This window comes from Leiobunum rupestre, chromosome 1 (assembly GCF_980474605.1).
Source record: "Leiobunum rupestre chromosome 1, qqLeiRupe1.1.hap1, whole genome shotgun sequence".
Classification (NCBI taxonomy): Eukaryota; Metazoa; Arthropoda; class Arachnida; order Opiliones; family Sclerosomatidae; genus Leiobunum; species Leiobunum rupestre.
Window position 1 is genome coordinate 93,450,579 of NC_143384.1, and position 60,948 is coordinate 93,511,526.

General features: G+C 34.6%; 1 protein-coding gene across 3 annotated transcripts; it reads right to left on the bottom strand.

Annotated features, from left to right (window-relative positions):
• Positions 1–41,174: 41,174 nt before the first annotated feature.
• On the bottom strand, positions 41,175–60,557 carry LOC149968965 (sorting nexin-14-like). Of its 3 annotated transcripts, none has more exons than XM_090155038.1 (28): positions 60,289–60,557; positions 60,154–60,222; positions 55,536–55,737; positions 53,603–53,646; positions 53,438–53,528; positions 53,139–53,374; positions 51,954–52,029; positions 51,846–51,890; positions 51,581–51,779; positions 50,085–50,240; positions 48,819–48,943; positions 48,700–48,758; positions 48,614–48,637; positions 47,856–47,932; positions 47,747–47,802; positions 47,494–47,564; positions 46,950–47,047; positions 46,847–46,880; positions 46,525–46,778; positions 46,406–46,446; positions 46,272–46,342; positions 46,153–46,207; positions 45,978–46,095; positions 45,095–45,259; positions 44,994–45,024; positions 44,426–44,490; positions 41,398–41,489; positions 41,175–41,324 (listed from the first exon to the last, which is right to left on the bottom strand). In XM_090155038.1, the coding sequence occupies exons 1-28, from the start codon at positions 60,402–60,404 to the stop codon at positions 41,277–41,279; spliced, it is 2,718 nt and encodes a 905-aa protein (XP_090011164.1). In that variant the 5' UTR covers positions 60,405–60,557; the 3' UTR covers positions 41,175–41,276. The 3 variants fall into 3 exon arrangements, with proteins under 3 accessions (XP_090011164.1, XP_090011162.1, XP_090011163.1); XM_090155036.1 differs by having other exon boundaries at positions 41,175–41,335; positions 60,289–60,555; XM_090155037.1 differs by lacking the exon at positions 48,614–48,637 and having other exon boundaries at positions 41,175–41,335.
• Positions 60,558–60,948: the final 391 nt, after the last annotated feature.

A 60,948-nucleotide genomic window follows, 5' to 3' on the forward strand; every position in this document is an offset into this window, starting at 1 on the left:
TCATATCTCATATAGGTCTACATCACGCCCGGCTTTGAACAAAATCGGCAATAAACACCTCGGGTACTCTCCTTGTAAGTCTAAATGATTAGTACTGAAAATAATAACTAGATGGCAACAGCGTTTCAAATTTAAAATTAGTTTTTACAATTTACTTATGGTTACACCTTTTTAACTCACAATTGTCAGTTCAGTATCAGTCTGAAGAGCGTGATGCTAAGTAAAAACTAATTTTAAATTTGAAACGCTGTTGCCATCTAGTGATTATTTTCAGTACTAATCATTTGACGGGTTTCGCCTTAAAATATATTATTTAAAATAGAGTTGACAAAGAGCCACGAGCTTGAAAGCTCCTCCGAAAATTTTATAATTATTTTAAAACCTCGCATTAAAGTTTTTAAAATTGAAAAAAATATGCCATGAGCAATTCTTCTATTTTAAATAATTTATTTTAAACGTATGATTTGAAATATTGTCTTTCGTAACCTATAAAAAAGACACGATATTGAAAGATATCCAAGTGAAGAAAAATATAATTAAATAATACAATAGACCTTTTATTATGGAGAAAATATTTGAAATATCGGAAGGCAAATTAAAAGGACACTTGAAAGAGTTTTAAAAAATACAATGTCAACTAGCGAAAGAGGGAATATAGGCGCTTATATAAATCACCCTCTTAGGAAATCGCCAAGAAGTAATATTTCCGAGAGCCAGAACCTGCATGAACTGTGGAAATAGTGGAAACTTTTCACCTGGAAACAGAACGAGGGGTTTTTGCTAAGCCTTAATATGTCCAAAAAGCTACCAAGTTTAAAGGGAACACTTAATGTATAGGTGAAAAGTTTCCATTACTTTAAGAAGCATTATATAAACAGTGACTTGCAGGTCCTGGCTCTCGGAAATATTACTTAAAAATAATAATAATAATAATAATAATAATAATCAGCTAGGCGAATACCCAAGGCACCACCATAGGCCTAAGTCATCAAGCGACTTTTAAAGCCAATAATTCAGGTGGCCGGGTTACAACGCGTAGGAGGGTGGTGGCAAGCCCTGCAAGCCACGCGAGCCAACAGCGCCCTACACTTACTATTACCGATAACCTGAACAAGTTTTTATGGAAGGGGAAACCGAAGAGCTCGGGGGAAAACCCCTTAAACCAGTGGGGAGAGAACTTGCAAACTCAACGCGGAAGGAGTAGTTCCGAGTTTTCACCCAGTACCACAAGCTGGGATCAAACCCGGCTCCTCTTGCTGCGAGGCGAAAGTGCTAACCACTCCGTCACCCCAAACTTCTTGGCGATTTCCTTGAAGAGGTTTTATTGAAGCGTCTATGTAGTGTGAGACGGCGAGAGAGGAAATTTATTATGCAGTCTGAGAGAGAAAGAGAGACCAAATACGAATTTTGTCCGGTTTGGCGTGCCATACAATCCGCCTCAACCCTAACAACTATACCAAAAGTGGATATAAAACAGAAAGTCTGGGAGGAAAAGGGTTCGTCAGTGGTTTCCTTCAAAAATGAGGAGCTGTTTCCCCTATACAACGAATGAGCCAATCAGGAACGACTCTGTTACGTTTGGCCCATGTCATCTGACGTCACGGTCAGAGGAAATAGTACAGATTGGCGATGCTAGCTAACCTAGCGGAAAAACCGCGAACTCCCGAAAACGTTGGTTAATTTATTCATATTTCAAAAATTTTGCCTCCGTTAAGTTCAAGCGTGGTTCAAGTTCGCCAACTAAGTTCCCAAAATAATTAAATAAATGCCTCGTAAGAAATATACACCAGAAGATTTAGCTCTAAAGCCGAAAAGTAAGTTTTTATCACATTCATGAGATTTTCCATCCTAAATCCTACTTTATTTGATTCTATCAATTATCTAACTAAGCCTTGCCAAACATGTGAGTTTTCACAAATTACAGACGCACCAAATCCCGCCCAAAGACTATATAATCAGGTGGATAAAGAACTGAAGAAGAACTATAATATATCAGCCGATTTACGCAGGTACACGCGAGTAAAGCGCCAATTGTAATGCTCCGCTAAAGGGGGTAGGCACAAACTAGGGGCATGCTAGGGGGAATCCTCATTTTTGATGGAACAAGGCCACCGGGTCCTCCCAGACTTTCTGTTTTATATCCACTTTTGACTATACTACCTCTTACCATCTACTTAGCAGCTAGGAGCAACAAACACAAGGCGAACACAGATAGCCTTTAAACACGCTAACGCAGTGTTGTGTACAAATTTCATTGAACGAACCTTTACGCGGAGCGTTTTACGGAAAGGGGAAGACAATTTCCGAATTTTCCCCTTCCACAAGAAAATGCACGATTTTTGGAGGGTTGCGTTCTCCTTGTGTGGGGTGCTGTGGTTGTTGCTCCTAGGTAGTAGCACTTTCCGGTAGCATGCATTAAGAGATTTACGCATAAGTTTAAGTTTTTCACCACCAGGTGAATCCCATTCGTTTCAAACTTAGGGGGTCTTGATAGTCTTAAGCTTAAAAAAACTTCGAAACCGATTCTAAGGTATTTATAAGCATACATTCTTTTTTATATAAACTGATATATTTTCCAACAAAGCGAAATTCGATACATTCACAATTTTGACGCGTTGTAACCTGGTCACCTGATTTAAAACCATAAAAAGTCGTTAGCTGATCTGAGCCTAGCACGAAATATAGATTATGGTTCAGTAGCTTATTCAGTGCCGGACTTAGAGATTCTCGGCCCCTAGGCAGATAAGGAGTCTGAGCACCTTTTTAGAAATATAGTAAATTTTGGTAATTGTAAAACAAAATCTTCAACGCAGTTCAACTTAGCAATTTCTAAAATTTTAATTAAGATTGATATTATAGGTTCATGCCTTCGTTAACGGTACTTAAGGTCAGTGGCGGACTGGCCATAGAGTGAACCTGCCCGATGGCAAGTGAGCCCCACGGACCGTTCATGAAGTGGGCCACTCAAACATGATAGCGTTATACTTGTTAAAGCTGGGGCCCTTTGTCTTCTGGCAGCCCAAAATATTAGACCCAGTCCGCCACTGCTTAAGGTCACTGGAGGGTCCCTACCAAGGATGGGCCCCTAGGCCTAGGCCTAGGTGTGCCTAGGCGGAAATACGGCCCTGAGCTTATTCGTCCATTTTACTAGTGATCTAGCGAAAATACTACTAGTCGTAGAGAAGTTCTAAAAACACCAACGGATACCTGTCATTTCAAATAATTTGCGGTTAATTTTGATTACTGTCGCGATTGCGTGATAGACAGTTGCAGCAAGACAATGAGTTGGTAGCAGTGGCGGCCAGATACAAAATTGGGCAGCGGCAGGCAATGACAAAGTTTGCGGGCAGTGGTATACGCAATAACCACATGCTTAGGCTAATTTAAATCACGAGCTTAAGCCGCTGTTCTCTGGTTTCCCACTTTAATTACGTTTTCTCACTGATTTCGCTATTTTTGGATTGCGATTTTTTCGTTGTAGCGAAGTTTCAATGAATTCTAAATAGTTTTAGTATCTCTTTCTCTAAATATTTATTTTTATCATAATTTATACCATAAATTAAATCGAATAGCCTAATATTAGGGTTAGCTATAGCCTATTTTGTTTAAAATCGAGGGCGTGCCGCGACTCTTGAAGTAACGAAATTAAAATGGCCAAAGACGGAAAGGACTCTAAACCTGGAAACCAAAGTTTTGTAACAAAAAAACACCAGGAGATATGTTGTGAATTCCACTATTGATTGGATCGGATGCAAATTTTGTCATCGATGGGAAATCTATGATAACACTCCTCTCTTAGGTAAAATACATTTTGAAGACATCGACGACAATACCCCATTCTCTTGTAAATTATGTGACGTCTCTCAGTTAGAAATCTCTCTTCAAACGGAACTTACACTTTTAAAAGACGAAACTAAACAACGGCATCAAACTGGCACCACTGATTCCTTACGAATCGCCGCCCTAGAGTCCAACTTACAAATTGCCAAATCAGAACTTACCACTTTAGTCAATAACACAGTACTGAATCTCGACTCGAAACTTGACAAACTCGAAACCACTCATAAAGACCAAATCAAAATTCTATCGCTCCATCTTAGCACTGCCACAGACAAAGTTAAAAGTGATCTAGATACATGCCACGAATACCTAACCATAAAACTCAGTTTGCAGGGTTGCCCCAAAATCCCCTGAAATAAAATCCTGGATACGCCATTGGAAGTCATTGATAAAATTGAACCCTTGCTCCAACAACGCGTTGATACCTGCAGACAAGTTGACAATAAATTAGAGTCTTCTGATATTGAAAATGAGGTTTAAGAGAAACTTGACCCGTTACTCCAAACGAGTCTGATTATGTGGCAAAAAATGATGCAAAGGTTGACGCTGTTGAAGAAAAACGTCAAGAACACCTTCGGTAACACAACGTGTTACTCCTCAACATTCCTGAAACTAATGCGACTGATGATTCTTTGGAAAAACGATAACCGATGATATAGAGATTGCCACTTCACTAAACTCATATTTTGCTTCTGTTTTTACGCCTCTCCAGTAACAAAATCCATCTTCCTCTAATGTAAGCGTGCCTTTCCGCTTGGCCGACTCATTTACAATCACTAAGCTTGAAGTTCTCAAGAAGCTGAAGGGGCTCGCTGCACACAAAGCCCCAGGGCCGGACAATTTACATCCAAACTTGCTCAAACACACGGCTAACCACATTGCGCTACCTCTGACGCATATCTTTAACCTTAGTGACGTTCCTGAATGCTGGCGCACAGCTTACTTCACCCCAGTCCCAAAAAAGAGTTAACCCACCCTACCACAAAATTATCGGCCAATTAGCTTAACCAGCCAAGTGGTCAAGGTTCTTGAATCCATTATCAATGAAAAAATCCTGAAACATCTATTGGACTCGTCCTTTTTCACCCCCAGCCAACATGGTTTTCTCCCTTCGCGTTCGTGCACTACAAATCTCTTAGAGGCCTCTAACATCTGGACCAAAGCCCTGGACAACGGTCATGCTGTTGATATCATATATCTAGACATCCAAAAGGCTTTCGATCAAGTTCCACACAAAAAAACTCTTCAAGAGAATGAAATTGGCTGGTATTCATGAACGACCTCTTCATTGGATTCAGGCCTTCCTAACGAATCGTTCTCAGCGCGTTGTCATAAGGGGAATCCATTCTCCGCCTTATTCTATAACTAGCGGAGTACCGCAAGGCTCTGTTTTGGCTCCTTTACTTTTGGAAATTTCAGGCCCCCACTCAAATCTTCAATTTTTATAGGAACAATAGGATTATTTTTCTAAAAATATAGGACTTTATAGGACTATTTTTACAAAATTATAGGATTTCATAGGACTATACGTATATGCTATTTAATTTACTAACTTTATGCATTTATAAACAAAATCTATATTTAGAGGAATAAATTTTTGATTTTCACTTAAAAAATAGAAACTATCACAAAAATATATTAGTAGCTAACCATGTTAACAATAACAAAAGTATAAACTAGAATGACTTTCTATAGGAATTTATCCTATTGCTAAATCTAGCAATTTAACTGACAATTGTGAGTGGCTGGATTTGAAATGGGCAAAATATCAAAATTATAGGATTGTATAGGACGTTTGCTAAAAATATAGGATGTTATAGGACATTTTTGAAAATATAGGATTTTATAGGAATTATAGGACCTCTGGGGTCCCTGCAATTTATATAAACAGCCTACCATCCGCTGTTCTGCACGCGTTCCCTAGCCTTTTTGCGGACGATACTAAATTAATTCAAGTTCTAAGCGCAAATGATTCTTCGATTAAGCTTCAAGACGATTGATCACGTGTAGAAACCTGGGCTAACGAGTCTGGCCTTGTCTTTAATGCTATATTAAATGCTTTTCTCCTTCCGCTACTTGACTTTGCCTCACCTATATGGTCGCCTCATCTCAAAAGAGACTACAATCTTATAATTAAATCCTTAAACAAGCTCACAAAACTTGTACCTGAGCTTAAAGACAAGTCCGCTGATGAAAGACGATAATTCTAGGGCTGTGCGAGTACTATAACATCATCGAGTACTCGGCCTTTTTTGAGGTCGATTACTCGAACTCGACCTCGAATAGTTAATTGTAGAATACTCGTCGACTACCGTGTACCAAAAAATTGCAGATTCGGGTACCCGATTACTCGAATAAGCTGCTCTCTAAAACATCGAGTATTAGTTTTTTCTATCCTCGTTGCTTCAAAGTTCAAAAAGGGGTTTTTACAACTGCGGTTCATTTTAATTAAAGGAATATTTTTCAGCATTGAAAGTTACTTTATACTTCTTTTAAATTTAATTTCATAATTACTCGAATAAAACCAGCTTCTAATCAAATGCTCGATAACCCGACTCGTTAAAGATATTACTCGTAGTTTTTTTTAGTTACTCGACTCGAATAAGATAAAGTTTCCCCTTAATCAAGTACTCGATTACTCGACTTGACTTCAATACTACTCGACTCGAATACTCGATGAAAATAAAATTAATACTCGTTAACCGACTCGATTGCTTAAAACCACTAATCGCACAGCCCTAGATAATTCCTATTTATTCTCTCTCTTCAAGTTCGGCACAGCAACAATGACCATAGGAGAACCTTTTTCCATTCTACATGGCACCTCTATTTTAAGCGAAAAAATTTTCTTTGAACGAGCCTCAATTACCCGCACCAGAGGTCACGACAAAAATTGTTTATTCCGCGCACAAATTCAACATTTCGAAAACATCACTTTACAAGCCGTGTCATCCCGCGATGGAACTCACTCCCTCATTTTGTAATCACCAAATTATTGATATGTTTATGGAATGTTTTCGCTTAATCGAGTACTCGATTCCCCTACTCGAGAAAAATACTACCCGAGTCGATACTCGACTAAAAAAATTTCAGATACTAGGTAGTCGGTACGCGACTCGTTTTTCTAAAACCACTACTCGCACAGCCCTAGCGTTTACCCATTTCCTGCCGTAACTCAGAAAAAAATAGCTTCATAGTTACCATGGTAGCCAACTATAGGTAACACGCCAGACTGTTAATTTTAAATAAGGAATTTTTTTAAACTTCACCTGTGGCCAGTAGAACCCAGGTAGTTTAATTAAAAAACTGGCCACTGGCCACTTACCATTTTTAACCTTAAAAATCAGGCTTTCATAATTTATGGTCAAATTATCTATTCTAGACAATATGTGCTAGGGCATAGGCTTAGTAGGTTAGTGCTTGGCAAGCACACAGCATATAAGCAAAGACCAAACAATTTTAGGGATTAATATATTATTTTTTTATTGAACTAAAATCTTGAAGGGAAAAACTTTGAATTAATTAAGTGGTCACCAGAGCCACTAACACCCCAAACATTTAATTTTTAAACTGGCTCAGCTAATTTTCATACTGGCGATTGGCCTGTGATACTGATAGTGCCTTATTTCTCCCACTGTAACACGCTATAGCAAAACCCTCAATAGGTGCGTCAATAAAACATCTTCAAGGAAATTGCCAAGTAATATTTCCTAATGTAATTTTTTCTCCTGACAAATTCCATTAACAAATATTAATACAGATACTGTATCTAGACAGGTAAATTAATTGTCTACTTTGTACTTGGTTCCTCAATGTTTCATTTGTTAGTAAGTAAAAAAGTACTAGTTTGGTTATTAAAAACACGTTTACAATGTTAACGTTAGCGAGGTTTATAGAGAGATGGTTAAAAGACTGAGATTTTTCTAATCTTTAGTACTATTATTTTCTGCCAGATGGCACGGGATTCGCTACGGTTATCAGTAGCTGCGCAAGTGATCTGCATATATTAGGTGGTTTCTTTTCGCCTGTTCTCGGACTAAAAGTGTACTCTTATTAAACTAAAACGTTTTATTCGCCTGTTCCGGGGATGATAAAAACTCCGCTCCACAAACTATTCGCTTGTTCCGGAGTATCAAGGCTACTCTTTTTAGTCCTTCTGAAAAGGAGGTGTAAAGGAGTAAATCGGATTTTGTGGTCTGCTAGCCCGAATTTATCTGCTAAGAAGGCCGCAGGCAGCCATTTTGGAAAAACGTTTTTATTTGATTGATCCAAGATTTTTGGTTTACGTTTTATAGTATAATCAATTTAATATTATCAATTATTATAGTTACGAAATAACCACAAAGTCGTATACTTTAAGCGAACCAAGTCCTAATTAATAATGAAGCATAACCAACATTGTTTGAATGGAAATAAGACAAACTTTAGTGCAGTTGCAGCTGCTATTGTCATTGGGGCTATTTTAGATTTAGGCTTAATGTTTTAAAAGTGCGTCGCCAATGAAACAGGGTTATTTTCTTCCAAATCTCTTCAAATATTATTTCTTATACATATTTAAGGAAACAAAATGGGTCAATCCACGCAGTATCGGTAATCGTGAACACCATGGCTCAACGGATTTTGATGAAATAATACAGGACGATTGATACCGATATAAAACTTTCGAATTTCAAGTATTTATGGAAAAAATCAAGCCGTTATTTCTTTATAGTAATTTTTGTTATACCCCACGAAATCGGTGCCCCTTTCAACTATATTTAATAATTTCGTTAATATACCTAGTAATTTAATGAAATGAAGTGACTTTATGAAATTTAGGCTGAAAAAACGATAAGCAACTTCATTTTAGCGTAATTATTAAATCTCAAACGTTATTGGGTCATTTGTGTGGAAAAAATACTTTCGGAGGTCTCTTTTCGGAGGCTATAACGAAAATCGTCCAATTCGACCAAAATAATTGAACCCCCCATTTTGTAGTTCTTAAAGAGATCTTTCCAACGATGTCTTAAAACGTTTGAGTATTTTATTATTTAGTGCCGAAAGGTGTATTTTAAATTAAGCTTCAAATTTGAAAAACATATATTTTACCAAATTAGAAACCTTTATAATTTAGTGGTTTAGAAATAATCTATATAAATTTCTTGGTTTTTCCGTTTCAAAATACGCGGTAGATTAAACCGAGGCTTAAGACTGGGCAAGATTCACTACCTTCAAATTTTCATCTACTTTAAAGAGTAATTCTGAACGAACCAATGGATGAAAAGTTATGAAACTAGCTTTTAAATAAACCTTGAAACTTATTTCAAGTCATATTTATAATTCACTGATGACCAAATTCGCGAAAAGTATTAATATAGTTCCGAATTACAACCTACTTTCTAAAATTTCATTTTGCTTTCTAATACGCGCGTTGACAACGCAATGTTTACCCATAGAAATAGAAATGAGACTAGAACCACTGCGCTTTCCGCCAATCCCAAAGGAAACGGGCAAGGTAGAAGGCTGCCATTAGGGTGGAATCGGGCTATCCGCGCCATCTGACAGGCGCATTAAACATTGTCGCCATGGTTACGGCAGAAATTTTGAAGGCTGCGAGCCACTGCGCATCGCGTCGTGCGCAGTGAGGGTACTTTTGTGTTTGCGTTTTTCGCGTCTATAAGCATAATCGCTGAAAATGGAAAATGGTAAAAATTGCGTATTTGATTGGTCTGTACTAACCGATTTGGGAAAGAAATACAATGCTAATTTCATAAGTATGTAATATTATAGGAATTATTTTATACTAAACTCGGAATATAAGTGTTTTTCATTTTCAGCGAATTTAAGACCATATGTTTGACGTTGAGCTTTGGAGTTGCCATCATCGCAATAGTTTAATCAGAAAACTAATTATGTTATATGCCAAAGTTCACCTGATTAAAATTTCTAGCGACAAAAACTTGGAAATGAAAGGGAAAGCAATTAGAGATAAGCTTTCAAAGCTTATTTTATTTCAAGGTCAGTAAATTTAAAACGTTTATAAAACTGTAATTTACGGTAATGCAGATTCTTGTGAACGTAATGATTTTCATAGTTGTTTAAATAACTTATAATATAATAAATCTGTATTTTTTACAACTCTGCAATGCCGAAAACCGATCGAAGAAATGATAAACAAACCAGACAACGTTGCAAACGACGTTATGCCACGTGATCATATTTAGTTTAAATTTTTTTTATTAGATGGCGCGGATATGCGCAATTCCACTCTAATGGCGGCCTTCTAGCTGGTACATCTCCCCCCAATCCAATCGTGGTTCTAGTCTCATTTCTATTTCTATGACTTTACCTAGACGAGCAGATGTTCGATTATCTACATGACGCGTTAAAAATATTATTTTTGAATGTTATAAAGCGATAAACGATTTTTTCAAGACAATTTTATATTACATTTAAGTTCATATAAACGGGAAAAATTGTCAGTGGAATATTTCTTATATCATTTGGTAGGTTAATTAACGTTTAATTATCGCCAACTTTACATTAATTTCAATGGGGGCGGGGAAAAACTTTTAACCAAGTTACGCGTGATCTCGCCACGAGAGGCGCTGCGTGTCATTTTCGTTTGAAACCGACAAAGGCCATAGCAGCATCACTGATTCTGATGATTCTGACTATCCAGCATGTTCAGTTGGTGAAATCAAGAAATAATCATGTCACAAAACCACGCAATGCGCTACTAAGGGAATGTACTTAATCAATGCCCTTAATGATAATGATAAATTTGTTCGAATTGCTAGCAAATTTTTAAGTCGTGAGTTGTTAAAAACGGTTTGTCATCACCATCGTGCTCTACTTTTGGAAAAATATGAATGTTTTCAAAAAATCTGTTGCAATCCTTTAAAATCGCACGGTAAGGGCAATTTTTACATATTCGTTATATCTATAAAAGATTTATACAAAATTAAATGTCGTGAGGTTACAGCAGAATCGAATTTAAGGGTCGAAAATGCTTAGACTATACTAAGTTAAAATTTTGAACTAAACGAATTTTCTTAACTAATTCCACGTTTTTACACTTCATTTTAAAAAAAATATTTTCAGCTCATCTGTTAAAAAAAGACTATGGAGCGGAGAGTAAACCAGGACAAGAACTGTGCATTAATTAAAAAGAAGGTGACGTTCGGGGCCGTGCTTAGAGGTCTCGCGGCCCCGGGCGAAATGCATGGGCGAAACTGACAATTGTGATTTTAGCGGCCCTCCGGTATAGTTCACCTATGGGAAAATTTTAGCGGCCCTGGGTGACCGCCCAGCTCGCCACCCCCTAAGCACGGCCCTGGTGACGTTGTGCAAGAGGTTAAAAGAAAATTAGCCAAGACCAAGAATATGAAGCAAGTACGTCGAGAAAGTACACAAATCCACAAGACAAGAGAAGTGTAAAAATCTAACACTAATTCCTTTGACGTGGACAATTAAGAAAATATGCGATGACTTTAAAGTAACAAGATTTTTGGCCGAGAAATCACGAATATTAAATAAACAAAAGGGGCTTTTACCGGAAATAGAGAAGCGAATTGGTAATACCAAAAGTGACATAAGACCCAAAAGTGTGTAAACTCTACCTTTGCGCCGTTTAAAATATTTACTGAGAGCTAGTCTCACAATAGACTACATAAACTACTAGTTGGAATAGTACTAGCATCTCTATATTTAGTCTATGGTCTGGCGCGATATTATCTTTTTGATTTATTCCCCCGTAGACTTACGTTCTAAAACGCCTCACTCGGCGGCGCTGCAGTGGATGAAATTTCAAGTTTTGATGACGTATTTTCAACCCCTTCTCGCACTCAGGACGCTGTGCAAGGCTCCCACTGAGAAAATCGACAAGCAACCCTTCACCCATTCGCAGTATATTACATGAAAGATGAAAAATTGGAATGTTTGAGAGCGTGTGTCGTAAGTAACGAAATGGGCCATACAAATTCAACAGTAGGGTCATTAGAGGTAAGTGTGATCAAAATATATTTTTTGGGAGTGTACTTGAAATTACTCTTAAACTAAAAATAGCACAATCTTAAGAATTGGTACCATTAATACGGTCACTTTATCCTACACAACCACGAAATCAAATATAATATCAATTAAATAGTTATATAAATATTAATTATTTAATTTAACTCTGTTACTGATCACACTTACCCCCAAAATGCGGGTGGGGTAATTGTGATCACTTGAAATCCTTGACCAATGAACATGCATACAGAGGTTAACAAGTTGGCAAGCTTGCCAAAATATACCTCTCCTCGGAAGAATTGTCCCTAGTGGTATTAATTTCTCGAGATGAACCTTAAAGATATATCTCCGCAATTCAAGGTTATTTACTAAAAACGTAATCCCGGTTCCATCCCGCCCGGTATCAAATTTTAATTAAAATTAAAATAAAAGAGAAGAAACAACCGATTTTAATTTATTCAAAATATTATAAATTAAGTAGTTACAACAGTGAGTTAGACGTACTAAAACAATGCACAATTGAATTTAACCCTTTTTACAGTACAAGTTTATCAGTTGAATATAATACGAAGCAAATTTTAATGAAAGAAATATCTACAGATGGTATTTGTATTTTTCTCGCTTACGAAATACTTGCCGCATCTTTAACGCTCATTTTATTTCAACACTCATAGACTTCCAGTTGACGTTGTGACACATACCGCATGAAAAAGACCAATACCATCCAATTTCAAATATCATATAATGACTCGCACACCCAGGAAATCATTGACTGCCTTAGAAATCGTAGATATCCACACCAAATGTATTTACAAGAAGCAAAAACCTTACCATCAACAAAGCACAGAGAGCCACTAGACTAACCGACAGCTCTCAAAGCAATAAACGTTAAATTATCGCCTTTGCATTAACACAGCTATATATAGGTCGATAATAAAACCCGTAAATAAATAACAAAAAACTAACAAAGTGGACCACCCACAGGGTCTACCCTTTAACCCTCTTATTTCGGCTGACTGCGCTAAAACAAGATTTGACCTTTAAAATTGCATACGTAAAAAATGTAGACTTTAAAAACCATTAATATACTCTTCCGATAAGCTGAGTTTATAATTTTCAAAGACGCGTAAAATCTATCGGTGGTTCTGTGGTAGAACATTCGCCTGTCGTGCAGAAGGGCTCGGGTTCGAAACCTGGGTGGCGCTTTCGTTTTTAATCAACAGAGAATACGCTACAGTAGAATTACTTCGATGCAATAATTTAAATGGAACACGAAATTTCGTTCTATTTAATAACAACCGAAATTTAATACTCTGTTAATTTGTAATAAACGCTTCCGATAAAGCTGAAGGCCTAATTTTCGATAAAGCGTAATAAGTGTCGGTGGTTCTGTGGTAGAACGTCCGCCTGTTAAACAGGAGGTCTCGGGTTCAAATCCCGCCTGATGCGATCGCAAATTGATACTAAGACGAATACCGTAAACAATTGGTGGAAACCCTGAAATTTGGACGTTGAGACGTTTACCGTAACCCTCAGCACTCGGTCCGTCCCAAAAGTCAATAAGAAAAAGTTGGAGAGCAAAGACGCATATGCAAACTCAACACTCACAACCGCCATAACAAACAAACTCAACATTCCTACACTACACATAAACATTGCAACAAATTCCCATTACAACTGAGCCGAAACCAACGCGACGGTGAGCGTTAACGAAAAAAACAACCAAACCGCACCCTACGGCAACCGCAACTTTACCCGTTAACGCTCACCGTCAGACGGTGGTTTTGCCAACCTTTAAACACGATTTCACGACTTTTCACCGGTAACGCGTATTGGACTTTGCTCCCGGTAACGCGTTTTGGACTTTGCCCCCGGTAACGCGTTCGCAGAATATAGACACACACACAGACAGACACGATGATTGTAAAACCCCTCCTAAGGGACATAGTCCCCTCGGAGAGGTCAAGGTAAAAATGGTGTCCCAATAAAGCTATATTTTTTTGTATCTGTAAAATAATATCTTCGCGGGGCAAGTGTGATAGGGAGGTTGGGTAATTGTGATCTTGTGAAATCATTGACCAATCGCAATGAAATTGCATACAGCGGTTAATGATGGTGTCCCAATAAAGCTTTATTTTTTTCGTAGCTGTAAAATAATATCTTATTAAATTTTGAAAACCTCAAAATATTAGCAAAAACATTCAATTTTCTTAGCAGTTAAAAGGTTAAGCAGACTACAAAATACCAAAATGTAAAACCGGTTTGTCAGTTAGAAAAAAAATACAGAACTTTTCTTTATGGCATAAAATCTCTAAACACGAGTAGAAGAGTATAACATTTTTTCAACTAAATTAAAAACTAAATTTAATTTAAATTAATATTGAAAATATACAAAATGTGTATAATTAAGTATATTTCAATATCCATTCATCAAATATTTGGTTCTAATAATATTTGGGGAAATAATAAGAGGTGATCACACTTACCCCCTGCTCACACTTACCTCCATTGACCCAACACTGTTTTATCAATAGGCTTTTGGAGTACGTTAAAACGACACTTCCTAACTTAAAACATATCCACTATTTCAGCGATGGAGCGAGTTCACAATATAAAAACCGAAATAACTTCATCAATTTATGCCACCACGAAATTGATTTTGGGTTTTCGGCAGAGTGGAATTTTTTTGCTACCAGCCACGGCAAAACGCCTCGTAGCCAGAGCTTCCTTGCAGTTGCCAGTTACAGAACAAATTGTCACAGCGCCCCAATTTTTCGCTTGGGCGAACCAAAATATTAAAGGAATCAAATTTTTTTTATGTTTCCACGGAAGAAGTGAAACAACACAAAAATCTGCTAGAGAAAAGATTTTCAATGGCGGCGACTGTAATGGGAACCAGAAGTCACCACAGATTCGTACCATTAAACAAGTACGAAATTTGTATGCGCAGACTGTCATCTGACACTTTTGGTTCTCCACCTCCGACTTCGGTCAGGTTTGGGCTGGATACTGAGCTTCGGCTCCGGCTAACGGAGAGGGTCCGTGCAAACTGGCCGCCTTGGCGGATTGGGTAGCCTGCAGTGGGGCGGCGGGCCTCCATATGAGGGCACGGCGGTCCTGTTTCCCGGCCATTTGACTCTTTACCTCCGTACGTAAACTGCCGGCTGGAGTTGCTACAGCATCCACTCTTAATCCCACTGCTGTGTGCGAAGTGGGGATTGGTCCACCCATTGCTGCTCCTTCTGCTGGGTTGAGTGGCTTGCGTCAAAGGTGCGACCATCAGTAGTAGGGTTCTGCTACCCATGCTGGATTTGTCACCTGTCCGGGCTAGGTGGACGCTGGCGTAGGGCACTATGATGATAGGTCTCCGGTGGTATGGTCTCTGTTACTAGGTACACCGGGCTATAAATTCTGACACACTTTTGGTTATAAAGTTTCAGTGGCGAGAATCGAGGAAATGAGCTCTGAAAATTTATTTACTGATGTATCGGTCGGACAGTACGTCGCTGCCAGATACGACCAAGAATGGTTCGTAGCCATTGTTCTTGGAGTATTGCAAGATGAAAATGACTCTCGTTTCAAACATTCTTACTTGGCCTAGACAAAGCGATGAATGTTTTAAGATATAAATTAAAATAATACTTTTGAAAATAAAGCAACTTTTAGAAAATATGTTAAATTTAAAGCTAAATTTAAAATACACTTTTCGGCACTAAATAATAAAATACAAAATTTTTTGGAGTGGCTTATCGTTTTTTCAGCCTAAATTACATATAGTCACTTCTTTTCTTTAAATTACTAGGTATATTCAAGAATGTATTTATTTATACTCAAGGAGTATGAATATGTCGAGACTATCGACGGACACGTTGAGGCCCTAACCCCGTCACGCTAATGGGGGGGGGGGGGGGGATGCGGTCTTATTTTTTGCGTCCTCGTAGCAGCGTTAATCGCGTCGAAAACGTAATTTTTAAAAACCAATGAGATTGCAGTATTATTTGATTTTATTAAAGCGTAGGAGCATACCGGGGGCCCCAATGGGTGGAATTGGAGAAACGCTAAAAATAATCTCGCCATATTCATTCTCCCTGAGTATAAATAAAACATTCTAGGGATATTAACGAAATTATTAAATATTTTTGAAAGGGGTACCAAAATGAACTTTCCGATTTCGTGGGGTATAACAAAAATGATTATAAAAACATATCGGCTTGATTTTTTTTCAAAAATACTTGACATTCGAAGGTTTTATATCGGTATTAATCTTATTGTCAAATTTGATAAAACTCCGTTAACCCATGGTGTTCACGATTACCGATACTGCATGGATTGACCCAATTAATAAAAGTATAATTTTAACGATTATGATTGAAGGGAGTATTAAATTCCGTACGAACTTCGCATTTTTGCCTCAAGATTTAACAGATGCTCGATGTGATTTGGTAATATGGCGCTAGTTTCGTTATAAACAAGTCGCACCTAATTTGTATTAGCAGACAATTTTTTAAGTGATTTTCTCAAGAAGTTTAAAACATCAAAATTCCTGAGCGATTTTCTTGCTTATATATAGCGGAATGGTCCTGACACAACTGACTTCAGACCCCGACATCGACGGCATTGTTCTAGTTAAATATGAGATAAAACGACCCCAGTAGCAAATTTTGGTCGGGCCGACGTCGTCTAAAAAGGGTCGGCCGACTAAGTCGGATCGTAGTAGGCTACCCAGTCCAAATGTCACCATCGGCCGACTGCACGGTTTTAGGTCGGCCTCGAGTCATTTTGTCGTTGTCGGCCCGACTAATTTTTGGACAGGTGGCCCACCCCAATAAATGTTAGCCCGCCAACTCTTAATTCACAACTGTATCTCAGTCGGCCCTACCATCATTCATTCATCTTGCTTATCAGTCGGCCCTACCATTATTCATCCATCTTGTTTATCAGTCGGCCCTACCGACTTGCCGACCAATTATACACAAAATTATATAGGCTTGTTTTATAAAGTCATAAAGAAAAAAATAGTTCAGAGATAAAATGAGTTTATTATCGTTTTTATAAAGCTCATCAAAAAAATGTTTTCTAAGATTAATATTGAAAATAAAAAAATAATATAAATGAAATCGTCCGAGCAATGTGGTTTTGGGGGCCACATTCATATTCGGCACTAATTTTATCACAAAATATGCTCTTCATAAAACGTCTGGATATTTCAAAACAATGAAAAATTAAGAAACTTTAAAAACCGAAACGAATCCGCGATCAATTTTACAAACCACATCTTAGAAACTCTTATATAAAATATACGTATCACAAAATGCTAAGGCATAATTTTATCAGCCTTGTAAACTTTTAGGCCACTATTTATCACAGTAAATAAATTTTTTACAAAAAAACTAAAAGCTCTCCCAGGTTCAGGGTACTATATTATTATAACAAAATGTTTTATCTTTCAATATTACGCTGTATTAACCGTACTAAAATACTGAAAATGTTTTTTTTTCATTCACTTGTTTCCACTTTATCTTTGCCATTTGCAATAGTGTTGTATGCAACTTCTTCTTTGACGACCACTTTTGTCTGTCCTTTGCAGGTTTAACCATGTTTTGATAGTATTTCCAACCTCTATTTCCTTCACAACTTTCAGGTTTGCGCTAACTTAAACAGCATCTACGAATAAATAACTGAAGTCACTTTGTTGAAATGATAAAAGTCTGGTAAAATCAATCATATCTATTATTACACACTTCAGCTTCAGATCTTCGAATTTGCCATTAGCAGCCTTCCAATTGCCAGAAAGATAAATCTCACGAGAAAGGCGCTTTCTCATTATTGCTCTTGTTGAGTCCTTAAAATTTTTGGTTCCCCACCTGGCAAACTTGTTTATTTGTTTTAAAATATTGAAATCTAAATTTAATTAGAACTATAAATTAGTACAGTGACCTATGCTAGTCTCAAAATTTAACAGATAAAGTGAAAAACCGTTTAAGCAAAAAAAAAGATAGTAGAAGGAAAGTGAGGGTCTGGCGCCAGTCCCGGGGTCGGGGTCAGGTTCGGGATCGGGGTCCGGGATTTAAGGGGTGAAATGAGGGTAAAATCATCGAAAAGTCAATGTATTTATGATATTTCTCGCGACGATTTGTTTTCTCATATATCAACATATTGTGTTCAGGCCAACTTGTTCATTTATCTCCGCTTATCTTGAAAGACACTTGAACGTATATCTTATCGCGTTTTATCGTACGGAATAAGTTGAAATGATGTAAAAAGTGATAACCTAGGCGGCGAGCGCGCGGATTACCCGGGGCGCGGTTAATTTGAATTTAAGAGTGTTTTGACGTCATGGAATATTCGTTGTTAAAGTAGAATGGAAATATTTTTTAACTTCATTTTAATATCATTGTAGTACGCTTGGCACTTGAACCTATCTCACGAGTATTTCTTAAAACGAATATCTCGATCGCGTTTTATCGTACGAAATAAGTTGAAATTATGTAAGTTGTATGATACTTAATAACCTAGGCGGGAAGATAGTGTTCGCGCGCGCGTGCGTGGATTTCCTGGGAGGCGCGGATTGCCCGGGGGCGCGGTTAATTTGAATTTAAAACATGGATTCCCTCTCCGAAAAAATTCATGTACCCAAAATTGGACCGCAAGTTTTTTTCTTTTTAGGGGAAACTCTATGGGAGTTTAACATTACAATAAAGCTAATAAGTCCATTTTGGGGTACTTTTAGTTCGAAATGGGGTACATAGGGCCGAAAATGGTGACTTTGGTCGTTTTTAGGGTACTTTTGGTCTATTTTGGTCCATTTTTGGGTACATCAGAAAAGCAGTTGGAAAAACGAAAAGCCAGCCTTATTTTTTTTTCCACCCATCCCCAAACTCTAAAAATTTATTGCTATAACTTATTTATCGCTTCCGTAGGTATAAAATAAGATAAAAACCACTTATCTATTTTTTAATTTCGGTAAATTAAAAATACTTAATTAATGTACTAAGTTACGTTTAAAAGAACCATTTGTAACAATTCCAATATATAAATATAGGTAAAAGGATTGAAAAAATACTTGAAGTAAGTGGTTTTACTGATAAACTCTAAAGGAATTTAACTTTAAAGGGTATCTTAGATTATTGTTTTTAATTTTATTCAAGTTGAAAACGTATTAAGAGTCCTTCAAAGTATTATAAAAGGATTTTATTTACGAACTAAATTCATATTTTCTTCAAACTTTCAATTCGCTTTTAATACTATTTAAATACGGTAAAATAGAATTCTAATACACAAATATAGTCAGAAAGATACTATCAAACACTAAAATTAAAATTAAATGAAATTTGTGTGGATAAGATTTGTAAATATAATTTTGAAAATAACTAGTTTCACGCTTTATTTAAGTCGAGCAATTACATTTTTAAAAATGAATGAAGTTAAACAATATAAAAATTTGTAAATATTGTAAATATTTTTATACAATAAAGAAATTAAGAAATGTTTTAATTAAAATATCTTTTATTTTCTACAATTGTTATCTTTTATTACTATAAATATTCCAATATTAAATGGGAACCACGTATGCGTAACAATTTCAATATGTAAATATAGGTATAAAAATACGATAAAAACAATTACCTATATTTTAAATACGGTAAAATATAAATACATTTCCGATATGTAAATAGGTAGAATAACAATATGAAAAATTCCTTTTTCTACTTTTAATACGACAACACACAACTCTGATACGCAAATATATACAGAAAATATAAAAAAAAAAAATTCCAATACACAAATATAGATAAAGAAATACTATAAAATGTAAAAAGGTAGAAAAATACTACACATTAACCATTATGAATTTCAGCTTACAACATCCTTCACGTATAGAGCATAACATATATGTTCAGAGTTAACTTGTTTCCTCGTTATCTTTATCTCATATGTTTTAAATAGCGTATGGAATAAGTTAAGAATGTACTGAAATGATGTATGTTAAAACCTCGTATAATAAAGAGTAAAACATAAATTCAGAGTCGGCTCGATTACTTAAGCGAATAACACAGAGACGTTTCCAGTGTAGTCACGTAGGAAGAAAAATACTACAACAATCTCTATACTCTACATTCAACACGTTAAAATATATTTCCGAAATGCCAATATAGGTAGTGTAATACTACAAAATCTCTATACTCTACCTTCAATACGTTAAATTACATTCCAATATGTAAATATAGGAGGAAAAATACTACAAAAGCCTCTTTTCTTGGCGTTCAATATGTTAAAATAGATTTCTGAAATGCAAATGTAGGTAGTAAAAATGATATGCCTCCGATCGAATCGTTCATTTTTTCCTATTTATTTAAATATAAGTATTTAAATTAGAATTGCTTTTAGTGTTCGGCAGTCGATTAATTTTTATCTATGAATAAAATAAGCTCGGCTATATTTAAATAATATTTATTTAAATAACCAATAGTTGAATAAAAAATGTTAAATGTTTAAATAATCGAAAGTGAATAAGCCTATTATTTAAATAAAACAAACAATTATTTAAATAAATACCACTTTTATTCAAATAAATGCTTGGTTGCGTAAAAAAACATAATTAAATAAGTTAAAATGATATTCTTTTTACCAACGTTTTTTTAAATAAATCGGAAAATTTGTGGATAATGAATAAACAATTCCTAACACTAATTGCTTCATTAAATTATGCATTTGTTCTTTAAACAATACCTGAATTTGAAATTATATAACATAAAAAAAATAGTTTAAAAATAAAACTATATCAAGGTATTACACTCAGGTAAAGAAAAAATTAGTTGCATTATGTTTTTATATTTCTTTCTTAATTACAGTGATGCTTAAAAGCAAACCTCAAATCTATAAAACAAAGAGTATTTTTAACAAGGGATAACTTTATTTAAATAGATGCTTTGGTGACATCTAACGGCGGCAATGGAAAATAATAAACAAAATACTAAAATTACCATGTGTTATTAAAATTTTAATTGCTATATTATATTTATGGTATGTACTTGAACCCATTATGGTATTTGAAATAGCTTAATATATGAAGAAAGTAAACGTATTTCTTAACGCATAGAAAGCGTTATTATTTTTATAATTTATTAATTAACTATTAATATGGTTACATTATTTACGATAATAAGTTGTATATAAAACAGTTGGAAGTTCAAAACGTATTAAGAGCCCTTCAGAGTACTATAAAAGGATTTCATTTACAAACTAAATTAATATTTTATTCAAACTTTCAATTCGTTATAATTTGAATTTAAATGAAAACATCATGTATTATAGGTGCGTAATCTACTATTAGACCGAACTTTAAAGGGTATCTTAGATTATTGTTTTTAATTTTATTCAAGTTCAAAACGTATAAAGAGTCCTCCAAAGTACTTTAAAAGGATTTTATTTACGAACTAAATCCATATTTTAGAAGTTAGTTTGTATGAAATACTTACTAATACCTGAAAATGGACTTTAGAGTTGATAAGATTTGTAAATATCATTTGAAACTAATAATTTTCACGCTTTATTTAAGTCAAGCAATTACATTTTTAAAAATGAAAGAAGTTAAACAATATAAAAATTTGTAAATATTGTAAATATTTTTAGGTAATAAAGAAATTAAGAAATGTTTTAAATAAAATATCTTTCATTTTCTACTACATTTTTAAAAATGAAAGAAGTTTAACAATATAATTATTCTAATATAATTTCAAATTCAGGTATTATTTAAAGTACAAATGCATAATTTAGTGAAGCGATTCTTATTTAAACACTTTTATTTAATTAATTTGTGTATCTGAAATGTATTTATTGAACAATAAGTGGGTTTTACTATTTATCACGGTTTTTTTTATATATATAATGGAATTGTTACAAAAGGTTCTTTTAAACGTAACTTAGTACATTAATTTATTTTAGAAGTTCAAAACGTTCAAAACGTATAAAGAGTCCTTCAAAGTACTTTAAAAGGATTTTTTATTCACTATATAATCCATTTTTTTTTTCAAACTTAGAAGTTAGTTTGTATGAAATACTTACTAATACCTGAAAATTGGACTTTAGAGTGGATAATTAAGTATTTTTTTAATCCTTTTACCTATATTTACATATTGGAATTGTTACAAAAGGTTCTTTTAAACGTAACTTAGTACATTAATTTATTTTGCAAGTTCAAAACGTATTAAGAGCCCTTCAGAGTACTATAAAAGGATTTCATTTACAAACTAAATTAATATTTTCTTCAAACTTTCAATTCGTTATAATTTGAATTGAAATGAAAACATCATGGATTATAGGTGCGTAATCTACTATTAGACCCCAGCGTCCGCGCCAGCCCCGTCAGTGCCCCATTTCACATTTCAGACGTCGACGGGGGCTCGGGGCACCATCAGGGCGAGGGCGCGGACGCTGGGGCACGGGCGCCACCCGCGTCTCAACGTCTGACTATCATCTGGCAGTTCCATAGTGGGCTATTTGACCATCAAAATGACCAAATACACGTATATTTGAACATTTCCTTGACTACATGACTGAAAAATTGTTTAAAGGTCCATCTATTTGGTTACAAAATTTGTTAAATACTTGGCTTTAAGGCCATCTAAATTAAAGTTAGAAGAAGCTAGACAAAGAGAAATTGTTCTGAAAAATAAAATTAAAGATATAAAAACTAACCAATAGTATTTCGAATACCAAATAATTCGACGTATTTGTTTTTGAAATAACTAAATAGTTTACATATTTGTCAAAAAAAACTAAAAAAGTAATTGAAATTACTGTTACTTTTACTTGCAATAGTAAAATACTAAACCAAATGTATAATTTATATTTTATTTTATTTTATTTAATATATTTAAACTATAATGCTAAACTTTTTCAAAAAAAAACTTTTACAAACAAAATTTAAAATACACATTTTTAAAATTTAACTACACCAGCTCCAAGTCAGCTAGCGACTTTTTTAAGTAACTACTAACTACAATTAAAATCAAAGGATCTGCTATATTTTTCATGCTTTGAAAACAATTCATTAAAATCTCGAGTTTTTAAATATATGTAAAACACGAAGGAGCAGATCTTTTATCACAAATTTTGTAAAATTATATTTAATTTAGTTTATAATAATATAGGGAACTCAAAAATTAAAAAACGAAAATTCAAAAAAATTACTTACTTCAACCTTTCTCCCAGTTATTAGTTTCGTTTTAAACTTGGTTTACGTTTTAGTTTTACTTTGCTATTCTAGAAAATTCCAAAATTCCTTTAGAGTTTATCAGTAAAACCACTTACTTTAAGAATTTTTTAATCCGTTCGGTCTAATAGTAGATTACGCACCTATAATCCATGATGTTTTCATTTAAATTCAAATTATAACGAATTGAAAGTTTGAATAAAATATTAATTTAGTTTGTAAATGAAATCCTTTTATAGTACTCTGAAGGGCTCTTAATACGTTTTGAACTTCCAACTGTTATATATACAACTTACTTATCGTAAATAATGTAACCATATTAATAGTTAATTAATAAATTATAAAAATAATAACGCTTTCTATGCGTTAAGAAATACGTTTACTTTCTTCATATATTAAGCTATTTCAAATACCATAATGGGTTCAAGTACATACCATAAATATAATATAGCAATTAAAATTTTAATAACACATGGTAATTTTAGTATTTTGTTTATTATTTTCCATTGCCGCCGTTAGATGTCACCAAAGCATCTATTTAAATAAAGTTATCCCTTGTTAAAAATACTCTTTGTTTTATAGATTTGAGGTTTGCTTTTAAGCATCACTGTAATTAAGAAAGAAATATAAAAACATAATGCAACTAATTTTTTCTTTACCTGAGTGTAATACCTTGATATAGTTTTATTTTTAAACTATTTTTTTATGTTATATAATTTCAAATTCAGGTATTGTTTAAAGAACAAATGCATAATTTAATGAAGCAATTAGTGTTAGGAATTGTTTATTCATTATCCACAAATTTTCCGATTTATTTAAAAAAACGTTGGTAAAAAGAATATCATTTTAACTTATTTAATTATGTTTTTTACGCAACCAAGCATTTATTTGAATAAAAGTGGTATTTATTTAAATAATTGTTTGTTTTATTTAAATAATAGGCTTATTCACTTTCGATTATTTAAACATTTAACATTTTTTATTCAACTATTGGTTATTTAAATAAATATTATTTAAATATAGCCGAGCTTATTTTATTCATAGATAAAAATTAATCGACTGCCGAACACTAGAAGCAATTCTAATTTAAATACTTATATTTAAATAAATAGGAAAAAATGAACGATTCGATCGGAGGCATATCATTTTTACTACCTACATTTGCATTTCAGAAATCTATTTTAACATATTGAACGCCAAGAAAAGAGGCTTTTGTAGTATTTTTCCTCCTATATTTACATATTGGAATGTAATTTAACGTATTGAAGGTAGAGTATAGAGATTTTGTAGTATTACACTACCTATATTGGCATTTCGGAAATATATTTTAACGTGTTGAATGTAGAGTATAGAGATTGTTGTAGTATTTTTCTTCCTACGTGACTACACTGGAAACGTCTCTGTGTTATTCGCTTAAGTAATCGAGCCGACTCTGAATTTATGTTTTACTCTTTATTATACGAGGTTTTAACATACATCATTTCAGTACATTCTTAACTTATTCCATACGCTATTTAAAACATATGAGATAAAGATAACGAGGAAACAAGTTAACTCTGAACATATATGTTATGCTCTATACGTGAAGGATGTTGTAAGCTGAAATTCATAATGGTTAATGTGTAGTATTTTTCTACCTTTTTACATTTTATAGTATTTCTTTATCTATATTTGTGTATCGGAAAATTGTTTTTTTTTTTAATATTTTCTGTATATATTTGCGTATCAGAGTTGTGTGTTGTCGTATTAAAAGTAGAAAAAGGAATTTTTCATATTGTTATTCTACCTATTTACATATCGGAAATGTATTTATATTTTACCGTATTTAAAATATAGGTAATTGTTTTTATCGTATTTTTATACCTATATTTACATATTGAAATTGTTACGCATACGTGGTTCCCATTTAATATTGGAATATTTATAGTAATAAAAGATAACAATTGTAGAAAATAAAAGATATTTTAATTAAAACATTTCTTAATTTCTTTATTGTATAAAAATATTTACAATATTTACAAATTTTTATATTGTTTAACTTCATTCATTTTTAAAAATGTAATTGCTCGACTTAAATAAAGCGTGAAACTAATTATTTTCAAAATTATATTTACAAATCTTATCCACACAAATTTCATTTAATTTTAATTTTAGTGTTTGATAGTATCTTTCTGACTATATTTGTGTATTAGAATTCTATTTTACCGTATTTAAATAGTATTAAAAGCTAATTGAAAGTTTGAAGAAAATATGAATTTAGTTCGTAAATAAAATCCTTTTATAGTACTTTGAAGGACTCTTAATACGTTTTCAACTTGAATAAAATTAAAAACAATAATCTAAGATACCCTTTAAAGTTAAATTCCTTTAGAGTTTATCAGTAAAACCACTTACTTTAAGTATTTTTTCAATCCTTTTACCTATATTTATATATTGGAATTGTTACAAATGGTTCTTTTAAACGTAACTTAGTACATTAATTAAGTATTTTTAATTTACCGAAATTAAAAATAGATAAGTGGTTTTTATCTTATTTTATACCTACGGAAGCGATAAATAAGTTATAGCAATAAATGTTTAGAGTTTGGGGATGGGTGAAAAAAAAAATAAGGCTTTTCGTTTTTCCAACTGCTTTTCTGATGTACCCAAAAATGGACCAAAATAGACCAAAAGTACCCTAAAAACGACCAAAGTCACCATTTTCGGCCCTATGTACCCCATTTCGAACTAAAAGTACCCCAAACTGGACTTATTAGCTTTATTGTAATGTTAAACTCCCATAGAGTTTCCCCTAAAAAGAAAAAAACTTGCGGTCCAATTTTGGGTACATGAATTATTTCGGAGAGGGAATCCATGTTTTAAATTCAAATTAACCGCGCCCCCGGGCAATCCGCGCCTCCCAGGAAATCCACGCACGCGCGCGCGAACACTATCTTCCCGCCTAGGTTATTAAGTATCATACAACTTACATAATTTCAACTTATTTCGTACGATAAAACGCGATCGAGATATTCGTTTTAAGAAATACTCGTGAGATAGGTTCAAGTGCCAAGCGTACTACAATGATATTAAAATGAAGTTAAAAAATATTTCCATTCTACTTTAACAACGAATATTCCATGACGTCAAAACACTCTTAAATTCAAATTAACCGCGCCCCGGGTAATCCGCGCGCTCGCCGCCTAGGTTATCACTTTTTACATCATTTCAACTTATTCCGTACGATAAAACGCGATAAGATATACGTTCAAGTGTCTTTCAAGATAAGCGGAGATAAATGAACAAGTTGGCCTGAACACAATATGTTGATATATGAGAAAACAAATCGTCGCGAGAAATATCATAAATACATTGACTTTTCGATGATTTTACCCTCATTTCACCCCTTAAATCCCGGACCCCGATCCCGAACCTGACCCCGACCCCGGGACTGGCGCCAGACCCTCACTTTCCTTCTACTAAAGATAAATGAGCATAACAACAATCAGCTAGCCTCTCTCTATCACCCTGTCTTGAGTAAAGAGCTTGGACAACTCACAGCTTCCATTAGGTTTCATCCTCCAAAAGCTACCCATCAGTATTTTAAATTTTCAGTACTTTTTATTGGAATATTAGGCAAGTCAGAAGAAACTAAGTCCAGTTTTACACCAGCAAAAACAGAGTCATCCACAACAGCCCTTTCAAATTGGCATTCATATCACACCTACCATTTTACCTCCCACATCTACTAAGCGAGGTGAATCCACACCTTCCGCATCATCAACTCTTCTTATAACTACTTAGCATTCAATTGACCAGCCTCATATAAATCCCTTTCATCAGAGTCACCACTCTCTACAGCTATGTGTTTGTCAGCCATAACACTTAAGAATTTTTTTGTCTTAGCCTTTGCCTCTCAGAATAACCTGTTCATGTTACTAAATTTAAATAGAAGACATACGCGTGGAATTATGTTCAAAATTTTAATAAAAATGTTTAACAAATCTTTTTAAATATTTTACAGTAGCTTTCCTTTCGAGCTCGAAGCTCTTTATTTACTGATCAGTTTGTAAAAGCGCTTCGAGCTCGAAAGCTACTGTAAAATATTTTAGAAGATTTGTAATTTTTTTAATTAAACTTTGAAATAGACTTCCATGCGTATGTCTTCTATTTAAATTTAGTAACATTATACCGCTTCTATGGACAATAATAGTTTTAATTTATCCTGTTCATATTTGTAAGGCGACTTTTGCTGTTATTCTTCCATTATGACCAAGGCTTAAATATTGGCGGTACTACCGAAGAGTAGGCTTATGCTTAACACGCCTGGAACTTAATATTATTTAATCTTCTAATCATCGTGATAAATGAATTTCACACAATTATTGTTTAAGAATCCAAGTCGATATTATTATTAAACCGACTAAACAGATGATATAATCCCCCTGACTCCCTCGTGTTGATTGACTACTTGATTCAATTTTTATCTCTAAGACTCTAACGTTTTTTTTTTAACAGGATTACCGGGCCACGGCCAAGCCACGGCCCCCTGCACGCGCTCACGCTGCTCGCGACGATAGCAGCCCCGGCAAAGAATTTCCTCCCCATGTATTTTCGCGACAGCGATTTTCCGTCGCTTGGAACGCTGGTGTAACAACCGGAATCTATCAAAGAGGCGGGAAGTTTAACATACGTTTCAATGGCGATGAATTTGCATTAGTGAAGTTTTTTTCCAACTGTTTTATTGAATTTGGAGAAGTTTGTAACAAACAATTAGTAATTACACTTTTTAAGTATGTAAGTTTTCATTTCAAAAAAGTTTTTTTAATAAATATTTCAATATTTTGAGTGGTAACATTTTATTGCTAAGCCTAACCATAAATGGTTTAAGTTTTGTATTGGCAATGAGTTTTCAAGTTATTAAAAACTGTATTTTGTAGTTATTTAAGACTATAATTATGATAACTGCTCATAATTTTTGTCATATTCACCAAACTTTGTTCTTTATAATTTGCATAAGATAAAACATTAATATTTGCTCAAATGCCATTACCCTGGCTGCGTTACATCCTGTTTTTTTAATAAGTGAAAATTACCGGGAGGGGCAGGTCACTTCCATTTTGGGTGCGTCTTAATCATAGTAAAATTATTAAATCAAGGTAATCGTGATTAAATCAGCGTAATTAAAATTAAAAAAATTGTTGAAGTTTTCAACAGCAACACGGAGCAGAGCGCAGATACCGAAATAAATCCAGTGACATCAGCTACAAGTAATGAACGGTTTATTTTCGACTTGGTTAAAATATATATATACATAGCAATTAATGAAACGATGGTAGTACAACAGAAAACTGACTAGTAAGAACGGACTAGTACTGTTGAATGACTTTGTTACAAAATATCTTCATTGTTTTTTATTTCTTCAACAAAAATTAATCAAGATTAGAAAATCTAACCACGCTTTAAACGAGATTTAATCATTCTAATCAGGATCTAATCTTTTTAATCAGGATTTAATCATTTTAATCAGATTTAAACATTTTAATTAGATTTAATCATTTTAATCACGATTTAAACTTAATCATGATTTAAACATTTTAATCATGATTTAAACATTTTAATCACGATTTAAACTTAATCATGATTTAAACATTTTAATCACGATTTAAACTTAATCATGATTTAAACATTTTAATCACGATTTAAACTTAATCATGATTTAAACATTTTAATCACGATTTAATCAATATAATCGGTCGAATCGAGATTTTATCGAGCGCGGTAAATACGAAATAATAATTCTAATCACTTAGTAAATTATTCTAATAAGCTCGATAAAATCACGCACAATTATAATCATTCCAATCACCAATATAATCATTCTGATTCTCGTTCTAATTTCTAATCGCGATTTAATCATACTAATCACGATTTAATCGTTTCAATCAGATTTAATTGTTTCAATCAGATTTAATTGTTTCAATCAGATTTAATTGTTTCAATCAGATTTAATCATTTATATCAGATTTAATCATTTAATCATGATTAAATAGATTTAAAGATTATATTAATTAATTAAACATGATTTAATCAACCTAATCGTGATTAAATTGAATTTAATCAAAATAATAACGATTTAATCTTTTGAGAGGTGCGTCGTTAATCAAGGAAGTGACCTGCCCCTCCAAATTACCCATTTAAAAAATACCAGCATTGTTCTGTTCCATTGTGTTCATCTACTTTTAAGAAGACCAAAGTGTCATTTCATCAGTTACCCGCTGATGAAAATTTATGCAAACTGTGGATTAAGAGCATCTCTAGGAATGATTTTGTAGTCAACGAAGCATACACTTCACATGGAAGATTGGTTTGTGGTTTGCATTTTAAGGAACTTCAGTTAATGATAGTCTGTTGTGAGGCTAATGCGTAATCGTAGGATTTGGAACCAGATGTATGTCACTACCTATTACTTAATTGGTGGCATTACATATGAGCCAATATACGATTAGGTCTCAAATTCGAATATAACTACCATCAGAAACGAAAAGAATGTTTATCCACATCATCCAGCATATTTCAACCTCATCCAGCATATTCCTACATCATCCAGCATATTCCTACATCATCCAGCATGTTCCTACATCATCCAGCATGTTCCTACATCATCCAGCATGTTCCTACATCATCCAGTAATTTTAATTGAATCTTGATGAATTTTACTTGAAAAAAGCTGATTACTTTAATGTGAGCGTGGGACTACTAAGTTATCGAGATTCTTAAAAGCAATTAACAAAAACCAATTTTAACTTAAATTATGGTAAAAAAAATGGGAATCTCTACATTTAGACCTAAACCATATTGTGAACTGTGAGTGAGACTAGTGAGTCTGTGATTTAGAATGCTTACATGTCTCATACATAGATTTTCAGCAATCTTCAACATTGTCTGACTTTGTTAACTGTAAAAATAATATTCTAGTTTTATAATCTGCATTACATTTACTACTTATTTACTTAAATTGAAGTTAACTTTGTAAATATTAAAACAACTTACTATCAAAGAACTGTAAGAATAAAATCGAAAAACAACAGCTGATGAGCGGACACATGACTAGTTCTTTTGTTTACATTATTAACGTCGACAGCGTCTTCTTTGTCTGGTTTTCTCGGCGCGTATTTTGATTTAAAAATATCCAAACGTATTTTACTTATTTATTAATAAGTAATTTAAAGATTACGGAAAGAAATTATAACCCTAAAATTACACAATTAGTAATAATTAATGAAACTCTAAAAATTGGAACGTTTTCGCCATATACTCCAGCCATTTCTTAGTTGTTACGTCAGCGCCAAAGGTCGATGTAGGAAAAAAGTTAACTAATTTCACTTTCGCAATTTTCAGTCGATCGCCGGGGCCGCTATCGTCGCGAGCAGCGTGAGCGCGTGCAGGGGGCCGTGGCCAAGCAAAGGTTGCTGTAGTTCAAAAACCGCCAAATAAAAGGCAATATAACTAAAGAAAACAACTATTTAAATTAATTTTGAGAAAGACATAATAGTTAGAAAAGATCAAATAATATCAATGTTTTAATAATAAGCATTTTACTCTTTGGTATAACTTTAAAAAAAACACTGAAAAAGGAATTATACTCTAGCCAAATTAATGATTATTCAGGCCAAACTGGCATACTAGTTCCATAGATTTATCGCGTGAAGCAAAGGAGTTTCTCCACTTTGCCGACGTTGGCCCAACCACGATTTGATTTGTATTTTACTCAGTTGAAAATTTGAGTATTATGAAAATTTATGTTTACACAACGCTCGTAAGATACCGTCGGCCCGATCGCGATTGAAAATTATAGTTAAAGTAGTAGTCGGTATTGCGTCGGCGTGACGTACAAAATCCGACTCCGACGCCTGCCCGACCAAAAATTGGATTTCGTGTGCTACTGGGGGAGAATCACCGCGTCTAAAGGTAACAATGAACACGGTTGAAGAGGTAAAGGTTTTTTTTTTACCTCTTCAACCGTGTTTATAGTTAACTATGACATTTCTATGGTTTAGAATTTCTGCAGTCAAATATTTTTAGAAAGCTTAAACTTCTTGATATTCAGTATTTTCGATCAACAAAATAATTCCAATTGCGAGACGCCCTAAGAAATGTGGGACAAGCTCCAAGAGATTTTCGAACAAGTCATCAAATCGGATCCGAAAACCTCTCGCACAGCTAATGCGAGCAACGAAATCTTTAGATGTCGACATGGCCACGCTGTATCCTCATAGTCTGTATATTTGAGTCGCTGCCACAAGACGAGTATCGAGAGTTTGTAATATTATGGGACACCCTACCAGAGGGAAAGCAGATTGTCGTCGAGCTGGAGAGGTTATTGATGGGCCGTGCAACCCGGGATGGAAACGCTTTTGAGGAGTCATCCAGGCTGTTAGCTCGTAAATCTGGTCACTGCAGTACGAAAAAAATTGGCGTCATCCTTAGAGAGTGAGAACAGTTGGCACAGACGAAGAATCCGGCTCAGATGCTATAACTGCAATAAGTTCTCCCACATCTCTAAGAACTGTTCGGAGTCTAAGAGAGCGTCAGAAGGCAAAAATACTCGAGAGCGTTTAGTTGCGGCATCAAGAACTGTGTAGCATTCTTCGCAGAAAATGGCGTGATTGCTTGCACGACTTCAGAAGATAATTGATATTTTGACTCTGTTGCCACACAGCGCATTACGAATGACGCCTCAAAGTTTATCCAGTTCTGAAAATTTGATACCCCTGAAACTTTCAGATTGGAAATAAAGCGCAGATGACAGCAGACGGTGAAAGGAGACATCTGAATCCAGTTCCGAATCGGGAAGAAGCTCTGCCGAGAAGTCATCCACAATGTCTGGCATATTAGCGATTTCGCATGTAACGTTTTCTCTTGGAAGAGTGTCATGAAGCGAAACTCTAATTTTGAGTTCAATGCCATGGTCTTTACGATAATATCTTGGACAAGAAAAATCTCCGTCTGCCTGGAAAAGTTGAAAGTCTGTATAGACTGGACCTCAAGGTAGAGCAGCCGTTACATTCTGCTCATCTTGCTGCTGGTCCAAGAAATGTTCGAAAAGCAGATCTTCAGAGTTGGCATGAAAGACCAAGATAAACGTCACGTAGCAGCTACGCTGTAAAGACTAGGGTATGAAGTCGATAATGTCACAGAGTACGTCAACGAAGAGTTCCATCGAACGCTAGCGCAGGAGGGTCTCAATCATCGCCAGGGCCGGCTCAAGAAATTTTATACACCCGGGCAAGGGGGATTTTTGGCGCCCCTTTTATTTTGAGACTAAATTAAACTACCCCCCCCCCCCCCCGGTAAAAAACATAACCAAGTCCATGTTATAAATTTACCGTTTTCATAACAATAAATAATCCCTTTAATCACTTTCTCAATACTTTGTGTAAATAAGCAAAATACTAGTCTCAAATCCATGGGTTTAAAAAGAAACTTAGATCATGAAAATATTCTTAACCCCAAACGTACTTCAATACCTAGGGTCCCTCCTACAGGCTACCACTCCTAAAAGCATATGTAACATAATTACTCATAAGTATGCCACTAGCATTATTTATTCACTAACGGTTTGTTTCACAGATATTGCGTCATACATACCCTTCGTAATATTTGATATCATATTTTATGTCATATTTGACGTCATCGAATCTCAAATGCCTATAATACCGTCGCCCAAATAGCTTTACGTCTGATAAACCGACGGCCATTATTTTAGTAAACAAACCGGTTTGAACAACCAAGGCTTGGGAGCTAAAATATAGTGTCAAGTTCTGCTAATGTAATTATTTTGCCAATTAATTAAGTTCTCGGAGACTCACGTTCTAAAATAAATTTGCATTGTCAAATAAAAGAAGCAGGTTTATTGGAAAAAATAGTTGAAATTCAGGTTGATCTTTTCCGGGGCATCTACAAGGTTGGAGTCTTTGCAAATTCTTTTGAGCCTAGGCCTAACTCTTCTAGGCTTGGTATGGGATTTAATAACGCTGGTGGAATATCCCACTTCGACTACTTATTTCATTTTCGGAAAGTGATCTCTGAACCGAACCGTATTGGTCATTTTCCTTTTATTTTTCTAAACTACTCAGTATTTAACTTCATCCGCACAAACCGAGCGAGTTTATAAATTTCAATAAAGCTACATTGGGCTGACTAAAATTCCGACGCAAAAAATTCCTTCTCAATTTAGAGGTTTTCCATTGGCTTAAATAAATATGTTAGTAGCCAATAGTGTGATTCCCAAAATTACTAGGATGAATAAAAAGGTTAAAATCTAACGTAGTCCACCTTTTTACTGGTTCGTGGTGAAACAAACCGTTAGTGAAGATTTTTGAATGGAATAAAGGTACAGTGGCATACTACTGAGCAATTATGTTACATATGCTTAAAGGTACGTCTCTAAAATATTCATATAAAGACAGGATATAAGCCAAATTCTCTTAAACCAAAGAATAACAAACTTTGTTAGTCCTGATGAACTAGCTCTATAGTCTGTATGAAACGTTTGGCCGGTTTTGGGCCTATTTGATAGAACGCTTTATTGCTTTAACAACTTAATTAAAACAGTATTTGGCGGCATTTTTTAAGGCCTACACTTAAGAACTTTTTTTAAGCTGTCGCTTTCTTTTCTGATTCAACGGCTTCTCTTAATTTCCTTTTTTTATAATCTTAATTCAATTCAACGTGTCTCTAATTAATATCTATCTAACTAAAACTATTTAACTGAAACTAATAAATGGCTTTCTGCGCGTGCGCGTAAAATAGAAGTGACTAACGCTAACCACGGACACACGACAGATTAAGGGGGAAGAATACAGTAAAAGCCTATTTTTCGTTCAACGTTTAACAATTACATAATTGAATTATATTTTTATTATTAGGCTGAACCTTCCTCTAGTGCTTAAAATAATTTTGATAATTCTGTTCCTGTTTCTCGGCCTTTTGGAGTCGCACCGGGATCTCCGGTGCCAGCTGTGCCCGTTTTATGTGGACCGCTGTCGTTCCCCTTTAGGAGCTCTCTTCAAAGGGTATGACTCTTTACCTACGTAGGTAGGGTGTCGGCTGGAGTTGCTATAGCATCCACTCTTAATCCCACGGCTGTGTGCGAAGTGAGGATTGGTCCACCCATTGCTGCACCTTCTGCTGTGTTGAGTGGTTTGCGTCAAAGGTGCAACCATCAGTAGTAGGGTACTACTACCCGAGGGGCTAACCGCTTCCCGTAATCGGTGTTCACCCTAACTGTAATCTTCGGTAATCTTTTGAACTCATTTGTAATCCCGTAATCATTTGTAATTTTCGTACTCATCTGTAATCACGCGTATTCATTGGAATTACCCCGTACTTAATTACTCATCTGTAACAATTTTAAAGATTTGGGTTGCCTGTTTACTCATCGTAATCATTATGTTCTCATCCTAATCATTCTGTACTCAACGTAATCGGTCTGTACTCATCGTAATCATGTGTACTCATCTGTACTCATTATTGATTACGTAATTGGTGTACAGACAAATTCTTACTGGCTAGCCCCTCGCTGGATTTGTCACCTGTCCGGGTGTGGGGACGCTGGCGTAGGGCACTATGATGATAGGCTTCCGGTGGTATGGCCCCTGTTGCTAGGTACACCGGGCTAAAAATTCTGACACCCTTCTATTCTTGTACTATCGCCCAACCACTTTTTCTTCTTCATATTATATACCCTGGTTTATAATGAAAATACCAGGAAAATGCTTTATCCGTCAGAACTATGCCCCGTAATTTTATGGTTTATTTACTATTGTAAAAAAATAGTCGCAAAAACCGTTCATCGACGATGTTGGACATTTTGGTTGGTAAAACAGCTTGTATTTCCAATTAGCTAAAGATTTTTCAAATTATGTTATGCTTTCATTAAAATTTTTATAAACAAATCCGATTCTTGGTAAACCAAAAAGGCTCACAACTCAATTTCGGCGCCCCTCTCAAACCGGCGCCCCGGGCAGTTGCCCGGGTTGCCCGGCCCTTGAGCCGCCCCTGATCATCGCAAGCCAATGCATAGAAACGTATCCTTCAACGTCAGACGGCATCACGAATCAGTGCAAGCGTTTATCTGAATCCGTCGATGGCGAGCAGTCATCCAACGCTGAAGATCCGGACGTGCAACCCAGACCCGCCTATTTACCTCCCGAAGAACCTGCTGCCGGTCCAGTTTTGAGAGATCGTTCCAAGTTAAAGAAAACTCTTCCATTCTTCGTTTTTCCTTCTGCGAACAAAGCTTTCTTGGTCTGTGACGCTTTACCACGAACAGTGGAAGAAGCTCGTACGAGTATCGACGCCTTCAAGTTGCAGAAGGCGATGAAAGATGACTCGTGCATGAAATTAAACGATACTTTAGCTCGTTACATTTGAATTTTACTATTTTTTTTAAGAAAGTCGCTCACCAAGAACGTAGCGACTTCTTGGGTCAGTTGGGCTAACTACACAAAAATACGGTTTTAATTGAATATAAAATTAGTTCCTTTGGCTAGCGGTGCCATTTTCAATCGTAAACAAGATTTATTTCAAACCTATGGAGAGTAGTTTTAATTTTAACAAGACGTACGACGGTCAGAATACACACAATCCTCCTGATGTGTTAAGTTTCTTTGAGCTATTCACAGCAGCCTGCAACGCCGGTGACAAAACCAATATATATCCACGGCCATACTTATTTGCAATTACACTTATTTGTTAATTCTGGTCAGACGTTGAGTATCACATTTATTTGTTACTAATGGTCACACGTTGAGTGTCACTTTTATTGGTTACTTCCGGTCACACTTATTTGTTTTATCTTCGCAAACGTTGAGTGTCACAATTATTTTACTTCCGGTCATACGTTGAAAGCGCGGCGCGAACGGCCTGGAAAAATGCGAGAGGGAAACTCGCGGGTAGACTTCTATAAGCACACTGATTTACAATGTCGGAAGTTGCGGGGGTCCGTATACGCTGTCCAAAAAACCTTACTTTGAATGAAAATTAAGCAATGTAATTGCAAATCTAGGTTATTGGAAACCAAAGCTATTCAAAAATATAACTCTCAAAATAAGAAACGTTATGTAGACTTTTAGGCGAAAATATAAAACCCCGAAAATTGGGGTCCCGTAAATTACCCTGGAAACTATACTTCAATTTAATATTTACTGATATAACCGAAGAACTGGTGTAAATCCGCTGAATCCTAACCTAACCAAAAATAGTTTTTTAACGTTATCGGACTTAATTTTAAATAAAATAGTAAATTGGGCATTTGCACAACTTCTAGGGCTCCGATTTCAAAACTTTATGAAAGGCTATCGAGGCCGAGGTATGTACATTCAAACGAGATATCATTGACTTTTCTAGACCTAACTGTTAAAGAGATATGCGCGACACGGCGGCATCGGCATCGGCTACACTGTACGTGAAACTAATACACACAAATTCCTAGGATTGTGTGTAAAAATCGGTCCACTAGTTGAGATTTTTTCAAGGCCACCAGTTTCCAAATACTGTAGTTGGTAAAATATTTAAAATTAAATATTAAAAATAAATTCGAATGTAAATCTTCAATCATAGACTAGTTAAGTTTTCTAACAAAATTATGCAAAAAACCGAGGTTTAATATCTTAATTATTGTAGAATTAGGGAGTGTCGTAAGAACGTCTTATTTCAAGAGTTATTGCTGACTTCCCTCTTATCCAACTCTAAAATGAGCAGAGCCCGCCGAAGCGATGTTTAGTACACTTTTTTTTGTATATGTCCCGCCCTTTATTATTTATTTCCTGTTTTGACAACAAACAGGAAAATTAGCGTCAGGATAATAAAAATATTTTTGAATCATATCGTAGTGGTGTAACAATTAAGTAAATGTAAAACATTATGATAGTTTTACTTTATCATTTGCATAAATCATAAGTGTATAAGATTGTTACATAAGTGTGACACTTCGTATTCTTCACAAAAGTTTTACTGAGCGCTATTCACAAGACTGTATTACGGGCTTCGTCGCTGTTTTGCGTCCGCTTGCTAACGTGTCACACGTAGCCTTTGACAGCGCCCCGCTAGAGGGAGATTTTCTTCTTGTGATGACGTCACTCCGTTACTAGTTCTCAATAAAATATTCCCCAAAGTGAAACTTATGGAAAAATATTATAGACTTATGATAAATACAGAGGTGAAACCGCTCAAAAACTTGAACAGACTGCGAAAGTTAAGTCTCCACTAGCCCTCGAAATAATGTATTTTTAACGCAAAATACATTATGTAATTACAAGTAGTTATCTACGATTTCATTTGGGATGGGGTTTAAATTGTACACCCAACTTTTTGACCTGAGAGTCTTTTACGTTTGGCCCTTAGTACCCCTTCAAATTTTACATATTAATCAGTTAAATGAAAAAATTACCAATTTTACAAATTAATTAGTTAAATGAAAAAATTACCAATTTTACAAATTAATCAGTTAAATGAAAAAATTACCAATTTTACAAATTAATCAGTTAAATGAAAAAATTACCAATTTTACAAATTAATCAGTTAAATGAAAAAATTACCAATTTTACAAATTAATCAGTTAAATGAAAAAATTACCAATTTTACAAATTAATCAGTTAAAAAGCCTAGGATTTCTTCTGCCAGTTTTCAATTAAAGTTTTCTTCCCGCCGCGCAAATATCCTGGTGGTAGGCCAACGTGTTCTGCGGTTGGCCTACCACTAGGGGGGCAACGAAATAAAAATAACTAGCGGCGTAGAAATAAGTTACTTTATTTTACGCGTGGTTAATCAATCTACAAGGCTGAATGGCATTAATTCCGGATTATTCGACTGTGTATTTAGGTTACATTCCGAGGTAAACCTAAAATATGTTATTTCCATCAAACTGCTTAATAAAACCATAATTTAAGGATCGCTCACCAATCACTATTTTTTAATCCAAAATTTAGCACTGATAAGGCAGCACGTTCTTAAAAGTAGTATCGCGCAAAGGTACCCTCTTGGCCAATTTAGATAAAATCACGTGTCAAAACTATTGAAGTTGGCTGTACTTGTGGTGTTTGAAAATACCTTTACATTATTGAAACTGGCTAATTCATCTACTAACAATATAATAATAATAATTATATTAGGTACAAGTCATCTTGCGACTTTTATTGCCTTTAATTCAGGTGGCCGTGTTAAATTGCGCAGGTGAGTGGTATCAAGCCGTTCATGCCACGCCAAGAGCTACCTACACTTACTATTACCATAAGTGTATAATATTTTTACATAAATATGAAACTTTCTATTCTTCACATGCAAAAGTTTCACTACCCCCGCCAGGAATTTTTAACACACAGGCCCGGTCTGATTTAAAGACGCCCCCCCTATCTATGTATATTAATTTTGAAATGTCCGATTTTAAAGAATTTTCTTGACTATAGTTAAAATTTTAAAATTATGACACTAATATGTTAATTTAAACGTTTTCTTAGGAAAGATAAAATTTTCTGCCCTCGCAATTTAATCAAAGAATGATACTCTTCGATTAGAGCTTTTACCAAATTCGTCAACCACTAAAGTAGGGTTTTCTTTTAAACAATTCGACAAATCCCGATTAATGGACAACGTAGCCAGATTTGAAAGTCTAAATTCTCCCATAGTTGTTCGAAGACGTGTGCTATTCTTTTCAGGGAACTGAAACTTCTTTCTGATGGTGTTTGCGACAGGAATGCATTGAACAACCTTGTAGTACTTAACAAGGTCAGGGAAGCCATCTTCCATGGTCATTAAATAGTGGAAGCAGTCGCTTACGCTGTTAAATTTTTTGGGGATAATTAGATTTCTCGCAATTTTAATTTGACTTTTTAAGGAATCAAGGTCGAAATGAAACCTATCGTATGTGTTACAATGTGTTAGGATATCGATTTCGTTTAGGAAGTTCTCAGAGTTAGGGTCAGACGCCATGATACCATTATATAGACCAGAGTTTTCTAATAGCCAGATTTTCATTTCCGAAATAAATTTGTCTATTAATTCGAAATAGGTGGACCTCATCTGGTCTATTAGGGTTTTTGCTTCAGTTTCCCTGGTCCCCGTTGTAATTGTTACCACACTATGTTTTAATCTCCTGTTAGGAATAATTTTACGTTTACGTAAAGCTAATAGTTCGCTGTTACGGTCAGGTATTGCAATAAAAGCCGATTCCGCGATTTTAGTAGCTTCTTATCAAATAGAATCAAAGCGTTCAGAGTTTCTACAATCTTCTAAGGTCTTGACAGTAGCTTGGCAAATGGCAACGGCTTCCGTAAAAATAACTTTGGAACTTTGTAAATATTCCGACAGGGAATTTGTTACGCCTAATACTTCGTCTAATGCAACGACTAATATTAAGTTGTTAAAGTTATGAAATTGGGATATATACCCACGACACTCAGCAGCCTCGTCGGGTTTTCCGTTTTCAATCACATTCTCTAAAGTTAAAACTACGGAATCGAGTCTATTTCTAAAATAGTGAATCCCTTTTTGCTCCACCATCGAGTGTCGCAGCTTTGTGGCATTTTCAGTATGTCGTACCCTAGATCTTTTCGAGTTTTCAAAATATTCACTTCTAATAACCGAATTGCTTTGAAAGTTGTAAATGGCTTGAACCAAACCAAGTAATTCCCTAACTGTCGATATTTTGGAGCAACAGTCAACTAAAACTAAATTTAAGCGGTGGGCGTAGCAATGAACGTACGGACAATGGCCACCTACTGCTTCTTCTACTTTAACCCTTACTCCTTTTACTTGTCCACTCATTACACTAGCTCCATCATAAGTCTGTGCAACACAATTCTACAGTTTGAAACCACCCTCTTTTAAAAGATTTATTATTGCTAAGCTGATACTCTCAGAATCAAACTTGTGTAAATCTGTGAACCCTATAAATCGTTCTACGACACCTATTTCTGCTTTAGTATATCGAATACAAAGACTTAACTGCTCTACTCCCGCGTTGTCTCGTGTTTCGTCAGCTATTACAGAGTAGAATCCACCGGATTCGTTGACCTCTTGAACAATAATTTTTGTCACTCAACTTCCACAAATGCCAATTATTTCGTTTTGTATGGGGCTGTGCAAATATTTGGCATTATTCGGCATATTATCGCACTTGTCTTTTAAATCAGGACATTTTCTTTTTAAAAGATCTAATATTGCAATAAAGTTTCCCCTATTCCCAATATTGTCGGCATATGTGTAAGTGTAAACCCTAATCCCCAGGACGCTCTCTATTCAAAGTATTGACTGGTACGATGCTTTACGCTTCGACTTCAGCTCCGCGGGGATTTCCCATCGTTTAAGCGTTGCAACGGTTTAAGTGGTATTAAAGAAATCCAGTTTCTTACTTTATGCCCCCTTTTGTAGAATTCCTAGAAACTAAGCTTATGTTTATTGTGTTGGTTGGAGCTAAGTTATCGCTGAGGCGAACAGGTGGTTTTTTTTTGCTGCTTTCCTTGCATGACGGACTTCCCCGTCCCGGGCCAGTCTTTTGTCATATACTCTATATCAATGTTAACAGAGTACACTACCAAAAGCAGAAACCGCAGAGTTCGCTGCCTTTGGTTGTGTACTCCAGTAATATTGATTTCGAGTATAGGTGGTTCAAAAGGGAACGTTTTGTTAGGGCCATTTAGGACTCTTGGAAATTGGAATTGAATGGGAGTTCTTTTTTTAGGGGGCTAGATGACCAATTTTTAAAAAATAAATAAAATTTAAAAATCACATTTGGAGGCCCCAGAGGCAATTTTTTTAAACTTTTAGAGGCCCCTAAAATAGGCCTAAAATTTTTGAACATAGGCACGTGCCTACTTGTGCCTACTGCTGGCGGGGGCACTATTCACAAGACAGACTGCATTACAGCCTTCGTCGCCATTTTGCGTCCGCTTGCTCCCGCGTCACATGTAGCCTTTGACAACACCTCACTAGGGGCAGATTTTCTTCTTGTGATGACGTCACTCCATTAATAGCTCTCAGACAAACTTATGGATTAATATTATAGACTTATGCTATTACCCTTAACCTGTACAAGTTTTTATGAAAAGGGGAAGTATCATTCTAACCTAACAAAACCCACTTGAGAAACGTTCCTGGTACTTGATTAGTACATTTTATTAATTTTATTTTACAAATAAATAAAATATTTACACTGAAAAATATAGTTCGTTAAAGAGGACTAGGCGTATCATCCCGAAGTTCTGGAAATAGCTCGATAATTACTATGTCCAAAAGTCTGTAGGACAACTAAAAAAAATAAATTTAAATTGAAAAATTTGCAATTTAATGACTTAAAAATGACCAGATACCTGTTTGTTAAGTCTTGGATTTTGAAGAATCATGAACAATGATTCGATTCCGCAACTAAATTTTTCAACTCCAACCATCTTTGATAGCCAATCTAAGTTAAAAAAAATTATTTACTTATGCTAAATGGGAAATATTTTGGTAGTCTATGCACATTCCTTTTCTTAAAATAATAATATTTACATCTAACTAAATAGTAAATGATTATTTAATTTTTTTATTTAATTTTAAAAATTTAACATTTTTGGGCATTTTCACGTGTTTCGTTGTACTTATTTCCGTCGTGTGTTCGCCGACACCACAATTTCGGTGTCCTAATAATTTCCACGTGATATTCCGGTAGTTTATAATTTATAAACTACCGGAATATCACGTGGAAATTAGGAGCGTCACGCGAATTTTTCAAAAATTATCGCCACCGTTAATTCTTTTGGCGGTAGCGCGAAGGGGTAAAAACTTCTCCCCCTTTTGAAAATGTGGAGAGAAAAAACGCCAAATGTTTTTGAAAGGAAAAATGGGTGAAGTGAACTACATCAGATTGTTGTATTTATATACCCCGTGCACCGCCAAAGCATTACAGGGGTTACTCATCATCTGTCCCGGCCGAGCCGTCGACCTGTATACAAAGATAGGAAATGCTTCCTAAAACATATACACACAACGGTATACACCCGTATACCTGTGAACTACAGTGGCCTCATTGAATTTTATATTAATTTTGGTTGCGCCTGATAGACCTTATCACGTAGATGCCGAGGGTATTTTTTATTTTGGCCGCAAATGATTATTTAATTTTATAATTTAATTTTTTTAATTTTAAAAATTTCTCATTTTCATTGAATTTTATATTAATTTTGGTTGCGCCTGATAGACCTTGTCATGTAGATGCCGAGGGTATTTTTTATTTTGGTCGCAAATGATTATTCAATTTTTTATGTAATTTTAAAAATTCCACATTTTTGGGAATTTTCACGTGTTTCGTTGTACTTATTACCGTCGTGTGTTCGCCGACATCACAGTTTCGGTGTCCTAATAAGTTCCACGTGATATTCCGGTAGTTTATAAAATCAATTAAAGTTTTTGTTCATTTTTTAGGTGTTTGTATTTTTGGGCCACAAACGCTTATTTCAGGTTTTATTTTAATTGAAAAGCTTGCACTTTTTTGGGCCTTTTCACGTTTTTGGTTGTTTTTGATAATTTAAAATTAAATACTTGATGCGTAAGGCTTGGTACTGTCCTCTAGGTCACGTTATAGATGGCCCATCGCTTTTTTTAGTATGGGGTTGGGGAGGCGCCGCGCGCCCCCAGCGCTTGAGCGAAGTGAGTGCGCCGCGCCGTCAGCCGCCAATACGGGGAATTTTAAAGTATGGTGTTCTTATTTTTGTTACTATTTAAGTTGATACGATTTCACTAATTACGATGCCACTAGGTACGATTACAGAATTCCCACCGTCTATGCTCAGAATGGGGCTGGTGCGCGCCCAAAAAGTGGTGTCGGCGGATACACGACGGAACTATTTTTAAGAAAAACGTAACTAATCCCCTAAAATTACTACTTTTTAAAAATTAAGATAATTAAAAAAATTATCATTTGCGGCCCAAAAAAACCAAAAAATACATGAGGCCGCTATATTTTCATTGGTCAAAAACCCATTCGGTTGTAAATTCATTAAATAAGCTTACATGAAATTAATTACTTTTATTAATAAGAACCAAATAAGATTTTTTGACCCAGTCACATTAGTCTTCATAACTGTTCGTTATCAGAGTTACAAAACACGATGTATCTAACACCCCCCAGATAATATATAGTATATAACAAGCTTTTTTAAATTAATATATCAAGTTAAATAAAGTTGAAGAAAATGGTCTTGTTGGTTTCAATCTTCTGCCTCTTGATGATATGAGAAAGCCTTGTTCTCCAGGCTCAGCATTATTTGTATGTGATAATTCTGAACTTCATGTAGCATATTCTAAGATATAATTTGGGATGGATTTTTATCAGGAAAAGATGGAGGGGTTAGAGTCTGCCAAGTTTGATTTAATTGAAATTGTGGACTCTAATGAAGATGAAATGTTTCCTGTCTAGGTTCTATAGGATTCTTCCCTTGTTTTCCATTTTGCCATAGCTGAATGGCCTTTGGGCATTATCTCTTCCTTTCGTTGGGTGGATGTCCATTTTATTCCCTTGTTCTATGCTTCCTCGTTCATTATTCGGTGATGTGCAAATTGATAAGGTGTCTGGTATGTTTAATACTTTTTGCCCTTGTTCTGGCGTTGTTTTTGACCTTGCAATTATAATAATTGTTCATGTTCATCAACATGCTTTTGGTCATCATCCTCTTTTTGAGTAAAGGATGTTTTTGATATTTTTTTTGAAGCGCCTGGTTTTATTGCCATTAGAAAATTATTTATAATTTTGCAATCCATTTACTTTTTCAGGTTATCTCGGACAGAGGTGTACTCTTGTTCTTCTCAATGTTTGATCCCATTCCATTTTGATTATGCATGAATACGGATTCTTATCAAGTTATATGATGACTTCTGGCAGCCATTTTCATTGTTATTAAAATACCAAACACTAAAGCTGTGGTTGTTCAACAGAAAGCTATTGTTCCAATGAATGTACCGCACAACACGTGGACATGAAATGATTCAGTTCTCCACATCATTTACCTTAGGGAATGTTTGATGAAATTCATAGGCGCGATCACAGTGCTGACATTTGATAGTATTTGATACGTAACGCGTTGTATGTGATGAAGGAAAGTAATCTTGTGGTAGTTGTTCTCTTTAATTTAAGTAAATAAACTTAACTAATCAGAATTCTATATTTTACCTACTGGAGGCACTTTTTTTGTAACTCCCATTTAATCACCGTTTGCAAATTTCATGTGCTATGAGCCAAAGTTTTACCATTGGGGCATGATTCTCCTAACAGATGATGACGTGAATATAGCAACAATTCCTTAGGGCAATTTTTGGGTCATTTTCAATAACCTGGTTTTAATACGTCAGAAATGAACCTACCTGGAAAAAAGTCTATTGTTGCTTTTAGAGCTGCATGCCTTACTTTCATTTTTTCAGAATCAGTCCTAAAAAGAATAAATACAATAAGTTTTTTTTAGATCTTTTAGGAGATAAGTATGAAACATATAGATTTGCAGGCTCCAGGCAACTTTCAATGGGAACAATGTTTCCACCAAAACGTTAACCTGAATCTTAAGATGACCACCAATGTAAAAATTACATTTGCTTGTAATATTTATTTATCAGTCATATTTTGATTTTTAGAAATTCGGTATAATAACTAATTTCCTTCTCACAATTTAAAAAAAAACCAGTTGAATCTTGTGTAGATACATGTTTCAAATGAAGAACGTAAGCAGTATACGAAGATTAATATTTATACAAATTATTTTACTATACTTATAAGTTATTGATATTCAAATGTTATATTAATTTATCTGCGCTAAAACTTTTCAACTGCCACTACCTTTAACCTTAGCTGTATAATAATGAAGACACCACCATAGGCCCAAGTTATCGAGGGACACCTAACGATACTTGTTTAAGTGATTTCTAAATTATATCTTACTTTGGAGGAGTTTGGTCAAAAAACAGTACATCTAGAAAATAAAGAGTATTATGATAAAGTCCTATATTTAATCTTAAAAAGTTAACAAAAAGAAAACATACCTCTAAAATTTTCAAGAAGCATTTGAATTCTTATGGGATGAAGAGCCTGATTTAGTTTCCCATCCAAATACCATTCAACATAAGCTTGCAAAACTTGTCGCAGTGGAATTTCAAAAGTCAAAATCAACTTTGTATAATACTCGGGAAGTTTGAAGACATGAATAACTAAAAACCGATTGTGCATATTAAAAAAAGTGGTATTGAACGTATTTAATTGTATAAAATTCATAAAAAGTGAAAGTTGAGAAAAAGATTAAACTTCATTTGACTATAAGCTTTCTGGGTGAAAAATCAAGGCTAATCAATAAAACAGTTTGAAAAAATTAAATAAAAGTGCGTAACACGATACATTAAAAACGCCACATGTTAAAGCCACTATATAAAGGACTGTCATAAAAAGAGGCTGTACAAAAGAAGTTTGATGAAGAATGAAAAGGAAAGAAACCCTGACCAAATATAATATACATTTTTACTAGGAATAGCCATCACCCTGTATTCTTTTATGTTAATTGCTTAAAACATGTACCTAGGAATGTGGAGTCATATAGCGACTTTCTATAAATATTGCATTGTATTCGGAAGAATTTTGTATTAAATAGGCAAATTTTTCTATGCTATGTAAGAGGATAAATATACTCAACCACTTATAAGCAATCATTATTTGTATGCTTATACTTTTGGAAATAAATTTGTGTCTATTGGAATCTGCCTGCAAAGGTATTTGTTTCATTTATGTACAATAGTTAGTTCATTCTTTCGTAAGAGATATACTAGTAATATAAAGAAGAATTGGGGAAGTTATATAATGAAAAATTGGGGAGGTAATGAGCATCTGAGGTCATGATCAGTATAAAAACAAGCATTAAAACTGCTTTCTACATACCTAGAAATAGAATGTAATCGTAAATGTCATCTAAAGAAGGGAATGTTGATAGATGTTCCTCATTGTTAGGAGAAACCTTGATATCACCTAGATTATCTTTATATATTGTTTTTTGAAGCTAGAAAATAAAAGTAATTTTTACTACTTAACAAGTAAAAGGTTTTTGATTTCTAACTTTCTCAACAGCCACAGGTGTTGGTAACTCATAAATATCCTTCCAGTCCATTTTACTATCAATAAAAAATTACTTAGAACTAAGGAAGTTATGAAGAGGGAAAAATATTAATATACTACCTGGGTTTCGGTTTAGCAGCTTCAGTTGACGCGATAAAGCTTTGCAGAAAAGGTAATAAATGTTGACCTTTCTGTAATAGGAAAAATATATTCCAACAATGAAATTATAAACGTTGATTTAAGCAATATCAAACCTCTTTTATTAGTTTCATAGGAACTGTTTTAATCATTTTGCCTGAATAAAAAATAATATTCTTATTAAAAATTTGCAAAATTGTATATATTTAGGGCTGTGTGTATTTATAAATCTCACCCAAATTAATTTCAGGTAAAAAGTTTGTGGTAAATTCCACAGGCGATTTCAAAAACTTGTAAAGCAACTCACTGCCTTTAAGCGAGGGTACTGCTAATAAATCAGAAAGGAACTTTTCGAAAATAGGTCGTCGTGACTCTAAAAACTGACGACCTTTATTGCCAAATGATCTTTTCGGAGGTAAAGTAATATCCAGATTTTCTCCGTGAAACTCGTAAAGTTTAGCAGCCAAGACATAAAATTCATTGTAACGTCTGAATTTTGAAATTTAACGTGAACATAATCTCATTTATAATTGTAGAATAATATCTTAGACAAACACCTTTGAACTGTCCAATGCACATCCTCTGGTTTATCTAAATGTAACAAAATACATGTATTCCTAAATTTTCATAATTATGGTTCATACCATGAAATATAATTACCATCATCTCTAATGTCAATCCTCTTAACTTCTATCACAAGAGCGTCATAATATTTGCAATTCAAATCCATGAGTGTTTCAATTCGAGGAATTGATATTCTATTATTAGTAAGACTTACAATGAATCCAATGAATGGAACCAAGAAATTATTTAAGTTACTGAGTATGCATGAATTTACTTTCCAGGCCCACTAGTATAATTCTCCCGTGAATGGAAACCCTTTACTTTCCCCTCTAGTATCGACTATTATAATATTTATGGGAAACATAAATTTACTGTTAATTTAGTTTTCACAACTTTCATTAAAGCTAATTATATCAATTTAATCTTTTAATGAGTCTCAAATAGCAAATTAGTTGGTAAATACTCAATTCTCAAGTCAAGAAAAATATGTTCAATTTGAATTGAGACTTTTAATCTGGCCATCTTCTCGCTCTTGTAAGAAAATTAACTAATACATTTTCAGTAACCTAAATATGTTTTGGATGGAATATATAGAAAACAAATACAAATAAAATCGTAAGATATCACTTAACAATCTAACCTCCAAGCGCTCAAATTTTTTAATCTTGGATCATCATCGTCAGTTTGATTATCTTGAAGAAGAGTGTCTGACTAAAAGTGTACAAAATGATGGATAATTTTTATTTGTCAATAATATTTAGACTTAAAAAGGTGAACAAAAAGAACCATAATTAATAAAATTTGGACTGACTTTAAACAAAAATGGGAACAAAATTATTCTTAATTTTCATTTGTTACTAACAATTGAAATTTAACAAATAAAAAAACCTTACAAAGACACCTTCCCCCAGTTCTAGAGCAGCTTCTTCTTCAAACATGCGACCATTATCTAAAAATTATTGTAATTGTAATTGTAATTAAAAAACTTCCTATAGAACTCACCAACGCTAGTAACAAAAACTCCCTTGATTCTGCTACTAATTTTTGACATTGTAGATTGTTCCGCTGGCCTCTTGGCTCTTAAATAATACAAACATTTATAGAGAATGATTAGTGGCACACTTGGAAACTAAAATCATAACTACAAATAACATAGACATTAATCTATGCACATGATTAAAGGGTTGCATCAGCCTCCTAAGGGGAGAAACTTGCACCCCTCCCTAGCCAGTCCGTATTTTGATTTCGATTACCGCCACTAGAGGGCACACGTCGCGCTAAACGAATGTACGATGACAGCGTAGTATTCCTCCACAAGTTAAAATTTTCGTTCTTAAGAATGTCGAGCAATGAAATTAATATTAATAACAAATACATGACAAATGAAAAGAAAGTCAATCACTAAGACAATTCGTTGAACAAGAACAACTTTCCATATTAATTCTTATTAAATTCCAATAAAAGAAAACTAGGCCAAGGTGACAAAAACTCTGTCCGTTGCGACCGATATCAAAATTCAAATTTCCGCGAAATGACCACGTGTTTTGTAAAGTTTCGTATCATTAAAATTTGTCTCCTTCCGTGTTAAAAAAATAGTGCTATTTCACCCCCCACTGTCATCCCCTTAAGAGGCTGATGGAACCCTTTAAATTAGAATGATCAAAACACCAAAAGGTAAATAGCAGTGATTTTTGATAGGATAAGTTTAACTAGAATATATTTTATCTAACTACTAAATAATTTGTTTATATGCAATTTACCTATTTAATAAGGTTCCAGGGCAGCTTGAAATGAACATGCAAAAGTTTAATTCTCACTAAAACTAAAAATGTTAAGAAATATTCACCTCCACAAACTCTTACTTCCTGAATTATTTAAACGATCGCCACAAAGCAAACTAAAATACTACAAGAAATCAAAAGCCTTTAAATAGATATCCAAATTACAATGAACAAGTAAACATACCCGACTGCTTTGATGAAATAAGGGACAATAAATGTCTTCAAGTTGCGTGTATGCATAATCATAGGCTTCGAAAAGAGTTGTGGTTGTTCTCAATATTACGACATTTGTTGATTCACCTTCAACCACTAATTTGTACAATTATACTTTCATTAGATTTATTAGGCATGATAGAAAAGCCTTAGTTGAAAAGCTCGAAAATGGTTTGAGCCTCAAATCGAGGCCTAGGCTAAGCTTCCGAGTACTCAAAACTATGATTATTACCAAGGCTTTCTAAAATGGTGGGAGAAGCTTCTAAAAAAAATTCCCTTTGGTCCTGCCCTAAGATCTCTTATTGGGTGAGGTACAAGTCGTAGTTGGCTCTGGTTGGTCCCCGATTTTAAACGTAGAAAACAAAAACGAAACCAAAGCCATAAGTTACATAATGTAGAGTGCCCTAGCTGTTTATTATCAGTTGTTTGGCGGTTCATCAGTCAACTATTGTAATCCCTTATACGGCCAGTTATTAATTTAGACTTCACAAATATGGCTTCAAATAAATGTATAAGCTCTGGCAGTAAACATACTTTTAATGAAGAAATAGTAAAACTTAGTGATAAAAGTGAAGTTTCTTGTTTAAATGATTCCCCATCAGATAAAAGTATGTAACAGTTTGAATCAACCTAATCGTATCCTATGGAGGATGCAACACGATTAGGCTAAACTGTCACAAGTTTTATATGTATAAATTATGTCACGAATCGAATGTGGTAAAAACAATGACCTTTATTGTTTCTTAATATAACAATTTAAACGAGGAATTAAAAACTTACAAGATGTGACAACCCTCCTTGATGCGCCATTCCTCTTGGGAATCAGAACTAAAAATTATAATATCGCCACTGGGCTTCGAGAGGGGTCAAGATTAACTAACCAAACACTGTCAGCTTGACAGTCTCTTTTCTTCTGATCAGCAGCCAGGACGCGGTGCTTCGTCCGTAGCGCCTTTTTATTGGCGACGAAGCGCCGCGGATCGTCCTGGCCGCGAATGAGAGAACAAAGACTAAATAATAAATTAATATGGCGATGATAGCCGATCTGGTCACCATCTGTGATCGGATCGGTTACAAGTACAATTAAGTTCTGATGAAATACAGCTATGCCTAGTTATTCAAGTACTCGAAACCACTTTTTAAGCAAAGCCTAACCCAAAATTAAAGGCTCGCATATGCCTAAGATTTATGTATTTGTCCCCGTGTACAATTTATATGTTTAAATTAAATTTTTTACCCTTTTTCATTTCTTCAACAACTTGGTCATCAAAATTAATCCTATCAACAGCTCCATAGGCAAAATACGTGTTATACATTTCAATAACTTCTTTATGTAATGATATTAGCTGTTCGTTTGTTAAATCCGGGTTTAAAATGCGTTTGTTAAAGTCATCTGAAAAGAAACAATGACCAATACTTTGTACAAATTTGAATGGCACTAATTAAAAACTTTAGTAAAGGTCAATTAACACTTGTTGTAATTAATAGTTGTTCAGCATAATAGATCTAACAGATGAAATTTCCAAGTCCAGGCCAGTTCTCAAATAGTAGAAAAATTAACTATTATTACACGTAAAAACCTAAAAACTACATTTTTACGGAAATTTGGAACTATTTCTTTACTTCAATTATCAAAAATTGAAATAAAGAATAAAAGTAGTCAAAAAAGTACAAGTTGGAATGCTAAGTCTTATAGTTGTTTCACTTAAAAAATGTTGACCATTATTTGCGAGGGGTCCGACACTCTTTCAAATTTCGCATACGCCAGTGATTTGAAAATTTCCAAATTTCTGATAAAATTTTTCAAATTTCTCAAATCTTTGTCAAAATCTTTTCAAAATTTTAAATTTTTATCGATTACGACAATTTTCTAAAATTTAATAAATCTTGTAAAATATGATGGTTTTCCGCTAATTTTTATGAAATATTGCAAAAATTTGTAAGTTTGAATTGAAATTTTAGGAATTCTTGAGAAAATTCATAAATTTCTATGGGAAATTTTTCGAAATCTTCAAAATTTACAAATTTAAGTCAACAATGTGGAAATGGAAAACTGTTATCTTATAGAAAGAGTTCTCCAATTTTGCTACTTATCTGGCAAAAATGTCACGAAAACGATTTCGAAGCCCTTTGAAACGGTTTGAAGATAATTAACGTGGACTCACTAGCCTTTGAGAACCGTTTTTGACCATTTTGTAATGTTCAACTTGAAATTTGATTAAGCCACTTCGATAAAGTGATCGTTGAAAAATTGAATTACTTTTCAAAATAAATTATGATTTCTCAAAACGATCGAAATCGATTCTCAAAGTCTCTAGTGTGAACGCGACTATGGACGAAAACGGTTTGAAGCTCCTTGAATCATTAAGAGATAATGAGAGAAATGTGAAGCGAGCGCGAAAGAGCTATATTTTCGAAAAACAGTCAAATTATTGAAATATTTAAATGACGATCACGATCAAATCTCATTGAAATTTTGCAAATCAAATATAAAATTTTGAAATTTTGTAAATTTATGAAATTCCAGTTAATCTTCAAATATGGACGAAAAGATTTGAAGATTTCAAATTTCGTACACGTTTTAGACGAGTGTCGGACCCCTCGATTATTTGGCACATAGGCCAAAATTTCCACTTTTTCTATATTATTTATCCACTTAAGAAGACGGAAAATATTACATACGAGAATTGTACCCACGCAAAGCTATTAATTAGGTTAAACAAAAACACACACCAACTCCCAAACAAAATTGAAGCACATTGACTGCTGCTTCTTCCTTCAAAAACTGCATGAATGGAAACAAAAGTTGCTGGTGTGACAAAATAGTTTGGAGGTCAGTATGAAGAACCGACTGATTGCTTGGCACACTTCCGGAGTCAAAATTATGTAGTAGTTCAACTTTTCGCTCTTGACTATCAGGGTAACGAGCCATCTGACATTGAAATATAGGAAAATGAATAAAAATTATACAACAAAACGAGTTGGAAAATAAGATTACCGGTGTTCTATCAAAGAACAATATCAGAAACTCATTGATGATTTCCTGGAGAAGTTGGAGATTTTAGAAATGATATAAGAGGCAAATGAAGATAAATTATAATATTACAGGATTTGCAATTATATCCATTGCTGGTCGCAGAACGCATCCAGCGAACACCTCTCTGACCAGAGATCCTGCACTTCTGTTTATACAATCAATTAATTAGTTAAATAACATATACTTTTTTTCCATCAAATATGGCAAGAAGTCTAAGTGTTCAAAATATAATATTTCAGGGGTGTTCCTACAAAAACTAATTCAAATCTGTAAATCTTTTATTTCTCACTAAATATAACCAACCACATTCTGCTGATACTAAATAAAACTTCCAAGCCCTATTTAGGAAAATAATGTTACACATCGCCCAATTTCATTCATATAACATCATTATAATTAGTTACTCAAAAGTCAGTTATAAAACCAGTTGAAACCAACAAAGCTTTACATAAGAAACTAGTTACAGCAGATAATCATGTAAGGTTACACGATTCAATTATTTGAAGTTAAATATTTTTCAGACTACTAATAAAATCATATTTTGCACAATCATTGCCTTTACTTTTACTGCCATTTCTGATGAAAAAAATGGCTTTAAAATAGTGATCGTACGGGAAACCCGACCCTGACCCGGTAAGTATGGAATCCCCGGGTTTTCCAAAAATAAAAAATGAATTAACGCCTGAGTGAATGCTTAGCTATGGCATACAACCAAAACGGAGAAGGACGGCGCAAGCCAGCAGCATATTCTAAAAGCGATATCTCTCGTTTGAACGTACAAAGGTCGCGTCACACTAGCCTCTCATTCGCTGTGGTTTTATTTCGCTTTTGGTTTTAGCATAAGTCTAAAATATTGTTCCATAATTTTGTCACTGTGGGGAATATTTTACTGAGAGCTAGTAACGGATTGACGTCATCACAAGAAGTAAATCTCCACCTAGTGAGGCGCTGTCAAAGGCTACGTGTGACGCGGGAGCAAGAGGAAGCCAAATGGTGACGAAGCCCGTAATGCAGTCTGTCTTGTGAATAGCTCTCAGTAAAAATTTTACATGTGAAGAATAGAAAGTGTCACACTTATGGAACAATATTATACACTTATGGTTTTACTTTTAGTTTTAAATAGTCGGCCGTTGAAGCGACTACTCTCGTCACTTTTGTAATTAGAAAACGCTTAATAATAAAAATTCCAAAAAACCCCGACTCAAATGTCACCCCGTACGATCACTAGTTTAAAATTTATGTATTTAATTTTACTTTGATTGCAGATATTTTCTGGGTACCAAATACGGCAATACTCTCTCGACTACGCCATGAAGATATTCAAGCTCAGCTTTTCGAGACTTCATACTTTGGTGTAAATTAGGTGCTAATTTTTTAAGAATTTCAACTTCGTTTTTACTTGATATAGCCTCAGCTGCACACATATACTCATTCGCGTGTTGAAGTAACGCTTTAGCTAAACTACTTGTTAAGAGAGTAACTAAGTCGACCTAAATAAATTAAACGAATAAAATTAATACCGAAATTACAGCTCAACAAGAAAAGTAATTTACTTGCTGTGTTCTTTTAATGAGTGTCGCTAATAAATAACGAATGGAGACTTTCAACTCTAACAAGAAAGCTTTGTCTTTACTTATATATTCACTATAATATACATTCAAAAAAAATTAGTACTTATTTTATAAGTAAGCAGATTTTATGGAAATTAAAGTACTCACTTGTACCAGGGAAGTACGTACTCTCGAAAGGTTAAATTGAAAATCTGTAAATTCATTCCATAATTACAAAACCATATTATTTATTAATAAGGATGCACCGATATGAGTACAGCCAATATATCGGCTATTCGTGGCCGATAATATCGGACTATATTAACAAAGTTAACTATCATAACAGTAGTGTATATGATAAAATAATTGTAAAAGACAGTTCAGTACACAGTCATAACATTTTAATCTAATTTTTCATGAAAAAAAGTTTGCCAGAGCATATTCTAATGTTTCTTTTCGTTTAACGTGGTACATATTTTCTATCACAAATTGAATATCGTTGTTTTTTATTTGTTTACACTAATAACCCGTCTAAAAAAGGTCTAAAGTCTGGTGTACGTGGCACAGCCAATTAAATAAAATATTATCATTAGTTAGTTAATCGAGAAATTTCCTATTTTTCAATGTTTTTCTGAAAATATTTTGCTAATACTGGTAACCGCTAAAATAGGCTTCGCTTAAGCCGATATAGGCCGATACCGATATTAGAAAAATAGGCCAATATATCAGTTACCGATATATTGGTGCATCCCTATTTATTAATACAATTCCATCAAATAATCAATATTTTTTTTATAAATTTCAGTAATGGAAAGGACCAACAAAGTATAGCCAACAAGAGTATAATGAGGTTTTTGGAACGATTTTAGATAAAAGGTGGTTTATACGACACACAAGACCTCGTAAGCCTGATTTTATGTATCAATTTGATGTGATAGCTCAGTGTCTTATGAAACACGTTATATTTAAGTCTGATTTAGTTTCATACTGCCGTGCAGTGCCCCCTTTCATTTTAAATGCTCTTACAGAGTGATTAACATAACAATTTCAATTATCAACACAGACAAATTTTAATTTATGTTGATAGATTATTGACACTGGCTACTTTAAAGCATGTGTCGGCTCGACGTGTACTAGCTTGTTTTTCAACAGATGTCGCTAGCATCGCCATAAAAACAAGATGCTTAAACCATGGGTCAAATAATGATAAATCCAGGACATACCTCTGGTACCTTCATACGTACTAAATCGGTCGTCCACCAAAAGTAACGGGCGGCCATTTTAGTAGGCGGGAAAAGGTGCAAATAAAAAAAATTGGGAGCAAAATCAAGCAGAAATTTCCGGTTTCCCGAACACCATCTTGTGTTGACTAAGTCGAAATTCGGAAATAAGTGGCGGTTGTAATTCGAAAATCCTGCCATATTGGCCCCTCATTTTTAGATTAATGTTAACGATTCTAGGAAAGTATATGTTTAATATTATATAATTATATATATTATACTAATTATGAACCTAGTACGTAAAAAAAGTACTTACATTAATAACCACACTAGATATGATAACGGTGAATAAATATTCCAGGATATTTGCTACGTCGACCACGTGTACTATTTTTGAAACTGCCCCTAAACAATTTGCCCCCAAAATGACGTAGGTCCACGATCGCGCATTTTCCCAATAGGGGGCAATAGTGGTCGGGTGTTAGCGCTGTTGGACGGGTTTTTCGCATAGAGTCATGTCCTGGATTTATCATTATTTGGCCCATGCTTAAACAACATTTTGACCTAAAAGGCAGGTCATAAAAGTACCCCTCACATTGATTGGCTCGTTTGTAAATTTGACAATAACTTAAATTATAGTAATTTTTCACAATATATTTTATAAGGGATATATAATTTAGGTTAAAGTCAAGTAAGTGGATTATAAGTAATACTCTACAATGCTTCTCTGACGACGTAATAGTTTCCCTATTTTGAATTTTAGCTTCCTGTGTAGCTCTCCAATAATGTCGTTTTTTCGAAGAATCAGCTATATTCATTGCCATCTCTAAGAACAATGGCCTTATCATAATACAGGTGGCAACGATAGAAAACCAAAATACCTCTTCAATGACTTTATCCACATTAGGGGGTATCATTAAACCTGTCCAAGGCTTCAAAACTTGTATGCTCAGTTCTGGTCTGTGACGCTTACATTTTCTATTCCCACAAACAGCGCATCGTCTGGAATGCCGAATTCCAGGTAAAGGTTGGCGCTTCCAATCCATAAGATGTGGTATACTTTTAAAAGGAAAATCTTTCGAGCTGAAAAATAAAATAAAAAATCAATTTAATTAAGATTATTAACCCATGTATGAGTATATAGAATGTGTAAAAGTAGTCAAACATTCTCAGATTATGTAACATTTCATAGTGAGGTGGAAAAAGGGAGAAAATTAATATATTCCGAGTAGGTCCTACTAATCGCCCAATTCCATGAAGTGGGGTGGCGGACTGGTTTTCTTTTTGCCTTGCAGCAAGAGCAGCCAGACTTAATCAAAACTTGTGGTCCAGATGAAAACTGGGAACTTCACTTGCGTAATAATAATAATAATAATAACAATAAAATGCTTTTTTTATTGGATCACCTTTTAAGAAAAATTTCTTATTTACAAAAGGGTCCTATAGGCATAATTAAAAAAAGAGGGGCGTAGACTTTAAATTAATCTAGTTAAATTATAACTATAAGGAAATTAGACGCATAATATACTTCAGGCGTAAAATAAATCATCTATGGATCAAGTTCTTTTAAATATAGTGATATTTCCTTTTTAAATACATTTCGTGCATATTCAATTTATATTTATCTGGCAATTGATTCCAGAGTTGTATAGCAACAAATTTAACACCTTTCCTGCGAAATTCTTTGTACATTTCAACATAGAAGTTATACTTGCAACCCCTAGTATAAGGTCCATGAACATGTTGAGGAAACCACTTTATAGCATATGGGGTGCTTTCCCTTGCTTAAATTTATACATAAATATAAAGAGGCATATAATTAAATTTTCATTGTCAATACTTGCTATCTTTTTTGCCTCAGTAATAGAAGAATATTTTGTTTTCTTGGCAATTTATTTTACAGCCATGTGTAATACACAATTCAGTTTATCTAGGGTGGTTTTATTGGCTTGTGAGTAAAAAAGATTACCATAATCAAATAATGGTTTAATAAGGGAGGTATACAATAATCTTAAGGTATCAGAATTAACATAGTTCTGTAAGGGTCTAAGGAGCCATAGACTAGATTTTGTTGTCTTAAGAAGATAGTCAACATGCGGGATCCAATTTAAGTTTTCATCTGTAATAATTCCCAAGTACTTAAAGAAGGAAGTCCTGCTAATCGTATTGTTACAAATTGACTGAATATTCACGGCTTCTTTCCACATTTCTCTATTTGGTGAAAACCCCATAAACTTTGTTTTGGATCTATTGAGAAAGAGCTTTTTAGCAAGCAACCCACGGTTTAGGCCGACAACTTCGTCTTCAGCCTTGGAGACTAATTCTATTTAATTTTTCGAAGCTAAAACGATTCCATCATCATCAGCATACTCATTAGCAAACCCATTCGGTATACATTGAAAAGGAGTGGACCCATCCCACTGCCTTGTGCAACTTCATGTTTGATTATTAGCGGGTCAGAGGCATTTCTATTATAGGCGACTATCTGAGATCTATTAGTGAGATACGATTTAATCCAGCATAGTACATTACCACTGATACCACTTTTCTTCAGAGAGTCAATTAAAATGTCATATTGTACTGCGTCAAAGGCTTTTGACAGATCAATAAAAATGACCATAAAATAGAGACCGTTCGATAAGTGATATATTATTTGCTCATTTAGATTAAATATTGCAGTGTTAGTTGAAAAGCCAGTGCGAAAGCTAGATTGATATTCATACAGAGCTCCAATATTTTCTAAGTGATGATAAACGTCCTTATACGCTACTCTTTCACAAGACGTTGACAAGATTGACAACACTGAAACTGCCCTTAAATTTGCTGGGTCTTCTATGTCCCCAGATTTTGGAACCAGAGTGACTTTTGCTGCCTTCAGCCTTCTAGGTCTTTGGGAAAGCAGCTTTAGAAAAAGATAAGTTAAATAGTACTGGAAGTTATTTTGAAATGACCGCTGCTAGATTTCTTATTAATTGTGGGGAAAGACCATTAGGTCCCATTGCTTTATTCAGTTCGATTTTCCTTACGACTTCAAAGACTTGCTCCTCCGTAACCTCGTTGAACTTATTTAACATATTGTCCATTGTTCTATTTATTTGCAGTACATTTTTTCCAAGGTCTCTTGATGATACGTCCTTTATCTTTATATAAGGTTTCAGCGCTTTCCACATATGCTTATTGCCTTGCCCTATGCCACAATTGCCCTTAAAATAGTTAGTTTTGGCAAGTTTGATACAATTTCTTTGACTCTTGTAGCTATCCATAAAATAGAGCTCCACTTGAGACTCGTTTTCTCGCCGGGTTTTTGTAATATTGGCAAGTTTTCTGATTTGCCTTGCCACAAAAACTTGAGACTTAAGGTAATAAAGTGTAGGGAGCTGTTGGTTCGCGCCACATTGTTAAAAGCCTCCTATCCAATATAACCCAACTACTTGAAATAATGAACAATGCCATTAAAAGGTGCCTTGGTATTAGCCTAGACGATTATTATTATTATTCTGAAACGCTTGAGCTACATAGAGAATAAATAGTCTTCTAGCAAAGATCCGGACAGAAAAGTGTTCAGCACAGATGCCGCATTGTCATGTTAAACGGCGATCCCGTCTTTCAGTAACAAGTTTAGACCTAGCTTGGGGTTTTAAAGATTTGATCTAGGTTGGAAAATTTTGGCTTTCTAAAAAGTGTCATAATTTTTATCATAATTCGCATTTTGAAAACTATGCAACATAGCAGCAGCTAGCCCAAACAATAATCATGATACTCTTCAAATAAATATGTGGAACTCATGCAAGTAATTTGATTAGGGCAAAAATGTATTTATTGATACTTAAGAAGATTAAGTATGTTGTGACGATCCACAGACATGGTAAATTTTTCCCGAGACCTTATGAGAATGTAAAAGGTCACCAGCATGTGCTTTAAGCAAGTGTCGGCTCGACGTCAAGTAACTATTATTACCACGGATGTCGCTATCGCCGTAATCAAACATGTTAGGTAAGCTACATTTTTACCCAAAAGGAGTGTACTTGCGTTGATTGGATCATTTGTAAATAAATAAAAAAAAAAATAATAATCAGCTAGGCTAATACCCTTGGCCTAAGTCATCAAGCGACTTTAAAAGCCATTAATTCAGGTGGCCGGGTTACAATGCGTAGAATGGTGGTGGCAAGCCCTGCATGCCACGCGAGTTAAATTGGTCAATGACATAAATTACAGTAATTTTAAACAATATTTTTACATGGGATACATAGTTTAAGTTAAAGCACACTAAATAAAGAATAAGTTGTCTAAATATAATACTCCACAATGACTCTCTGACGACGTTATCATTTTGTTATTTTGAATTTTAGAATCCTTTGCCATTAATAGATGGCGTCATACTCTCCACTTAAGTCGATTTTTTTTCAAAGAATAGGATAGATTCATGGCGATCTCTAATAATAGGGGCCTTTTCATAATACAGGCGGCAATGATAGAGCCGACAGTTGCTTTAATAGCGTCGGAAGAGTTAAGTTTTTGGAAAAAAATAAGATACCAGGGCTTGTTTGATTTAATATTAGGTTGGTCGTTAGCCTACTAACAGGTCACTGCCTTCTTAACAGACATCTTTACTTGATTGAAATCAATGATGATCCAATCTGTAGGGAATGTCAGGTTGAGGAGGAAACCGCCTCTCATGTGCTTTGTAGATGCAATTGCTACGCGGCCCAAAGAATTGAGCATCTTGGTATGCATCAGATGGAAACCTCTGTTTTCCATAATATGCCGGCCAAGAGGATTCTCCGTTTTGTGTCTAATACCGGATTTTTTAAGTCATAAGGTTTGGGGTTGCACAATGGACCACTGGTCGAAGTGCGCGAACGGGCAGGTCTTTAGCCCTTCTCCTTTTTCATTAATAATAATAATACCCTTGGTTAAATGGTCAGGTAAGGGCCAGAAAATGAGCTTTGGCTTAGGCTAACTGGGGAGGTCCACGCACTGCTGGCGCTCTTGCGGCCATGTTTTTAAGCTGCGCAGTGGAGCGTCTCAATACGAGACATTGCTGTGACTCTGGCGGGTCTCAGTATGAGATGCTACAGCCCTCGCTATCCACCGAGATAACTGTTGCCAGCTGTGCATTGCAGTGTGCTCATTGTGCGCCATTTTTTTACCTAACCTCTGGAAGTGGGCTCCCATTCTATGTAAGCTTGCAACAGACTAACCGTTATAACAAAAATTATATATAAGCCATGATAGATGGCATTAGTAATGGGTCTATGCAAATAGAATAGACTTAGATAAGGAAAGATAAGGGGTTAAAGGACAAGAGATAAGATAAGGGTGTGTATATGTATATATAAATAGGAACCCTTCAAATTGTTACTCATTCCACACCTTGTCATTCTCCATAAGTATAAACAAAAGCCTCATTGGATTGGATAATTATATGAATTGGTTCACTTCTGTCACAAAAATCTAAGTAACCACTGAACTATTAATATGAAAACAGTATACACTAACCTCAATATGAAATGACTTCCAATGACACCAAATACGAATGATGCCAAAATGACTAGTAAAGAAACATAACTGCAGAAAGATAAAAATTGAATATTATTGTCGCTAATAACATCTCAAGGAAAAATTTTAACTTACTCTGATGAGAGTGCAAAGATACCAATAACGACAAAAGAAATGGACATGCACAATATATTAACTGGTTTCAACAAAAAATTCCTCTTATTATTTGTAATCCATGCCAAAAGTGACATGTCGAATTATTAATTAAGATAATTATTATAATACAGATGATAATTTCCTAAAATGAGAGCATCGACGGAACTCCCTATCCAAATGTATGAATTACATGACAGACGATAATTAGCGGTCGTCTGCTTTAAGTGGGTGAATGTAGGGGCTGTAAATAAGTGCAAACTTTTTAGGAAATCGTAAATGATATATATTTCTCAAACTACGTATCGTATCGGTTGGGATAACCATGGGCCAAATAATAACGGTCTTGGAAATTATTCCTAGCCCTTGCTCGGGTGGGGTGCATTTGGCCGACTGCTCATTACTCCTTTTTCGCCAGAAAATGGGGCGGAAAAGGGGAAGGGACGTGAGCATGCGCCAAACATATTCTTGTTTCTTTTAGACGCCATATTTGAAATCGCGCCAGCTATTTTGTATGGGAAAAATTCAGGGGTAACTTCGAAACACAAGTTATTAAATTAAATATGGTTTGATGCAGTATCTTTGGTTGTAAAAGTATTTATGGAGCTCAATTAATTATATTTAATCGCTTTCCAAAGAAGA

Coding starts and splice junctions, on each gene's coding strand:
- LOC149968965 (XM_090155036.1), bottom strand. CDS start 60,404: ATGTCACTTTTGGCATGGATTACAAATAATAAGAGGAATTTTTTGTTG. Junction 46,343..46,405: donor CTATGAAACTAATAAAAGAG/GTTTGATATTGC, acceptor TTCCTATTACAG/AAAGGTCAACATTTATTACC. Junction 46,096..46,152: donor CACCTGTGGCTGTTGAGAAA/GTTAGAAATCAA, acceptor TTTATTTTCTAG/CTTCAAAAAACAATATATAA.